The sequence below is a fragment of the Sinohyriopsis cumingii genome, chromosome 18 (genome assembly GCF_028554795.1).
Source record: "Sinohyriopsis cumingii isolate HCF-2022 chromosome 18, ASM2855479v2, whole genome shotgun sequence".
Classification (NCBI taxonomy): Eukaryota; Metazoa; Mollusca; class Bivalvia; order Unionida; family Unionidae; genus Sinohyriopsis; species Sinohyriopsis cumingii.
In genome coordinates this window covers 47,871,840-47,935,661 of record NC_142978.1, presented here as the reverse complement: position 1 = coordinate 47,935,661, position 63,822 = coordinate 47,871,840, and the positions used below count along the sequence as shown (strand labels likewise).

At 35.1% G+C, this 63,822-nt stretch overlaps 2 protein-coding genes across 4 annotated transcripts; both read right to left on the bottom strand.

Annotated features, from left to right (window-relative positions):
* Window positions 1-12,538: 12,538 nt before the first annotated feature.
* On the bottom strand, window positions 12,539-31,600 carry LOC149776576 (heat shock 70 kDa protein 12B-like). 3 transcript variants are annotated; one of them, XM_089941054.1, is made up of 7 exons: window positions 31,004-31,082; window positions 28,661-28,702; window positions 27,234-27,566; window positions 25,467-25,593; window positions 21,705-21,865; window positions 18,293-18,464; window positions 12,539-16,061 (listed from the first exon to the last, which is right to left on the bottom strand). In XM_089941054.1, exons 3-7 carry the CDS (start codon window positions 27,534-27,536, stop codon window positions 14,989-14,991), a joined length of 1,836 nt encoding a protein of 611 aa, XP_089797180.1. In that variant the 5' UTR covers window positions 27,537-27,566; window positions 28,661-28,702; window positions 31,004-31,082; the 3' UTR covers window positions 12,539-14,988. The 3 variants fall into 3 exon arrangements, with proteins under 3 accessions (XP_089797180.1, XP_089797181.1, XP_089797182.1); XM_089941055.1 differs by lacking the exons at window positions 28,661-28,702; window positions 31,004-31,082 and adding an exon at window positions 31,448-31,600; XM_089941056.1 differs by lacking the exon at window positions 28,661-28,702 and having other exon boundaries at window positions 31,004-31,049.
* A 6,651-nt stretch (window positions 31,601-38,251) lies between these two features.
* LOC149776575 (heat shock 70 kDa protein 12B-like) lies at window positions 38,252-63,196 on the bottom strand. Its single transcript, XM_089941050.1, has 6 exons — window positions 63,079-63,196; window positions 53,027-53,371; window positions 48,370-48,496; window positions 45,982-46,148; window positions 43,780-43,951; window positions 38,252-41,955 (listed from the first exon to the last, which is right to left on the bottom strand). Exons 2-6 carry the CDS (start codon window positions 53,327-53,329, stop codon window positions 40,886-40,888), a joined length of 1,839 nt encoding a protein of 612 aa, XP_089797176.1. The 5' UTR covers window positions 53,330-53,371; window positions 63,079-63,196; the 3' UTR covers window positions 38,252-40,885.
* Window positions 63,197-63,822: the final 626 nt, after the last annotated feature.

Here is a 63,822-nt window from a genome sequence, read left to right as displayed (position 1 = left end):
AATAATGGTAAAAGCAAGGCTGGAGATATTTTGTACGAATCGAAATATAAATCGAAAGAAGCTCCGATAAATATTATTGATCATAATGCGCATGCGTGGACTTCGGCTATACCAATATTTCCACGAAATCGAACTGTTAAATTCTATAACGGTGATATGTTTTATTTTATCAGAAACATCAGTAAAAACGATCCTGTATCCGTGTGGCTGTTTCAAAGTTCAGATGATGGAACCTGTGATTAATTTGTACGACCTAATGAAGATGTTTATCGTACAGAATCTCTCCATGAGAAAATGAAAAATCCTGTGTCGAATTATGCCGATGACGCTGAGCAATTACTGAGTAATTGTTTTACAGTTCCGTCAGTTGCTGCTCATTTTGCTCAGAAGGAAAAATCATGGAAACCAACACGGATATAATGTCTTGAAGACGTCCAACGCATTTTAATCGAATACTGGCACGGCGGACTATGGAATACTAAATACAGTTATAAGGATATTATGTCAGTTAATATTATTGCATGTTATCCCGGAATTTTTCTTGGAATGGGAGAGTGTTCCTTATATTAATAAAAATACCTCCCGATTAACCTGTTAAGCCACCTCCTTCTAGGAAGTCTTATAAGAGTTGGGAAAGGGAAAGCTGAAGGGATAGACTGTAGGAACAAAGGTGGTATCAAGAGAGATACAAGGAGAGATACAAGGAGAAAAATAAACTGAGCAAATAAATAAAGACCTCTTAGGGCTCGGCGTAACCAGCCAATTTGTCGAGACTGGGCCCATCCTGACCACTCGTCTAGAGAAAGCAGAGGCCAAAGTAGTGTATTTCATTGGAAAGCCTCTGTTCAACTATCAGGATCCTTTCCTCCCCAAAACGGGTCGGAACCCATGGTAAACAGGTTGCCTCTATTTAATCGCATCTTACGACACGTAGTGAGGACACGTCGGGCTAATTCTACAACCCCGGACTCACAGTGGGTCAGAATCGATAATGAATCTTTAGATGTATATACTGTATTTATAACACTTTGAAGTACATATTAGTTCAGCTCCTTGTCCGATTATTGTATTCAGTTGTCAAAAGTCGCTTATTTTTATTGGCCACATAAAGAACAACAATCAGAGATTAATAAGGTGAATTTGATGTTGCAGGATTACAATATTGACATCATGCATATCAAGGGAAAAGATAATCTAATAGAAGAATTATTTTCACGTGTATAGAATATTATACTGCTTCATTTATAGTTTATGATATTCATAACACTTAAGTTTTTAATCGTATGTATATTTGACTATTATTTAAAAGAAAGCCTTTCGTGTAAAAATATTTCTTTTCTATGAGCGAAGGCGTTACGTGTATTTAATTTGTGCTTTTTGTTAGTTTTTGACGTTAGCATATATAGTTTTAACCTGTCCGTGCCCCACAATATGTGATAGAAATGTAATACAAGCACGGAAAAACTCACGTTTACTTAAATTAATTATAAAATTTGCATCACAGTGATATTTAAGAAAGATCGGAATCGTCTCCTAGTGATATTTCAAGGTGTCGCTTTAGATGATGACATTTTAGATGTAAGCATCACAATTATTATGATCAGATGCAATAATGGTCATGAAAGGTTGAAAATTACCAGACAAACCTTTCATCCCAAACGCTATCACTTTATATTGAAAACGTTAATATGGAGTTACAAAAGCCGAACTTTCCTATGCGATTTCCGTGAGTGGAATTCGCCTGAACGATTTCAAAAGGTCAGACTTGTGACATTTTGCATGTCTAATTTTGTTGGTCAAGTCATGCAGAAGGTGTTATTTGGTCGGCACAAGATTATACGGTGAAATCAAGTCATATTTACCTGGTTCTGTGAAATCATCTTCCAGCAAATACTGTATTTCTTTTTTCAAACATTCATGTTTGAGGGGTTCACCCTCTACGGATGCCGTTTCCCTGGTATGAAATCTACAATTTCATCGTCATTGTAGATTTTATTTGTTCGTGTTGGAACATCTGGACAAAATTGCTCATATTCAAATGATAGCTGATTTAGTTAACTCTTTTATTGTTGCTGTATATGTGAATGTTTCTGGTCCAGATTGTTCAGTGTTTCTGAATTACGAAAATTGCTTACGCCAAAGTCACAAAAGTCCGGTTCATGCCATCACTTAAATCCTCAAACTATGGGACAGGTACTGCAAATTTATTGCATGCTTTACCTGGCTATCTTAACAGACTCCTTTAACATATTTATATGGCAAAGTTGTTTTTGTTTTCACCTTCAAGGAGTATTATTCATTTAATTTAAATCATTTACGTTCTTTTCGACTGTATAAGGACCATAATTCTCATCCTGAATATAATTTTGATGGAAGGGCAAGAGAACCAGATCTCTATCACCGGGCATGAAACTTCTTTTCTTTGTATTTTTGGCATACCTGAATTTCATTTTTGACTCAGTAGAGTGAACATTAGTTCCTGTAATTTGTCAGGTCTTTGACAACTTATGTATACAGCTAGAAACATAGTGGAAAAGATTAATTACTGTGTCTGCAATTGAAAGAAGCGTCTCTTGTAACAGCTTAATGGTCCACGAACAGTATGTCCAAGAACTAGTTAAAAGTGACTTAATCGTAAAGATTCTGAAACGGATCCCCTAACAGCAAACAACAGTAAATGAATGCCTTTGTATCCATCTTTACCGGTATCAAAACAGTATGACCAAATCAAAATTTTCAAAGTTTACTGAAATTTTTGTACAGTTCTTTGCCTTTCAGGTGATAGGCGGAACATTTAAATTGTTGGATGCCTATTCATGCATAACTTGCTGGAAAATTCCAGACATCAAATATGACCCTTCATCAGATTGAACAGAGTTGGGAAGGCCAAATTGTGTAAAAGACTTTGTCAAAGTTGCTACAATGGTTTTAGTTTTAATTTTCCTCAAAGGTATCACCTCTGTAAATTTGTTGAACGCATACATTATGGTCATCAGGTATTGGTTGCCTGACATGGTCTTCGGTAAGGTACTGACACAATCTGCCGCTGTTCTGCTAAATGGTTCGTCAAAGGCAGGAACAAGTTGCAGATGAGCCATTGGTATCTTCTGATTGAATTTTCCTACCATATGACAAAATCTACAGTATATACACGTAACACCTTTAATTTTCGGCCAAGAAAGTGAGTCAAGTTCTTGTGGTAAGTCTTATTGACCCCTATATGACCAGCCAAATTAGCTTCGTGGGCTGGACTAAGAATGTTCTGTCTATACGACTTTGAAACAACAAATTAATAGCGCATTGACAATCTTTCACCAGCTGGTACCTCAGATGGTCTAAAGTTTCTTACAATTATTCTTTTCTAACAGAGTAAGAAACACGTACTTCTGTGGTTTCAGTTTGGCTAATAGCTCTCTGAAATAATGTTCGACCATGAATAATTTCTGATTTTCACCCTGATTAAAATAAAGAGATTGAGGATCACTGTAATTAATACCTTTTGTTTGATGAATCAGAAGAGCGAATGTGTCCACTTCAAAAGCCTTGGCAATAAATGTGCCGTCTAAAGGAATAAGTTCTTGATCAACATTATTCTAAGCAGCTTTGTTCACCATAGCTCCAGTAAGCACACAAGCTGGATGTAAATCAGTGACTTCCTTTCTGATCCAAACAAGGACTGTCACTTATAAGTGGATTAACCACAACCCTATATCAAGCTAGATCAAAGCTTACCAATAAATGAATACCCTCGATCGGTTAAGACTGTCACGGATCCTAAGACTAAGTCTGATGACAAATGTACACCACGTGGAGGAACATTAACAAGACTGCACTCTTCACCTTTAATAAGAACACAGAAAAAGACGAAATAAAATAGGATAAAGGACTCAGAAGCTTCCGTATCCCCCTTTAAGTTGTAATAGAAATTCAGATTGGCAGAATTACTAATAAGTGATACAGAACCCTTCGACACGAATGATTCATAATTCTCCATAATAAACTCAGAGCATAGTTTGTTCGATCAGTACATGATATTGGCCTTTACCACTTAGAAATAAGAGCATATGAAATAGGTCTATCCCGATTCCGTTGCTTATTGTTGAAGATGTAGTAATCAGAAATAACGTGCATTTTTCGTCCTGCAAATGGAGCACATAGGAAGTCATAATAATTTCTGATCAATCTTATCAGAAACTTGATCTTTCATATTGTGCCAGTTTGAGATTTGTAAGTACTTATGTGAGACTGAAAAAGCTTTGTACCAATAGACTACTGAGTCGAAGATTCAGGAAAGAAACTTTGTAAGTCAGGGAATAATCGTTAGCTGTACGGGAGCATTTTCTAAAGTTTCTACCTTTGTCTCATCAGAACATATCTTAATGTTACTGTTGAATTCTTCATTTAATATGAATACTATGAGATTACCATAGTCTTCACCAACATTCTTGACCGAGCACCTCATATCAAATAATTGCTCTTTTTCCCGTTCTAATTGGACATGGGTCTGTCCAGTTACATTTTTACAGTTCCTAAACCTTAGTCGATATGCTTCAGGTACAAAGGCATCCAGCAACAAGATAGATTCCTTACCAACATCGTATTCGGCATTTTGTACAGGGATGTCTAGATTTCACAAGCTTTGCTAATAAGTATAGTTTCTAATAATATAGACGAATTTAGCACATTTTATAAAATGAGGAAACCATATTTATCTACTTTTTTTTCCTTAAAAGAGAACACTAACCTAATATTTCTCGTGACATCAAAACTTGAATTTGTGTGTAAAGTGGGGAAGTGCTTTCCACTTCCAGATTTAAATATTTTAATACAAATTGAAATTCTCTATCTTCTTTTTCTCACATCATTTGTATTTCCTTCTCTTCGTTTTCTCTGTGCATCTGTATTTCGCTCTCTTCTACTTCTCTTTACATCTGTATATTCCTGTCTTCTTTATCTCTTTGCATTTGCATTAGATTATCTCGTCTTTCTTTGTCTTTTTTCTTTCTGCAACTGCATTGGTCTCTTCTTTCTCCGATCGCGTTTTTCTTTTTCACTCTTTGTCATCTTTCTGCAACTGCATCATCTTTCTTCTTTCTTTAGCTGCATTTGTCTTCTTCTTCTTTCTCCAAATGCAGTTATCTCTCAAGTTTCACTCTCTGAAGTTGCAGTTTTCTGAACTCTATTTTCATTTTTTTTGTAATTTCAATTCTTTAAAATTCATCTTAGAGCCAGATTAAGAGTTACTAATCAAACCAAAGGCATTTTTATCCAAATTATTCTTTCCCACAAACTAGTGGGTCATACTAAGTTGAATTTCTTGCTTCGTTAAAGAATCATCGTCTCGGAAAGATCATATTGTCTGGTAAGCTGGAATAATTAATCCTTTTTCAATGATTCTAACCTTTCTTTTGTATCGTTCAAAATGATGTTCTCCACTCCACACTGACTTGTTGGTTTCAGTATATATTTCTCAGATATATGAAATAATACATGGGACTTAAAAAATTTCTAAACAAATTAATTAAACTTTTTAAAACAACGTTTTCTGAAGTATTTTCGTAAACTTCGTATCACGTACACCAAAAATATCATAGGTATAAAACAGTTAATGTTTGTCCTGATGATGTCTTGCAGAGATGAATTAGTTTAGTATAATTTAGTCCCAAAAATCTACTTTCTACAGAAGAGAACAATTTGTTTCCAGCTGATCAGGATATTGCTATAATACTGTCCATTCAGATTAACGGTATCAGCGGCTGCGTTTGTCCACGTGCAACTTACAAGCTCAGGCGTTCTTCGCACATTTCCTGTTAAGTATGGATTTTTCAAAACTCCATAAATGAACATAACTCTCTCTCTCTCTCCCCCCTTCTTTAGCCTCTTTTATGCCACGCGTTTTTTCAACCTCTTCATTGCTTATCGCCATTAAGCTTGCAACGGCAACATGCCGGTCTATGTATATGTATTGATTGGCTGCTTGAGAGGCAATTAGCTCAGACCGATGGTAATACTGATGCGATAGTGTTTCATTAGTGGTTGTCGTTGTGCCCTCTAGCTTGGCTGTCAACCAATGTTGTAACTCTTCAATATCAAGGTCATTCACGGATTCTACCATGGTTCGTATGAAGCTTTGGGTATGGTCTGTTTATCTTATGTCTCTAAGTAGCATATAATCCAATGCTGGCGATGAACACAATATAAGGTCGCCTTATATGATCCACACGCTAAAACCTGAATGGCGGCTGAAATAGATGAGTTTAATAACTTCCGTTTCCTTAGCCGGAGATCAGAAATGAAGGCACACTCGTCAAGGACAAATAAACCAGTGTTTTTCTAGAAATATTTAGCAGGGCTTCCAGATCATGACCCTAGCGGTTGACCTGACATTTTGCCAGGTCTTTTTTTGCCCCTGGTCCACGGGATATCACAGTGTTTTTTTAGACATATAGTCGAGCAGATGATAACGATAAAATCAAAATGGCCCTTATAAGGCGGATTTGAACAATTTGCCGACGAACATGCTATTGTTGCAGGGGCAGCAGTCGACTATCATGTTGCGGTTGGGCTGTGAGTTATCAATGATCTCGTTCAGTCTAGTTGATGAATGAGACAGATCTTAGCCTCAATGACAACATGTATGGACTTAGTCAACACTCCTGCCGCCTCGACTGTTTGCGTGATCTGCGCTTTTATTATGCGTCACCCCGAACACTGAAGTCAATGCCATGTCGAGGACTTCGGCAAACCAGTTGTAGTAGAAGGTGACAACATCAGTGGCCGGCAGATCCGCATCCATGAGATAGTCCCCCGCTATTAGTGTAAAGGTTTCTTCTCTTTTCTGGTATCTCGCCAATCCCTGAGCATATATCTGGTCTGGTATGACGATAAGGCAGGTGTAGAAACACTGCTTATCAAGTGTCATCTCAGCGCTCTTTGCTGACCGTCGAACACCAGTTCTAATCATCATGGTTTTTGGTAGCTTGTTTAGGTCGATCTGTCACACGGGAGTGTTCTTAATAACCACTATCATGTGATGACGCCAACCTCGTACACGATAGTCATTTTCCCATGTCTTACTGCCTGATCATGCCTGAGTGGGTGCCGATGTTGCACCATAAAGAGATGCCGTTGATGCCAATGCTAGCCCCCTTACCAGGGTTCTGGATCACCCTGTCTTAGTTGCGAAATGTCACCTCGAAGTAATGTGGTCCGAAAGTTCCGACTTGTGTAGGGCATTTGATAGTTTATGAGCTTTAGTTAGCCATCTCCGACACTTATAATTTTACTGTTTTGGATGCCATGATAGGAAGCGTTTTTAGAAATGTATGGTTGACATCAAATTGTGCCGCTGATCCACCTCTCAAAGCAAATAGCTAAATGCAAAGCAGTTGCAAATGCCAGCCTGGACACAATGACATCGCTGCCACTGTGATTTGAAGATCTGACACAAAGCAGCTGGTTTCGGTCTTTGGTGCTTGAGTAATCAGTGAGAACCACATTCCTCTGGGCCCCTTTACACAAGGCGTTGGCATCGAAATCAACAGTGTATTTCCGTATTGATACACTTGTCCTTTCTTTAACAAGCGTTATAGATACAGCAGTCGCTGATAGCAAAAAGTGTTTATCTAAAAATGCAAACTTTCGGCCATCGTGAGGCCACTCAGCCCTGACGGTAAGAAGTCAAATCGCATATACCACCTAAGTCAATGAAACATAAGAGCTTCAAACGCAAAATCGATTCTTGAGTCAGTGGCACATACATGTTAGCTGGGCAGAAGCAAGAAGACGTATCCACAAAAGGAGGAGACAAAAAACAGCACCACAAAGAAACTAGAACAACGACTTGCAGAGTTTGATGTGTATCGCTAATGATTGGGAACTCCTTGAAATCGCATCTTCATTCGCGAGTCAAAGGCTAAACAGAAATGAAACTTTGCAGTGATGTGGGTTCGAAAGTGGACTGTGCTAGCGAGGAAACGTTACCAAGTAAATTGTTGGCAAGTATCCAGGCTAAAAAAGAATGAAAATTCAATTCGTCCAGGCATTAGGTATTAGAGAGGAGGGGATGTTGGTTGACGTACATAAAAGCTAGTCACAGGACGAGAAGTGAGCCTGTACGAAACAATCAAGCTTACAGACGATGAAGGACACAGCGCTCAAGGAAGTCGTACAAAATTAGACTGATTGTCTTCAAAGTCAAGTGCAAATCGGTCTAAACACCGCACATGAAATGCACCGCGATGCGATTTCAAGCACTTAGGCTAAAACAGTAGCGCTTAAAAATAACATATAGGCATAGATACTGTGCCCTATACAAGTCTGTGTTTCGTTCAATGTTATGTAGTATGTGGAAGTTTGACTTTGTGTCATTATGATTCTGATTATTATTTAGAAACATTCGACAATATCACATGAACCATTTAATCAAACTCTTTGTACCCGTAGAAGTAGAAATAAAATTATTTACTTTAATGAAACTAATGCATGTGCAATTCATTATTTTAATCGACATGCTACACTAATTTATTACTTTGTGGGACATCGTTTTGAAAAAGAGGAAAAGCAGTGCATTTGTAATTAGTTTGTGTATATTTCTATATTTATATCAACCTTTCTTCAGAAACAGTTGGTGATGATAGTCAAATTGTCCTAATGAGGATTTCAACCAAAATGATGACTCTTGTTACTTTTACTAAATCAAATTTTAGTTCTTTGCTCGATATGGTAACAGCTTTTGCTATGATTATTAATTTTATTTTTATAGGGGAAAAATCCATCGGCATGGATTACAAACCAGCCCATCAGATTGGAAAATTTGGCTGCCAATCAAACTCAAATGGATGTCCAATTATACATTTTCATATTGTATTGTCAAGTGTCCAACCAATTAAAATTCATATGTCAGTAAGTAAAATAAAATTTTATGATTGAAGCAACATCAGGAAATAACGAATTTCAAAGTTCTAAAGTAAACATAATTCTAGCAGTGAAATGTTTAAAATTTGTATTGCATACGCAACTTTTTACAGTGTTCAAATCCAATACATTACGTGTTATTCATACTAATATGGCGTTACAACGCTTTTTCCAGATGTTCTGTGCGTCTTCTATGATAAGTCAATCAAATAACGTGTGCATTTTCTCTAGTGATATGTATTTTATTATAAATACGGTGATGTCAAACATATGTAAGGGAGGGGCATCATGCTAGGCTGAGGATATTGCAACGGCACCTATGAAGGTCAAACAGATAAGCCATGATTACATGAAAGGTTTGGCAGGTATTAACAAAGACAATATCCAGTTACGAAATCAGACGTAAAATTAAGTGATACAAATATGAAGCAGAGGAAGCAGACCACGCCGAGGACATTGTAACACTACTTATGAAGGAGAAGCACACCGGCCAGGATCAAAGGATAATTTTCTGGTTATAAAAGACTTTAAAAGATAGTTGTCATCGTCCAATTTGGAAAGTAGTTCATGATCTGTTCTAAGAGATTGAGTTTTTTTTTCTCCAATTAAGTTTATGGGCTGAGCTGTCCTCATTAAAACAAACATACTTTCATTTAAAATTTCTGTATTTATTGATGCAAAATAGGAGGTTCTTAAAGATACAAAAATTGGCCAGTTTTAAGAACAAGTAATTTTTGTAATGGTCATTTGCAACACACGTCATTACAGTTGATGTCAATGACACATAAACGTTTTCATTGGACACTATACTTCTGAATCACCACCTCAAACAGTTCTAAGTCAATGATAGCATATTGCCGATTTTCGTGTTACGTTCTGCATGGTTTTGCATTTCAGTTTCTATATCCAGATGTTTAATGATCAGTATTTTGTTGAAGTAATGTTGTATTTGCATGCTGTTTGACTCCGAGCACTTGAATACAAATTCTGAAAATTCTCAACCTCCACTGTTGAACGGTTCATGATCCTAAGCATTCTACTAGTGGTATTTAATGAATTATGAAAAAGGAGTTTTACCTAATTTAATATAGGCACATAATGCTTCTTGAGCCCAATATCCCATCTTTGTATAAATGTGATATGAGTTAGTAAAACCAGATATGAACACTTTCCAAATAAGAACAAAACTGCTATAAGTGCCTCTCTTCCCGCCCACATGATTTGGAAGCAGGAAAGTACTTTTAGTTACTCCGCTAGGTGAATGCAGAGAAGACCGTTGAGTAAATTTTGAACAAAAGCTAATATTGTTTTTCTTTTTTAACCGTAACTTGTAGAATATAATGAATTTCTCCTTTCTATTAGATTGTTCGTGTCACTATATTCATGGTAGAACTTGCGTCGATAGTTAACCCACATTCTACCAATCGGTATCTAAAGATATTTGGAATAAATACACCACTTTAACAGTTTATTATAGATAGATTTCCAACGCCTCAAGACATATTCTGCAAATAGATTAACCAAATCATACATAATACAATAATCACATCATATTATACTTAAAAGTGGAGCTTGTTGCTAAGACAAACAAACGTCAATGCAACAACTCTAATTGGAAAGCATTTCTTAACTGTCCTTTAACTAGTATTATCTTGTTGTTTGCAGTAGCATATTTTATGTAATTAAAGTGGCATTGGAATAAGGAATGTTTTATGGGAGTAACCACGAATGAAATTACCATAATGATAAATGCTAGTTTTTGATTTCATTTATAATATGTACTGTATCTGCATAGTCGTTTTGTTTACAAATAATTCTATGAACTTAAAGTGTTTGATTTCTTATCATTAGTTTCAAATACTTATCTTTTTATGTCCGTTAAAGGACTATAAGAAAATGGAAGACTAATACATTTTGAAAGGTTTTAAAGGTCTTAAAGGTCCTTTAATGTGATGTGATACCCCAAAAAGATAATAAATACAAAATATAAACTAAAGCAAACTTTTGTAGTATAATATCCTGCTGAGTGCATCTGTAGTCCATACATTGAGCTGCAAAGAAATGTTCAGTATTGGAATTGAATAGTGGCTTAACAATGATAGTTATCTGAATTAAGCAATATCAATGACATTAGACACGGTTTCTGATTACGTAGATAGCATGCCTTGCAAGTATGCACTCAATTATGAGCAAAAGGATGAGAGGATACATTTAAGTCTGAACTCTCCACGCTAATTTGGGTAGCGACAACTTTATCCATTATGTTGAATGCATATCTATTCCTCCATAATTGACGTATCATTGTGATTTAAATTTGCTGCAAGCATCGACTGGAGATTGTGATACCAACTAGATTATTAATGAGTCAGAGCAACAACCCCTTATATCGTGTATCAGCTTACATATAGCCATTTTCCATGTTAGTTGGAAGCGTCTAGTTCCATTGTATCTTTAGTACTGTCTTCTTTTTCCTCTTACTCCGTCCTTTATATCAAACTAATTCCTTTAAAGGTCCTTTATGCGACGTTAAAGTATATTTTACGCCTTTACTTTCCAAGTCAATATTCAGTAACGATAACTTTATCAACTATTTTGGATGCATATTCATTCTTCCGTCATTAATGTACAGTATCATTCAAATTTCCTACAAGCATCAATTTTTGAAAGTATGGTACCAGCCAGACAATTACTGCTGAACAGCTTATTACTGGAAATGCATGACAGCTGACAAAATTAATGATATGATTTATGGTGGATTTTCCATAAAACTCGTCTCTCCTTTAGGGATGAGCAACGTCGCTAATCTCAATGTTTTCATAAAATCGTGAGCTTCTACAGTACTATCAGCAGGTGTATACATTGTTCATGTGTGATATTTATAGAAGCTAAAACATAACGTCACCTTTATAAATCTAGACGCTTAACTTAGATTATATATGCACGTCCAAACGTTTGTTATGTACCTGATGAGGCAGAACATTGTGTTCTTACAAGGACAACATTCCTTCTGAGTTTTCTGGAGTTTTATATTTATTCATATTATAAAGGTCTTGAAAGATTATAACGGGACGGGTTAGTGGGGTGGGGGGACGGATGAGATTCTCATTGAAATGCTAAACTAAATGATAAAACTTATCACGGAAGAAATTAATCGAGTTCTTATACTTAATTTTTAATTAAATATGCTACAACATTATATTCCCAAGTTTTGTTAAGAAATATGTTAAGTGATCAATGTATTAATCAATGAGTTTCATTTATTAACGTAGCAAATATTATTTACACACACAGATATATATATATATATATATATATATATATATATATATATATATATATATATATATATATATATATATATATATATATATATATATATATATATATATATATTCCAGTCAGAGTTCTACAAAAGGATAATGTTAAAAATATGTTTACTATTCAACCTGTCATTCCAAAATATCTAGGTAAAAAGTGAGGAAGGCTGTATTGTCTAATAAAATAAGAGTGGGTCGACATTTTTACACATAGAACTTACTGCATATAGAAACATGTGCTCATGTATAAAGGTAATCAATAAATAAACACCATTTTGTGAATACAAAGTTGGAACAAGACAGGATGTACTCCATATAATTTTTTATTTACACTTTTTAACAGTGATTCAATAATTGAACTACAAAGTCATACAAAGATGTTTCTGTAAGAAAACACACACACAGGCGCAATTACATGACGTTATTCCCAATAACAGCAATGTTGCAATATAAGGACAAAGTAAATATAGATAAAACAAAGATAATTCCATTTAGAAATGGGGCTTTTATACTTAGTAATGAAGTGTGGCATTTTGGTTGTCACAAATAAATTTTCAAAGAATAACTATGAGGTATTGCAGTTTACTGCAAAACAAAAGGGAATAAGTGAAAACAATGTGTATCAAGAAAGGCACACAGTACTGTTATTTCAGCTAATAATATATCAGGTAAAGTTTACTTTCAGTTGCTGATTCTTTGAAATTATTTGTGTATTTGAAGAAACCAATTTTACAATATCGTGGTGAATTCTATAGATATGAAAATGCTACAGAACTTGCAAAAGTAGAAAATCAGGTCGGTAAACATTCATAAACTTTCGTGTATTACTACCAGGATTGCAATATTAAAGCGTTTGAACCATACTAATCAGAGATTGCGTCTAGTATTGCGCAATTTGATCTGAAGTCAACATCGGTGTGTGTGGGGTCCTTCCTAATTTATTTATTTTAAGGATTTTGTTTTCTATGTTTAATGCACTTAGATAGGCCATCTAATTAAATATTTTAAATACTACAAGATACATTTAAAAGAAAACAGTATTGCTAAATTATAAATACGAACTCTGATATTTGCAATATACCATTTTCAAATAATAAGATTAGAATATCTTTAGTTGCTATTATCATTTATATATGTGTCGATTATCATTATATATGTGTCGATTATCATTATATATCTGTCGATTATCATTTACATATGTGTCGATTATCATTTGTATGTGTCGATTATTATTTATATATGTGTCGATTATCATTTACATATGTGTCGATTATCATTTGTATGTGTCGATTATCATTTTATATGTGTCGATTATCACTATATATTTGTTTATTTGAAGCACTTGTTTATACATACTGAACTGCCAAAGATAATCCATATTAATCATGCTATTGATATAGAAGAAATGGTGCGATGGTTATAGTTAGTACAACCTTCCCATGCACGCCATGACTTGTTAAAACTAGGTATGTTTTATTCACTTCTTCCATTTTTTCTTTTAAATCATCCAAGCAGCGTATGTATGCAAATTCTTGCAATGCGACTGACTTTGAATAATCGCCGTAGTATGCGTATTATGAATGAATTTAAAATATACTTTAGCAATTCTGAAATAAAAAATATTTTTCGGGACTTTTTTCAGTTATAACCTATAAACAGAGTTGGAAATGATCTAAAAAAATCCATTCATTGTTATTGCTATTTAAGAGACAAACACCGACTGCAACATTGTTTTTTTTATTGGTGATCCATAATAAGCCTAGAGGTGATCAACAATGATAAAATTCAACAAGTAACCATCTACCCAAACAAGATATATAATGAAACACGAATAAACGGATGTTTTGGCAGATATGAAGAACTGAAAATTAGTGAATGACATTAGGGAGTGAACCCTAGATCGAAATGATAACTAATGAGTCTAGATACATGAGCAGTGGAACATAAATAATGAGTCACAAAAGCATATACAATAAGCCCATGATTTGCATCGTAAAGTCCACAGTATGTGCTTGAGTTTGGAATCAGCTTGAGACAGCTGAAGCTGAGTGGATCTTAGAAATAAGTTATAATTTTACTCTAGTGGATAAAAGGTACTTCACAAATGTTAGGTCAGTTCTAAACACGCTATGAGCCGGAAGGGATTAAACTCCAAATATGAAATATTGCGTAAGCTGATAATGTTAATGCGAATATCATGCAGTTAATAACACGTATGAATATAGTTGCTACAACTAAATGGTTTGAGTACAGACTGAGTAATAAATAGTGCTGGACTGCAATTTTGTTATATATATATATATATATATATATATATATATATATATATATATATATATATATATATATATATATATATATACTAAAACTATGAAATGATAGAGACCTGCTGTTGTTATTCAGTTGCTATTCCTTATGCGCAATTTACTAACTTTCTTGAATTTTAAACTGTATTCATTTTATTGAATGAATATGCAAAAAGTCCATTTTACAATTTAATTCTCTTACTGACATTATTGGGTCCAAATTGTAGATGCACATAACACGTGTTTGTAATTGAATGTTTCTCTTGCAAATATTAATGTGTACATATTATCCCTGAATTCCTTGTACATGGCTAGAATTCGTGCAGAATAGGAGAAGATCTGGCATTTTCTAGGAATTTATGTAATATTCCACAGTATATTATCAACAGATATGATTTTCTACAATGAAGCAGTAAGTGCTAATACTCTTTATTGCGTTGCAATTTTGATCATATTAGGAAATTGAATCCACATGTAATACGATTATCAGAATCATGTTCTTTAGCTTCTACCGTCAATTCAGTGTCACCAAAAGACATTTTGATATCAATGAGTTTAGAACCAAGGGCTTTTAGATTCGGAATTTCAAGTTCAAGTTTGCCCACATGTGAGCAACCTTTATCAGTAACAAATCTCGGATTCGGATCTTTGGATCTGTATACCTCAATGGTAGCCGTGTTTGTACCGTAATAAAAAGCTCTGTGCGTGTGCTCATATGACGTTTCACCTGTTGGAACCGGAGTTCCTGCCCGAATAAAAACATGGTAAACATCCTCTGCAACATCACTCTGTCTGTTATTACACCAGACTCTTTTCTCTGTAGGATGAATGTTCTCATCGAATGGAACTCTGAGGCTAATCCCGTACGTATAAGGAAGAACCCTCTCCCTGATTGCCATTTTGTTATGGCCATAAAGTACTGCTCCTTTCACCACTGCTAGACACGCTTCTTTGGGAATGATGACTTTAATGTCCATACTTTGAAAGGCAGCTTTCACTTCCTCCTTCAATACATCACATTCAGAAAATCCCCCTACCATAACAATTGCATTAACCTGGTAACGATTCTGACCTGCACAAAAAAATCGTTCTTTCAAAAAATGAATAAGTTTGATCTTTGGCTTTTCGAAGAAGCTTATCGACACTTTATGGGACAATTCTAGTTTATCCTTGTTGTAACTTATCCCATCCTCTGTATGAATCATGTCCTTTGTCAATTTCATACGGCGTACCTTTTTGTAGGTTTTAGCAAGGCTGCTGCGTAATTTTAACCTCGTTACCTCATTCTTGCTTATTGATATACTCCTTTTCTTCAGTTCAAACTGCCTTTGCATTTCTAAGTAATCGCTACTTTCCTTTTTTGTGAACTCATCAATAACATCATCTCCGTAGTGTATTCTCAGCAAACTCCAAAATGCTTCATCCACAATCACGCCTCCACCGTCCCCACCATTTGGTTCCGTAAGTTCTCGAAGGTCACCCGACTTCAAGACTTCATAGGCAATCATGTCAGACGTACCACCTGTATGTCAGGTATACGAATCAATTAAACTGTATTCGTTACTAATAACTTATACGTTATACGTTCATGTTTTTTTTTAAAAACGATAGACAACAAAACGTACATGACTTTCCTTGCAAATCCTATCTTGCGCGACCTGAGGTTTGATGGATATTAATAAACAACAAATCTTGACTTTATTGCAAATGCATGGTTAATAAGGTGGCTTTAGATTTGAAAAGCTACCTGAATTATAGATTCAAATGAAGGCAATTTTTTTTGTGCTATCATGTAGTTAAGAAATATTACATCCACATTTTAGTCTAGTGATTATTTTAGACTTTTATGATCGTCGCTCTGATAATAATGCAATGTGTGCTCTGGATGGAGTCATATATAATGCACATGACAGTTTCAATGAATGGCATATCCTTTCAAAATCGTACAATCAGCATGAGAAAGATAATCTAAGTTCCAAGGAACGAGGAACGATAATTGCTGAACACACTCCATCTTCCTCCTATATACCATGAATGAAATATGAAGCAGATTGCATTTTATGACGAACAAACAATGCCTGGCGCAGTGTCAATATTAGGACAGAAGAAAAATATTTAGCGTGGTCCGCCCAATTTCGATGACTTTAAGCATAACGGTAAAATTAGAGGATATCGCAACAAGAACAAAGGTACAATTACGTGCCGATGTTTATGTAAACTAAAACTCCATTTGTTTATTGAGTACAAATCCACAAGTGCATCCCAGGATATAGAGAAAATTGCCATAAAACAATCAATGTGTGATAGAAATGTTTGCACAATGTCAACCTGATTTGGAAAGTAGTCTATTTGCAATTCAGTCAACAATGTAAGGCCCCAACTTCGAGCTCAATGAAAGTAAGGGTAACTTGAATTATAAAATATCCGAAATAAAGATGTTTAAAACAGAATGTGTGTCTTGTATAGTTCTTACTATTCAGAATAGCATGGACATATACATGTGTCTTTCCTTCTTATCACTGTTTTACTTAGAACAGTATTTTAGGTGAGACTAGTGTTTTGCAGTTATAAAAATCACATTGAGCCCACATTGTGAAAATCAAAGAAATCCAAATTGTCCATTCTATTGGATAAATCTTGCAGACACAGCACTTTTCATTAACCTCAACCACATATTCTGCTTGTAACCTCGAAGATTCTGGTTAAATAAATTACGATGTCTCTTTATAGTCAGTATCTTGTTAACCGTTTGGTTGTTTTTTTGTTGGTCTTTTTTAGAAATTTACCTTTGAAGCCTTCACTTATAACTATCCTATTTATTATATGTTTATTGTTGGTATGTTCCAATTGCTTGTTCACATTATGTGAGGAATACTCTACTAATATTGATGCGATATTATATTATTTTAGATTTTGCCAAAAACTAGTACACTTCATGCTTTTTAACAGAGAATTGATGAATACATTTTATAGTTCTATTGATTTTATAAATTCTAATTAATACAAGGTGTTAAAATATTGGTCATATGGAAAATATGTGTTGAACGTGCCAGTGTTATGCGAATTTCTTGTTATGTTAAGACAAATGATAGTGGATTTTACGTTTTAAACACATGTAAGCAGATGCTGTCCAATCACATGTGGGTAGGCAAGACGCTACGTGAAGCAAAGGTCACAGAAACAGGTTGGTCACAGAAAAAGGGCGTTCGACTATGTATTAACTTACATGAAGCGCCACTGACATGGCTTGTTTGAATAAACAACATGTGGTCTCAAGACTGATCAAAGGGCGCACAAAAGTCTCACTTCTGCATACTATATTATACAAAAATGCTCTCAATACTTTCCAGGTTAATCACGATGTCCGATGTCCCTAAATATCCAATAAAATAATATGCTGTAATTTGAAGTTTCTTAATCGACACTTTCAGACAGACTGTATTGTATAAACAGGAAGACAATGCATGTTAGTTTTCTTTCTTTGTCTCGATATTGCGATTGAGTCTGCTAGACTGCGATATCTAAATTCTGCATTCAGTAGGTTGTCAAAGACCTGCAATCCATGCATGGTTGTGACTACATAGTTTTGCCAATTATAAGTCGTGGTCAGTATACTACATGAATAGTTTGTTTACACTTTCATAGCAAACTAATATTTTATATAAATGAATAGAAAAATAGATCATTTATCTGCTTTGTTACACACATTGCTTGGGAGTAAAATTTGTCAAATATTAATAAAACTTGGTTTACCTCCTAAATCCACAAGTAGGAAGTGCTGTCCAGGACTGAATGTAGCTGTACTTGCTCCTCCATCCCCGCTACGAACGAGCTGTAACTGCAGACATTTACAGTACAATGCCGCTGCCTCTGGCTCTAATGCCAGCATTATCTGTCTGCTTAATGTTTCCTGTGTTTTAGTCTCCTAATGGGAAATAAAAGGGAACATTTACGATATATACTAATATTATCTACGCATCTCATCCACAAATTAATTTAAGATTAGTACCCGCGATTTGCGTAACGATGAATGTTACAAATACAGAACGTTTTATGGGTGGGTGCGGCTGTTATTGATCGTCACTGCTGATAATTATTGCTTGATTTTAGGGTTGTTTTCTGATATTTAAAGCTTAGATACTGCAGTATGTACAGTTGCGCCGCATTTTAAACGTACACATTTTTTGTGCACTGCGTTTAAAAGTACGTGTGACCTCTATTTAAATACTAAGTGAGTAAGGTATTGTATCACAAGGAAGCTTATTGTAATAAAGTCAACAAGATGGTGCACCAAAGTGAATAAGTTTGTGCAATGTGCATGATGTTGAATATGAGGTATATCAGTAAACATCTATTCAGAGATCGAATAACTTCAGGGATTGTTGGGGGATTCTCCATATGAACAAATGAGCGGGTTAATGAATGAATAAGAAACCAATATCTGATCCTTTCAGTTGACTTTAGTACAAAATAGTTATTTCAGCCGTAGCCAAGCTTATTACAAAAATAAAAAGATAGTTATTATCATCATGAATTTCTCATTTCGAATTTGTTTAAAGTTTTGTCCTTGATTTCTATTCAATACGTTATCTATACAGTTGCATATTTGGTGCTCAGGGTAACGCTATTGTTGTAGACTTTGAGTATCATTGTAATAATTGCAGTTATATTTATAATTGTTATCATATTGTAACTATTATTATTATTATTATTATTATTATTATTATTATTATTATTATGGTGGTGGTGGTGGTGATGTTCTTCTCTGTGATTTTATTGTTTCGAAAGATATAGCAATAGTGAATGCACTGTTATATTGTTCTTGTTGTGGCGGTCATGCTAGTAGTGTCACTATTGTTGCTACTTCAATAAATATTCGATTGCATTTATTACAAGTTTTAAAACAGTTTTTGAATGAAATAAATGTTTCAATTTTAATATCTAACCACATAATAAAATAGAATTTCAGGAATAAAAATAGATATATAATTTTAGGTTGTCTTTGCTATAAATTCCGGCTCTTTAAGTCATTATATCTACAATATCAAAACTTCACCAACACCATCCTGTGATAAAAGATCTAAATATAGAATGCAATCTATATCTCATTGTAAAACAAACTCTGAAAAATCGATATGAAATACAGGTACATTAAAGGATGCATAAGGTTCAGGACACATGCTTACCTGGGCAGAGGAAACAATACTATCTTTAAAGGTAGTTGATTTTGTTCGGGTGATCAGTTACTTCAGATACAAATGGAATACACGAAAATGTCTCGGGCAGATTAACATGAGGTTGAATCTGAACATGGATTGGTTCCAATAGGTTTATCGGCTGTGAACGCCTTGTTCAACCCACGCGAGGTACATAATAGTACGGGTTATTTTACCGTCCGTCTCCCCATAATTTATTTTCCCCAAAATCGCGGTGAGAAAGTCTTCGAACTTAAGAAGAAAACTGTCTTATATTAAATAATTAAACGTTTGGGTAAAATTGTTTTTATTTGTCTCCTCTAGGTTCCCAACGAGGAAGATGACATTTTAAAAATATTTTGATTGTACTTTTAAATATGTAATTATATAATACGAGTAGTATTTGAAAAGTTCTGAATATTTTCTTGCACATTTGTTGTACTTTTTAACCTGTCAATGCACTGTATGCAGATCGATAAAAAATAAGGTTTTACAAAAATTAGTCGCGACTAAACGTGCAGCAAGCCAGATTCCCGCATGTATATGTGTGTGAAATAACACAAGTAAATAACAGTGGCCCATAAACGTTGGAGAAAGAGAAACAATTCTTCTACTATGCGAAGAACATACTGTAATATCCGGGAGTTCTTAAAGTACTCTTCGACTGATACCAAGGTCAACTTGGATAACGTTAACGTGCGTAATTCTCTATCATACATCGCACAACTTTGAGGTGGTAGCGAACCCATGGAAACTGACACAAGTTCTGCAAAACTGCTGGCTGCGATTAGTGAGTGGTAAGTAGCTGAAGTGTAGGGACCAATTGGGGAAGATGATTGACACACAGTACAAGATATTTCTATTATCACGTGTATTAATTCGTAAGCTGTTTTCAACATATTGGAGAATTAGTCGAGGCTTACAAATGTTTGTACAAAATGGATGCCGCATTTTGTGATGGCTGATCCAATTCAGACGTAAATCTGAAAAGAATGACCAGAGATAACTGAATGAGTTTGCCACAGGCGATGACATATCAATTTACTGTTTGCGATCCGACTGAAAAGACAAAATTTGAATCAGATAAAACAATCAGTGACCAGAAATCGCTCGGTGTAATCGTACTGTCAAGATTTATATGCACTAATTGTTTTTTTTATATATCCAAATGTCTCAGTCATCACGGTACCGGTGCCAGACTGTTTAACTAGACATTTTTAAACCTGAAAAATGTCCCCAAAATCGTAGAAGGCTACTCATCCAACCGTTTGCGTACAGGAACCCTGAGTTATCAATCTACTCCATGACAAATTGCCATCGCATAAATCCGCCTTCATGACGTACATCCTGACTGAGTTCTTATTAACTATAGTCCACTAAGTTTTGTTAAAGCGGTGTGAAATATATCCATTACTAGTGTACACGGGTGTAAGACGCAACATGTATGTATGTAACCATCTCTGTCTATAAGCATTTCTGGATATGTTCATCATACCTTCTCAATGTAAGCGATTTAATGGTACTCCGCCCGGTTAGGCTTCAAATTATTGTAATTAAGCTTCTTGCCATCCCCATGAATGATATAAACTGAGCGATGGATGAGGAATAGATAAAGCACAAATACTCATTCTGGTTTATTTAGATTTTTATAGTTACCTTTGACAAAGTTTAGGGAGATCAACATTTTAAGTCTTTATTGGGTGGAATATGAAAAACGGACCAAAAGTCGGAGAATACGTCTCCGACCTGTGTTATTATAGTTTTATATATGTTTGTGTGTATCTATTTTATAAGTGTATATGTATTTTATGTGTGGATGTGTATTATTTTAAATGGTGCCACGGAGAAATTCGATACAAAGTGATAATTGTCAGGATGTTATCGTCACTTATTTTTTAACTTTGTGGTTGCAAATTAGGTCTCTGTAGACAGAGATAATAACCGATCATAGAGAAAATGGCCATTATTACCTGAGCAAATGCTTCTTGATTGAATCGCATGACCCCATCACCATTACCACTGTCCTTCCAAAAATGAGCTTTTATAGCAGCTTTCCGCATGAATTGTTTTGCACCGTCTTCCCATATGGCAGGAACAGTAATCACCCACAAGAAATCACTCTCCTGGATTTCTTTAATGTATGAAGTAAGTTATTTAAAGTTTTATATTCCTCCATGTTACTAAGCAGAGAAATGTTTAAGTGTTTGTTATTAACATCATATTCTGCGTTTCCAGAACTGTAAATCAATGTCATAACCTCATAGATAAATTCAACGCAACAATTTCTTGGCTCACCCTTTTTTCGATATCCCATCGTAAAATCATTCACTTTTTTAAAAAAAGGCTTTGTTCAGGACCGAACAAATATTGTTGAGCAATATATAGGCAAAATAAAGTACTTGAGATGATTAGAATGATTATAATGAGTCCTGTGATTGTTCTTTTTTCTAAGTCCATGATATTTATGTGCGTTTAATGAGCATTGTCTTTAAAAAAGAATATTTAAACCAGATGTCAAGGAGGGTAGACCATTTCACTACACCCTACCTGGCCATCCTGTGTGACAGCATACAACAAAGTACATCCATGGCCAGAACTGCCTAAATATTGTATTGACGAAACTGTCGACGACATATAAATTATTTCAGTCATTTTACCTGCATTAAAACCTGATTTCTGAATAAAATGACAAATGAAAATTGCATAACTAGTTTCTCACCCGCTTGAACATTTTCGACTCTAAACTTCTTTTTTGATGAACTTATCATTATTACTATTTTCAGGCAAAATTATTTTCCGTTCCTGCGCTCAACTCTACGATTACGTCACTTTTGAAATCGTGAGAGATATAGAGAAAGAAGGCCCAACAAGTACCTGATCTACATGCTTTAACAGCCGCAATCAATGTGCATTTATCTCCTTTCTCTCTCTCTCTCTCTCTCTCTCTCTCTCTCTCTCAATGACAAATGAACAGTCCAAAACTGGTTTCTCACTAGCCTGAACATCTTCAGTCTTTTCAAAGGCAAATACAAAAATCTAGACATGACAAACAACAGACACAAAAATCTAGACATGACAAACAGCAAATACAAAAATCTAGACATGACAAACAACAGACACAAAAATCTAGACATGACAAACAACAGACACAAAAAAGCTAGACATGACAAACAACAAATACAAAAATCTAGACATGACAAACAACAAATACAAAAATCTAGACATGACAAACAACAGACACAAAAAGCGTTGAAATCACAAATGTTGACAGAACTATTTCTATTGGAAACACGGATTGAAAATGTTTTATATTACGACTAGTTGGCTTCAGGTTCAATAATGATGCTGTTTATCTATTTATCTCGACCTAGAGATGGATGAGCCATATCACTATCTGTTATTTTATGTAAATTGATCTAACCGTAAATTCCATCCCAGATATTTAATTTTTGTAATATTAGTTATAGGCGGTGAATGCCTGTTAAGCAAACTGAGAAAATTATTTAAATGTAAATGTGTTGGCTGTAACTAGATGATGATTCTGTTTGCACGAGGTTGTCTTTTACACGAGGTTGTTTTTTCTTAGTCTGCTTGATTAAGGCATCTTGGTTTCAATATTCTAAGGCAGCGTATCCAGTAAGATTCCTTTTCTTTCCTGGTTTTGGAACTCCGATTGGGGATGTGAGCAATTACAATTAGCGTTAGATCACTGACAGTATGGCCAGGGGAAGATCAGTGTTCTGCAAATGGACGTCTGTCCACCTTCTTTCTCATCCAATCAGATTTGTGAAGATTGATTCTTTTGTGTAGCTTTTCAGTTTCTCCTTCATACTGAGGGCCACATAATTGATATGTGATGAGATGATTGACATGCTCTGTTTTGCACGTTCTATTTGGACAATGTCAGTTCAGTTTTTCATCTCAAACCACGTTTTACTGGACACAACAACCAGACTGGTAGAAACTACTACTCCAAACCATCTGATAAACAGTAGTATCTTCTTCCATCCAGTTGCCATCCAAAACGGTATACTTGGACATCCCATATAACCAAGCACTGATAATACACAGAATCTGCTACGACCACGAAACAAACTAAAAAATGATCTGAAGTGTTATTTGAACATTTGATGAACCGAAGCACCGACAAATACCAGTTTACGGTGGCAACACAAAGGTGTAAACAAACAAACCGATATGTCCTACTAAAACATGGAGAGAAAGAAAAGGTAGATCGCATACCATTTATCGTGACTTATCATCCAGACAACCCCAGAAGTAGAAAAAATCATCCAGACACACTGGCTGATCTTGGAATCTTGTGACAAACTAAGGTTAATCCCCCGAACAAACCAGTAGTAACCTATCGCAGACCGAAAAACCTCAAAGACGTCCTAGTCAGAGCGAAGCTAATACAAACAAAATAACTCTTATTCAATTTAGTACAATATCTACATGTATATGTTCTCTACGATATGGAAATACTCTTTGCAATATTTCATAATGAATACCGATGCGAATCTTTCCGCAAACGGAGGAGTTTGATTCTTATTGCTAATATTTATCGTCCTTCGAACGTTTTATTTGGTTCCATTGCTTTTTTCTCTACAATTACTGTCATAGAAAAAGCTAAACTTCAAATATAAAACAATGTGCAATAACTGACCTAATAACAGACCCAAAATATTATATATTACATCTAAATAATGCTAGATATTATGAAAATATATATCAGGGGTCTCAAACACGTGACCCGCGGGCCGCATTCGGCCCGCCAAGCCTTATCCTGTGGCCCACAAAATGATTGGCGTTACAAGGTGTCGTGAGAGATGACAAAGGTGGTGCGGCCCTTGGGCCATCAAAAATGTCTTCATGCGGCCCTCGGGATGTTTTGAGTAGCGAAGGAAGACACCAGGTTAAAATTGCTGCAAGCTCTTTGATGTCTACAAATGTTAACTGTATTGCTCCGGGTAATCTAAGATTTTCAACATGCGAATTTATGTGGTTTTTTTAAAATGAATTTTATTGATTTTTAGTTACATCCACTTGGTCAAATAAATTTATTCATATATGTACAGTATAAAATTCTACGAATGTTTGGTGAAAAAACATCCTGCATGCCTAACGGTGCGCTTGAAAAAATTGCAATTTCCGGAAATGATAGTGTTGCTGGCTTTATAACTTCAAATTTGTTGCGTTTTTCATGTATTAGTGGTAAATGTAAAGACTCTGTTTAACTGTGTTTTGAAAGTGTGCGGTAGAGTGGTCGCATTATTTATGAATAAAACATCCAAGCTGAGCAGGATCTAATAGTTAAGATGTATATATACATAGACTAAATACAACCAAGTCAACAGTTGACATCTATAGCTTGATTGGGTAACATGACGACTAGTCAAGAAGTAAGAAGTAAGAGTATTTCCTTCACTTTGTTTTTGAAATTTCCGTTGTTTGCGGAAACGTTTTGCGTCGGTTAGTTGGTAAGTTTGATTTTCAAGGTATGCCACCATGAAGCGTAGCGTGAAAGTTAAACATCGAACTAATGTCCATGGAAGTTTCGAACATTTTTAGCTACTTGTGATCTTGATGTGAATGCTTCAATACTGCATTGCACTGAACACTAGTCACAACCTGAACATGACAATAGTGAATATAATAAACAGGAAAATAAATTGGTTTGATCTTCAGTGGAATGCAATGATTACTAAACAAGAAAGATTCTTATATTGTACCTGGCAGCTCGTTCCGGACTTTCTTAAGAAGATGGTCCTTGAGATATGCAATAGCTGCAGAAAAAACATCTATCGCTGGCATCTTCTTTCCACGAATGTCTTTGAGTTGCATGTTTTCCTGATATTTCTACAAAGGAATACAATTTACAGCGATTAGTGTTTGACTCAAATACAGTAAAGAAATGCAGTTTTTTGTTTTGTGTGTTATATGGCCGCAGTGAACCTTGCTTTTAATAAGGTTGATGTGTGTATTGCTTATCATTTCATTTCGTAACAAATTGTTTGACTAATTGCACTAAACTCTCTGATTAAACACTGATTTTTTTCATATTATCTGTTATGTTTTTTATTTTTATGCAATCTATGAACTATACGGGTTATACAGTTACCGAATCTGAATAAACTAAATAAATCAAATGAAAATTCATTTGCTTTATACAGATTCCCCTGAATTGGTATTAAAATTTTCACTGCGGTCATTGTTTTCTTTGTAATCTAATTCACAATTTTGTCATCTATCGAGGCAACGTTTTGCGATATAAAATGAGCCAAATCATATCAACATGGAAATTCACGACTTTTAGAATTTATGATATAACAAAAAATTGTACAGAAATGAATCTATATTTGATTTACCTCGTTTCAGTTCGTTTCAGTAGCCAAATCAAGATTAGTGTTACGGGGCGCAACAATCCTACTCGAATCATTTGTTTCTTTATTTTTCATTGTCTGTATAAGACGAAGTACGATAGCGAAATGTCTGTATATAGACGAAGTACGATAGCGAAATGTCTGTATATAGACGAAGTACGATAGCGAAATGTCTGTATAAGACGAAATACGATAGCGAAATGTCTGTATAAGACGAAGTACGATAGCGAAATAAGGCTTTAACTGTATTGATTTTAATCTTATTAGCAGTCGATCTCTTAAATCAACCATGATCTACAATGATTAATTTTGGAGAATAATCACCGATGTTGTGACAGATAAGATTATACTTTTTCTCGTATTGAACAGATTTATTTTTGTAGAATCTGGATGAGGTTGAATTGGTATGCCAAAGGTTGAAACGAAATTTGCATTTCTGATTTACAAGATTGTATCTTTGGGTCTTTGAAAGACATTATGCGTGTTTCGACGTGTTAGAGGTTTCTTTGATCGGATACAGGTACTGAAATGTTCTGTATGGAAAGTTATATGGTCGCTCCAAAAATATGTAAATTGGTCGTTGTGTATCGAAAGAAGCGTCTGCAGGTATGGTTTCCGAGCTGATACGTATGTAACTTAGCCAGGTCAAGTCGGCATCTTACTAAAAACTTGTACAATCGTAGTAGGACTTTTCAATGTGCTTCTCAGCTTTGTTGTAGTCTCAAGTTATATCAGATCTACGACTTTCTGACACGTGTCCCTGTGCTTTCTGATTTTATGAAGTAAGTTAGATTACATTTGAGAAAAAATTCTTCAAATTTGGTCATATCCAGAATAGAAAAGAGAACCATCACGAGACACCATGATTTCTATGCACTTGGAAAAGGTGCGTGCAAACACTATTAATTTCAAAAGTTTCAACCAGTGTTTTTCAGACTATTTTGGAACTATGTGTGGCTGATCTTCAATATTATGCATAAATATACTTACCATACTGCCGAGTAAAAGGTTGGGAATATAATAAATACTCTCTTAGACGATTAAGCCATTGTGTGTGTGTGTGTGTGTGTGTGTGTGTGAATGTGTGTTGCTGGATGTGTTTCGTGACTATCTTACCTTTCGTTTAAACAAATTCATTTTAAATCTGCTGAAGAAATACCATTTCTCTATTTCCTCTACCCCCACGTTTGCGTAAAAGTCTTCGGCTTCAAATCCAAAGTAACGGAGGTTCTTATTTTCATCAAACAAAACAGCAGTTGCATTTTTTTCTGCCTGAAAGACATCACCGACGCCCCATTTGGTCTCAGCATATATTTGGACTGGGTTACTTATGAATTCGTGACGTGTTGAAAAAGCGTAAGTAGAATATGTTGTCCCAATGTCAATAGCGGCAACAATAAGAGGTTCGTATGAGGACATTTTAGCAAACTACACATCCATGATGAAGCTCTGTTGATTCATGTAAAAGAATGATAATGTTAATAATACTAATAATAATAATAATAATAATAACAGTAATATTACTATCACTACTACTAGTACTAGACGGAAAAGATCATCCTTTCAGATTTGGTATCAACACATTATACAATTTATACAATTCCATCGATGATTTATGCACAAAAATTCAAAATTAGAAGAACAGACAGAGACCACAAATCCTCTTATAGGAAATGTGGAATATAGGAAATAAAATTATTGTTTTAGATTTAATCAATATTAAGCTGCATGTGGACTTTGCTTGAAATACATCCATTACATTATTGGCGGTGATTACAATATTCATCCAAACGGGACTAGCTCTACTTAACGATACGTCATTTTATTCCTTGATATTCCTTTTATTTTCTACGTGACATGCTAAATATTGAAACCAAGTAGAAAGTCTTAGTACCTATAACAAAAATATTTTCTAATCACAAGATAAATGTATTCCAAAAACTCTCACTGGTGTCCTTGACGTTTTAGATGATATAACGCATGAAAGATTACTGGACTGTAAAGATGTGTACCCACATGCCAAGTTTGATTTAACCGATACTTAATAGTGTTTTGAAGAAACCAACACCCAAGTTATTGAACTAGTATCATCCAAGCTATAATTCAAATATATCTAGAAAATGGGTGTGATAAATGAATTATATTTGTTTGTGTTTTGATGCTCAGAAGCCATCACAGTGAAAAGCCCTGTCAAGACATTTGACATTAAATTCATTGTGAAAGTGAACTTGTGAACGCAGGTTATTCGTGACTAGACAAATGACAACAAAAGGTTTCAAACTTTTCAAAATCCATATATATATATATATATATATATATATATATATATATATATATATATATATATATATATATATATATATATATATATATATATACAAACTTTTCAAAATCCATATATATATATATATATATATATATATATATATATATATATATATATATATATATATATATATATATATATATATATATATATATACATATATTGGTCACTGATTCATACGCTAAGCTCAGTAAAGTATAAAAATGCATGCACTGACCTTTGAATTGACCAAACTTGAATGACGATCTTTCTTTCAAACCTGTCAACAATAATACCTAGATGTTGATCAGATTTACACAATTTTCAGGATCCATAGCATATTGCAAAAATGTGTTCTTGTTTTAGTAAAACCACTATATTTTTGCCACCATTCTGTTAAGATGAGTAGTGAAAAGATGATCTGTTTAGAAGGATCCTATAGTTGCCATGTTGGAGTCAGATGGATACAATCAATTCAAGAGGAAATTATAAGACATTCAAATGGCTCCAAAGGCTGGCAATTTGGCCGTTCAGTCAGTACATGTTTAATGTAGTAGGACGAGTAATTATGTTAGCAAAAGCCTGGTGAAGATTGGACCAATCAGTTTGGTTGTAACGAAGTTTTGATGATAACCGTTCTGACAGTCATATTTGGACATTACATCCGTGACACTGTCATGTAAACCTGGTTGTAAAAAATAAATCTTTAAGTGAAAAATCAGTGTCCAAATGACCATCTATTCAACTGCAGTTATATCGGTCCTTTCAAGATGGTGGTTACGTTGGAAATAAGATCGACACCATTTAGGGGAACACATTGTATGAAAGATAACATGCAACTATCGAAATTACAATCACTCAGATTCTTATCAGTATAAATATGCATGCCAAATTTGGCAGAATAAACAAAATGCTGGTTAATATGTTGCTGCTGATTCCAAAGTTAGAAGGATCGACATTCAGGGACAAAAACACACGGAAATGACGGAATTACACGCATTCCCAGTTTGAAAATCTAACATATCTAAGTGTAAAGCTGCACACCCATTTTTGTTGAAATCCCATATATTTCAGTAAGGTTACATTGCTGAAACCTAAATGTTAAAGACCAGGATGAGAAACGTGTTTATTTTTGGGATCTCATTTTGTTTGAGTAGATAATCAATGAATCAATGAAAATGAGTGCACAAAATTAGTGATTGAGATAAGACTATGCAAATCTTCTGAAAGGTCGGGTAGAATATGTATATTGACCAAATAGGAATACAGCATGAACTATTAAAATTTTTACAGTAGGACAAAACCCCCATCCTTACCTCAACATTGGTATATAAAACTTGTTTGTACCTTAAATAACATAGACTTGTGGATTGCGCAGACTACACATTCCATGTAGTTGTGGAACTTGTACGCTATATTCTCCATAATAAATGGCTGCAGTCACTTGAGCATCGGATGCAGGTTATGTTTCTTCAGGATTTTTCAAAGTACGTTAACTGAACGGCATTATGTATCTGGTATATAGTTTCCATATTCGGAACTGCATATCTCAGTAAACCTTTGATATTGCGCAACTCAGTGTATGAAGTCCGTGCAAAATTTACTATCGAAAACACATGTGTTGCCCGATATGACTGCCAACACTGATGCCAATCTTGGGGATCTTAACGATATTTACGCTTGTGTAGGATAATTTTTTTGACCCTAAATACATAAATCAGGGGTCAAAACATATGTAATATATATAGTTGCATTTTAATATGGAGGATAGTAACACAAAGTATTACCATTGCAATTTAAATCTCAATAATTATTTTTCTTTACTTTCTGAAACAATGACCTTTCAACTCTGATACGTTCACATGAAGGGCGTATATAATTCTTCAGATTTGATTTATATTAACTTCCTAGATTATACAGACCCCATGTGTTCATTATGCACTTCGGTGATAAACGCTATGCTCTACCACCACAATAACGTCGTTTGTGTTATTGGTTTGGTGACGAATGACACAAAGCGACACGTACATTTTGTGATATGGAAAGTCATGTATAATATGAGGCAAGACTATAATACCATAGAAATGTTATCTAGTGTGCTGTGTGTGCGTCTGAAGGTTTATCAAGTTAGGTGTTTAATATTTCAAATCTTAGAAGTGGAATCACCTAATGGTTACGTTTGTTTCCGTCCCTTCGTATCTAGATAATCTAAAGCCGAGTTTATTTTAGTGTATGATTATACCACAGTTTGTATAAACACAGTTTGGAATAATTTCTCTCCCTTGTTTGTCGACGACTTTTACCGGATTGTACCTGTCAGTAATTGATAGTATGCCAAGCGTGTTTCTTGTTTGATTAATATTAATATGGTTCTTACGTGATATTTCAGACCGTATTTCATAGCAGAAATCTGATACTGTGTCGATGCATTTAGAAGAGAGAGAGAGAGAGAGAGAGAGAGAGAGCACATATTCAGGAAAAAACACGAGCTGTCAAAACAATGTACGTTAGAGTATTGTGCAAATGTAGACATTTTTTTGGTTACTGATAGCTATATCTTTAGCATTTAATACCTACATACCTTCGATTTAGAATCACCTATTGCTTACGTCTACTTCGGTCCCTTGGTATCTACATATTCTAAAACAGACTTTGTTTCTAGTTACAATAATTTACTTCCTTGTTGGCCGACGACTCGTACCGGACTTTACCGGTCAATAATTCATTGTATACCAAGTGCGTTCTTGTTTATTAGCTCTTTCGTTGGATCTCAATCCGCGTCGTATTGTAAAGAGTAAATGGGATACTATCTCCATGCATTTAAACGAGAGAGAGAGAGAGAGAGAGAGAGAGAGAGAGAGATTCAAGAATAAAACATACGGTGACAAATATTTACGTTAGCATGTTGTGTATATGTACGCATTTGAAGGTTTATAAGATTAAAGTATTACCACCAAAACCACTGTGCATCACCATGTACTGATAATACCTACATACCTTAGATGTAAAATCACTAAATACTTACGTCTGTTTCTGTCCCTTGGTATATACATAACCTAAAACCGATTTTGTTTGTAGTTACGATTAAACTACCACAGTTAGTATGAACAAATGGTTTCGAACAATTCACTTCCTTGTTTGATAACGACTTAAATCAGATTTTACCTGCTAATAATTGCTAGAATGCCATGTGCGCTTCTTGTTTAATATTTGTATTAGTTCTTACGCGACATCTCAATCTGCTTCGTATTACATAGCACAAATGTGGTACTATGTCGATTTGAGAGAGAGAGAGAGAGAGAATATGCATCCAGGAAAAATACAACATTTGAACGCTGTTATATGTACGTCATATTTACACAGATGGTCCTTGAACTTTCATCACTTAAAACAATTATTATCAATAGGAAGAATTTCATATGGCTATGTATAAAAGAAAGGTAGATCAAAAGTTTGGCGTCCGGACTCAGTCGCATTCTATTGTTATGTATATTTAATTTACATTATTGGTTAGTCTTTTATTATTTTGTTTTATTTCATTACATGTTGGACTTACCTTGTCCAAAACTGAGTTCGTTTCAGCTTGAGCAGAACTGACTTTTTTATTTTAATCTGTGTAAATATCTGACAGCTAAATTATTCTCTGTGTATGGGTGTAAAATCAGAATTATTATTAATAGAAGTTTATTTGGTTATAGGTCTAGGTTTTGGAATTTCCTTATTGCATTTTTACATAATCTAGGTTATGGTTTTATTTTGTAGGCATCAGGGTCATACCAGAATTTTCCATTAGGTAATACTTCTTGTTTCAGAAAATGCTAATTGTGACCTGAGGTCAAGTAGAGAACTAAATAATATTGTAACTGCGAGGATTTTTTTTCAGTCGTGCTTTAAGATCTAATACTTTCGAACTGTATTATATGTTGTGTCCAGTAGTTCATGTTTCGGCTGGAAATTGTATTGTATTTCTTCAAATGTTTTTAATTCACGTAATTGTTTTCTCTTGAAATACAAAAGTGCTTTGATAAAATTCTTGGATAGAAATATTCCCTGGAATTTATAGTAATTCAAACTTGGAATTATATTACTGTGATTCAACAAAAGACTGTTGACATATCAGAACTCTATAATCTACCACAGGCACAAAATCGCCTTCAATGTTTGGGCTTATTCTGGACGTCTACTAACTTATATTCAGGGCTTAGAGGACTTGTTTCTGTAATTCACGGATTATTTTGGGATTTAATTCGCAATAATGTAAGTTCTTTTTTCATTTCCACTGTGTATTCTCGGGAAATAAATTATTGAATTTTACAAAGATTGATGCTTTTCACTCTTTTCTGTTACTTATTTTTAGAGCATAGACTCGCAACACCATAAACGTAAGCGCAAAGTACAATATATACTATTACATGATTTAAGAGTTTAATGTTGTGTTTTCCAAGTTTTTCCTGGTATAAACTGTCAGTTGCCGAATCACACAGCAAATAACACCAGAAGGGCGTTATGTAAGCTTTGTGAGCCGGCAAACTGAGAGTTCATACCTCGATAAACTCAGATAAAAACAACATTAAACTGTTATAATTGTAATTCTTTTAATTATATTTATTCTTTTATTTTTAATGTTTTTAATTTATTTCCTATCAGCTTTAGAACCTTATTCGTATTTTCCAAATGTATCGTAATAGCTACGCCAGCATCAAATAGTTCTACCAACGGTAGGCGATCTAAGGTTTTAAACATTCCTCAGCACGGCCTTAATATTTTATCGAAATTGGCATATGCAGAAGTTCAATATTCAAAGTTAAGGATATGTTGTGTTTTTTCTTTTTTTGTTTGACATAGGAAAGACTCTTGGATTTAATGCTCTCATGGTTTCATAGTGACTTGGCCAAATCGTTATTGTTCAGACACGAGTGTTACCAATTTTCATTTCTTTGAATCTATTTTCGTGTTCATTAACAATTTTGGCAATCTACAGGGGCTACTTACAAATAAAATTATGACCATCAGTAAAATGGTTATAGCAATGGGGGTCCAATAGTCAAACAGTTGAAAACATCGACTCTGGCAGTTACGATGGGGGATTAGTGGGATCTATCTCCCACCCACCCCACACAAATATTTGCAGAGTCGACGTCTCCCATTTTAGGACTGTGAGTCCAATTGTTATAATATTAGTTTTTGACCCCCTTTCTCCCAATCCCAATGTCCTTTTACCTGTAGTTTTAAAATCATTTGTAACGAGTGAAAATGCTGTAGCAGCAATGATCTTGTCAGATTAGGAATCTAGTCAAAGAATTATTTATCTTCAGAAAACTACAAAGATTTTATTTTATTATGTAAGATCATTTTATCCAATATTCTAAGTAAAATATAAAGCTGCTATTTTTATTTTGTTTTAAAGGCATGCAGTGTGTTTGCCTTCTGATTCAGAGTTTTCATTAGTTATTTTGCATTTGACAATAGAATTTAGTATAAATTGGTTCTCCGTACAGTATATATAGAAATAAGGGCAACTGGGCCAGATCACATGGCTATGTTCTAACCAGTGTAAATCTTCCCTACATTTATCATTTGATGCAATTATTATTGATTCTCCGCATTGGTTAATGTACATTATATGGAGGTTGTACTATTTATGCCTCCAATTAAAAATGATATACAGTACTTTTTTTATCAAATGCCTATCTTTTAACTTGAAATACCTACAGTTTAACAACCAGTTCCTTTGCTAGCTTGAGAAACATTGCCTAAAGAGAACTTCATTCTATAATCATGTACAATAAAACCAGAAATATTATTCGAATGTATTGCATATCATTTAGATGTATACTATTAAGCATATGGCTTATCATCTTTAATGCATGTGAATTGTTTGTCCTTGATATTAAAAAAATCAAAGTTGCACTGGTTTTAACCAACATAAAAGCCTTTTCATAATAAAATCAATGTATCATTTCTAAGTTATCCGACTACGATGTCCAATTAGGGCTTTCTTGGTTGACCTGTATGATGTCACAGTGGTATCCAAGTGGTCGGCAGAAAATACGAGAACTACGAACAGCTGTGATGGATTAAGTTCAGTAATTAAGAATTTGGCACATTTTTGTAAATATTTTACCCCGGTATCTAGCATTATTTCAATCATTTAGATAATATGAAAATTTATTGAATATTTATAGGACGTAACCGGAACATTCATGAATAAATCTGGAGAGGATTCTACTGAAAAGCAACGAGCTATGCAAATCAAAGAGAAATTGTACACAAAATGCCACAAATACGTCTGCTGAACAAAGTCGCTGTTATTCAATGCTTTGGGTTTCTTTCCGATGTTACATAAGAATATTCCTTTGAAATCATGCCAAATTTCGTCTGACAGTTTTAAATAGTCTGCATCACGATACAGGCAGTTTACACTTGTCTTTTTATGATTTCTTTGTATATAAATGTTTTATCATTGTTAAATTTTGCCGTCCAGTCAATTACATACCCAAACTTGGATTTGCTGCTTTGGGGCACGCAAAAACTCGACACAAGTTGCGTTATAGACCTCCAAGCGCCATTATTCGTGGAACGTACTTCACTATGACATTGTGCATGGAAATGCCTCATATATTTTATTATTCGAGGTAAACTTCGAATCAATATAGTGCAAGTGATCATTTTCAGAATTGTATGTGTTAGTGCAAAGATTTGCCTTCTGCATTGTCATGTTCACCAGATGCTGGTTAATAAACATTCGTATGATTGACTGGTATGTGTAGAGTTTAATATTCTAAATTTACCTGGCAAAGAGTAACTTTTAATCACCCTTTTTTACCAGTGTAAATATAAGACGCAGCGTTGCTAAGGGTCTGACCACTCTGATTACCAGCACTATGGCATCTGTTGCTTTGGACATGGCCCACGTTACCATGGTATTTCTGAAAGGCAGTATCCAACTTTGATTGACAACACTTGATCAGGTCTATTGCAGAATCGTTCCTCATCCTCTTTGGCTCAACTTTCGATTAGACATTTTAACAGACTTTCTCTGAGTTTGTCCAGGATGTCTTGTATCGGTTGATTTTATTAGGGTGAATGTTCTTCATACCGGCATCATAAAAATCGCCAGCTGCCCGGCAGCTGATGTTATTTGGATCATTAGGTACATATTTTACCTACATGTGAGAGTGACGTTTTTGGTGCTAATGGACCATCTTTTAACAATGGTTTTTCATTATCAATATCCCTTTGAATGAAATATATTGACTACATGTATAGTAATCATCTTCGTCCTAAGATATATGACATTGACGATTATTGTGGAGTTTGTTTTTGGTTACACATTAATCACCTTGTTTCTGTAACATTTCTAACTGAGTATAACTACACTAAGTTGTAGGGCAGAATCGCGTTGTCGCAACACCTGAATATATTACTTTACGTTGCATATAATCACAATGAATTCCACGAATGCTTTCTGTGTTGCATCGCACCAATTTATTTTTCTTATTTCGTTTCAGATCTTTGCCACACCTTTCCTGTTCTCAGCTTCTGTTTGGCCTTTGAATGCCGAAGAAATTTATGCTTTCTGCATGAAACTCTTTGATGGTATGGGGACAGTGAGTCGAAGGATTGTTTTTCGGTTGGAATTGGCAATAGATGTTTGAGAAAGACCTCACCGAAATGCCTTTGTTTGTAACGGCAGCTACATGGCTTATATTACCCACTCCTCATATAAAATACATAAAATGTATCGGTGTTTATTTGATATGTTGCCCTTTCTTGCCATTCTAAAGCCCGTTTCTCTTCACTTTCCTTATCTCTTTTAGGCTCCCATCACTCATGGGATATTTACCCAGGTATTTTGTGAAGAACACTTTCAGCATTTATTCCATTAACTTGATCTTTATCAGACAATATATACTCCTTTCCCTAAAAATGAAGTTCACATTATGGATTTATCACATATAATCTTACTTTTATCACATTTTTCAAATATAATAATTTCTTATTTACAAATCTTCATGCCAGCATATTAGTTTCATTGGATGCGTTATCTCTTCGTGTCCATTATTTAAGAATTTACTAAAACATCTCATGGTAGCAAATCTCAACTTAACACTAAAACTGAATATTTTACTAGATAACAGTTTGGATAAATGGTGTTTGTACACATTTTTTTATAAATTTTACCTGCTATAGTTTTCTTTACATTGGTGCATGAATTACGTAATGACTGATAGGAAGTCAAACTGATTGATCATATTTTTCTTAGCCTTGAATAATGGTAACTTTGTTTGTTCCTCTTTTGTTTGGAGTCATTAGCATGCATCTCAAGTTATACATTTTTGGGCTTAGTTGCTCGTAGGAACTTGCATTGCATTGCATCAAAACAATCTCTTTCTCGGTGCTAGCGTGCGAACATTTGTGGTAAGATTGCAATTTTTCTCTGAAGGTCTTTAATATAGAATTTTAAGACACCAGTATCTACAATTTTCACTCTTGTTAAACTTTGTTATCAGGAATATTTTCCGGTCAGGGATCCCACTTTTAACAAAACAGAGGTTTGTAGAAAAAGGGATGCCTGATTTCATCACTAAGTTTCTAAACAGATATAACTGTTATGACTGAAAGCATTTAGGCATGTATGCAAATCTAATGAACACGTTATTTCGATGTTTAATTTGTTAAAATCACATTTTGTTAGGGAAATTACGTGGAACAATTGATTTCAAGGCTGAATGAAGCCGTGTGGAACTTGAATGCCAGCCTAATGAACGAATTATTTTTTTATGTTTTAATCCATTAGCATCAAGATCAATGAGAAATGATTTAGCCGTCTGATTCCTTAATTTTGATAAATTTAAGTATATTTAAGGAATACTAACTTCTCCACATGGACTGTGTAATTCTACCACCATTGGATAGCGCGTAACTTAACAGATTAAATAAAATTTACTTGATGTCAACCAGACTAATGTCTTTACAGTCTTAGGTGCACGTCTGCCAAGAGCGACAAGTCATGCCAGTAAGCATATGTACAATTAGATATGAGGAGTGTTTCAAACTTCTAAATATTAGTGCACGTTTTTTATTTGGAAACAGTATGTCAGTATATTCCGTCTAAATTGTACCGTTGCACCTTTTGTAAACTTTCTCAGCTTGTTATCCAATTAAATGCCAATTGTGTAATCACTTTTTGGTTAGTTTCATACACGTCGCCTTCAAACGGTTGCCTTTTGATAACTCTTTGATAATGGAGTAAAGCCAGCAGGCTTAGAGCTCTCTTGGAGTATGTAGATTCAACGGTTACCGGTTCACGAACGGGTGATCCCGTAGCGTTCCATAACGTCTGGCAGCAATTTGGAGGCATACAAATGTCCAGTGACACAAGAAGGGACAGGCAAACAAAGACGACTAACCCTTTCCATCGAAACATGCTGCGTATAAAACTAAATTGACAGCCCGTCTACGTGATTTTTGGTCCCATTTTGTCTGATCCAAACTTTGTTCATTTTTTCTTGGTTAGAGTTCAGAACATTATATCCATGTTATATTGCCTATGACAATCTCATTATCATGTCTCTATGTCTCATTTCATATTTCATATTTGGCCAGTTGCTGTATGGTGATTTCCAGACAAGTCTGTTTTTCATCTGTACGAATAAATGCGGGACTGATCTTAAGAAACACCAGTCTGATCTTCAAATCAATCTACAGAATATTTACAGCAGCCGACTAATTGATATTCCTGATAATATAAATATCTTCCATTGTGTATTGTTACGTGATTAGGCTCAAATAAACAGTAAGACAAGAAAGAGTGAAAACAACAAGCTTTGAAAAATATAACAATTTATTTCCCTGGAAAAATACTGTTTAAAATGAAGAAGAAAAACTTACGGTTTCAAGAATCTAATCCAAAAATAATCAAGAATAATCCACTAATACAAATTTTGAAGTCCTAATAATAAAATGTTCTAATGATTTCAAGTTCTAGTCCCGGCGAAGAATATAAGATGAAAGGCGATGACTTATATTGTAACCTGTAATGTGTTCAAGTCTACAGTTCCTTGTAGAAACAAGAAATATCACTTGTAACAATACAACAGATGGAACGAAGTGCGTGGCCATCTTGTTTCATTCATGCGAAATATAAACGGATTATTGCCATCAACAGCGTATTCATGGTTTCACTATAAATATAAATCATTGATAAGTAATAAGCAGTGTAAAAAAATAAGTGACAGCATACAAATAATAATAATTTTCATTGATTAAAATAACTTCACTTTCTTATTATCATTACGAACATTTTTCTGTACATTTATTACAACTCATATAATGAAATCAAGGTCTAAAGAACAACCTACTGAATAATCAACGTGATAGATATGTAACTGATATGTAAACAAATCTAAAACAACAAGAAATATATATTTGTATGGCCTTTTTCAACGTAGTTTGATTGGTATGCGGATGGTAGAAATAAACAGGGAGACAACTCACGATAATCTTAAATGATCTCATTGGCCATGCTTTTTGTATTATTTTATCTTACTGCAATGCTATTTAATTATATCCATATTGTGTGCGATAATATTGAAACACATCGAATGAATATTTAATTGGTTCGACTGATAATAAAGGATGTAATCGCTGAACAGTATTTATCACACACACACACACACACACACACACACACACACATATATATATATATATATATATATATATATATATATATATATATATATATATATATATATATATATATATATATATATATATATATATATATGTCTGTGTGTGTGTCTATGTGTCTGTGTGTTTATAATGCTAGAGTAACAAAATTTGCTAGGGGTTGGTTACACTATCGTTCCATAATTTTCGAATAATTGTTTACACTATAATACACTATAATTTCATCGTGACCGAGTGCATGATCTTAATATTATATTCAATCTTGAATAGATTTATATGTTTATATTTACTTCTGAACGCCAAGTTTTAGCTTGATACGGATGTGAAAACCATGCATATTAAAGAAAATGATCGTGCTTATCAAAAGGTTATCAAGTTATTGAGTAATGTGAAGCAGAAGTTAACAACCAGTTCATAACTATCGGCAATCTAGGAGAACGGAATGGTCATTTTTCTGGTATCATAAACGGATATCCTTTATAATATATTTTATCGCCATCGGTTGTAACTATTAATAAGTTATGATGTGATTTGAATAAAGTTTTATTGGAAGAAAAACTCTCTCGCTATCTCTTTCTCGGAGGCTCGAGGGCTCAGTGGTAAGCGTGTTGGATACCCAACAGAAAACTTGTGGGTGTGAATCCTACCATCGGATCAGCCTGGATTGACTGCTGTGTTGTGCATGCTACTCCAGTTGCCTTGAGCAATGCACTCTACTCCAAATGCCTCGGTACCCAACAATTTACTTGTCCCCCTCCGCCGATTTCACCTCTAAACAGGTTTTGGCCTACATCCGTAAACCCTAATAACTTAATAGCTGAACACTATATGTTTGCCCCCGTCCCCAAAAATGATACCGCGGACGCCCCTGCCAACAGTGCTCTCTCTCTCTCTCTCTCTCTCTCTCTCAAAACATTTGAATGATTTGGTGATTACCAATCCGACTAAAAAGCAGAGTAGCTTGACCTTATTATGTGCATGCATCCAGAATGTAGCACGTGACTGAATATGTTTAGTCTATTTTATGCACATTTACAGGGAATAAATTAAATATTAGTAAAACTACTGTATTTATTTAGAAAAATGCGCCTGTTAGTTGAATGGTAATTACAAACTATTGCAAATACATCATTCAATTCATGTATTTCAAGTTTAAAACTCCGATATATAATTCTGTTATTTTATGTGCGTTTATTACATTTGGTTGTCTTGACACGCAATGAAAAGCAAACAACAAATGCATTTATTCCAATAATAGTAACTATGGAAAAGCATGTAATGGTTATGTCTATCACCAAAGTCCAAGGCACGCCAAGACATTTTAACACTGAATGGATCCTGCCTTTTAGCTGTTACATCGACCAATCAATATATTTGTGCTAATTCTTGCATAGTGATGGACTTTGAACTAGTTATATATTGTGGCAAATTTAAACCTTACTTTAAACAGAGAATTATTATGGAGTTTGTCAAAGTGTAACCCGTAAATAACTCACAGCGGTTTGGAAAATTCACGTTTTGAAGAAACCTGAATTGTATGGCTCGTAAAGGGAGACAAAACTGAGTTTATAAACAGCAAAATATAGACTTGTATGAAAAAATGTTTAATATCTGCCTGCAAAACCTCGTGTGTTGTGGGATTTATCGCGGAATGAAGGCCTGTTAGTATTTAAGAATGTGTGAACTTGTCCAACGCTGTGTCAATTGCATTTGTTTTGTACCACAAAGCAGTAAATTCTAACGCTCTTGAAAGCGGTTTTGATTTTGGTCATACTAGAAAATTGAACTCAGACTTGATACAATGACCAGAATTAAGGTCTTTTGCTTCTACCGTTAGTTCGATGTCACCAAAAGACATTGTTATATCAACGAGTGTAGAACCAACTTCTTTTAAATTTGGTATTTCAAGTTCAAGTTTTCCCACTCTTGAGCAACCTTGATCAGTGATAAATCTCGGTGTCGGATTTCTGGTTCTGTATATCTCGATGGTAGCCTTGTTTGTACTGTAATAAAGAGCTCTGTAAGTGTGCTTAGCAAAGGTTTCACCTGGTATTACACGCGTTCCTGCCCGCATAAAAGGTTGAAACACATCCTCCACAACATACGTTTGCCGATTGCTACAAAAGATCTTTTTATCTATCGGATGAATGGTTTCATTAAATGGAACTCTGAGACTAATCCCGTAAGAATAAGGAAGAACTCGTTCTCTGATTGCCATGCGGTTATGACCGTAAAGAACCGCACCTTTCACCACTGCTAGGATTGGTTCACCTGGAATTATTACAATAATTCCCATATCTTTAACTGCTGCTTTCACTGCTTCTTTCATTACCTCTGATGCAGAAAATCCCCCAACCATAACAATAGCGTCCAAATCGTAAATATTCCCGTTCGAAAAATATTTCTGTTTCAAAAACTCAACAATATTGTTTTTCGGCTTTTCAAAGAACCTTAACGTTACTGTATTTGACAGTTCAAGATGACCGTTTTTGTAACCAATCCCATCCTCTGAGGGAATGGTGCCGTTGTGTAGCTCTACACAACGTCTTTCTTTGTAGCTATTAGCAAGTGTGGGGCATAGTCGCATCTTTGTTACCTTCGTCGGGCTTAATGATATAGTCCGTTTCTTCAGCTCAAACTGGTTTCGCATATATAAGAAATCGTTAGTTGTCTCTGCTGAGAACTTAACAATCGCTTCATCTCCACAAATCTTCTTCAGCAAACTCCAGAAAGCTTCATCTACAGTCACGCCTCCCCAGTCTCCTCCATTTGGTTCTGTCAGTTCTCGCAGGTCATTCGACTCCATGACTTCATAGGCTATTATGTCAGCTGTTCCGCCTGCATATCAGCAATAAAAATCAAATAAATTAATAATCGATTTGAAGATTTCAATTCGTTATCTTATAATAAATATTTGATTTGTAATGAAATAAACACATGATAACAGAACCACATATCTTACACGACATCATATGGCATTAAAAAGGAATTACACTTGACCTTATTGCAAATTCAAAGCCTTAACGGTGGTCTTTATACAAAAGCATACTTAAATTATATGTTTAAATGCAACCATTGTTTGAAGCTATTGTCACGTATGTAGACCATTGCTCTGTTAGTTTTCTCGCCGAGACCGCACCGGTGACCTAGTGGTTAGAGCGTCCGCCTCAAACCCGTGCCGAGTCATGCCAAAGATTTACGAAAATGGTACCTACAGCTGCCTCGCGTGGCGCTCAGCATTAAGAGGTTAGTGTTAGGACTGGTCTGCCTGGTGTCAGGATAATGTGACTGGGTGGGACATCATGCTACATGTCTGCGGCATGATGCCCCAGTGCTAGACATCACTATAAACTGCCACATTGCCGACATCGTAGTGATAAGACTGAAAATTGTTAAAGCTGCGTTAAAAATCCTAATCACACACACACACACACACACACACACACACACACACACAGAGTTCTCGCAGGTCGTGCGACTCCAAGACTTCATTGGCTATTATGTCAGCAGTTCCACTAAATGTCATCAATACGAAACAAACAAATTAATCGACTTGTAGATTTTAATTCGTTATCTTATAAGTTTTTGTTTTGCAATGAAAATAAACAAAACAACTGTACAGGTATTTCGTTATCAAGCCAACCACATATCTTACATGATATTGTATGGAAATCAAAATAGAAACAACAGAAAGCCTTGACCGTATTGCTAATACATGGCCTTGACTGTGGCTTTCATGTGAAAGGATACTTAAATTATATGTTTAAAAATAAACGCTGTTTGAGCTATCATCAAGTATTTAAACTATGATGTCCATTGCAAAACAAAAAGCGTTTTCTAGATGGAATTACAGATCGTATACACGTATGTACGAATAAACTGCATATCCATTTGTATCTTTTTAATATCGAACAGACACATTCAGATATACTTTTGTGAAGAAAAAAAAAGATAATTGTGAAGTCATACCTCCATCTTCGCTCAGGGAAATTAACTTCTACTAGACTTCTACTATATGCGTGCTGTTTTTGCTGCCAATAACCAATGCATGATGCAACCACGCTATCAAGACACTGCACTGATATTTATATTAACTAGCATTGCTTGCAATGATATGGCTTGTTTCAAAATTCAACAATGAGGTCACAAGATCAGTGAAAGGGAGCATTAATGTTTCATTTCTGGAAACTAAATTGCAACATACAAGGTCTTATTCTGAGTTCCATCATCAGTATGTCCCGGTATCCCTAATTAATCACTGATGTACTTTGCAGTAATTTTAATTTCCATCACTATCACTTCGAAACAGACTGTATCTTATGAATGCAATGCAATCAATGCTATTTTTCTTTCTGTAATTCGATATTGTGCCGGAGTCAGATATTATTTTTATTGGCGGTAAAATATTTTCTGTAAAAAGTAATTCATAGACTACGATATCTAAATTCTGGCAGCAGCTGAATGTAAAATCTTTCAAGCAAGAGAAGTTTGAAATTACATAACTTTGTCGACTTTGACAAGTGGTCAGTATACTGTCTGAATAGCTATAATTATGTTCAAAGGCAACTCTCTCTCTCTCTATCTCTCTCTGACCATTTAGAAACATGTTACACGCATTCTTTAGAGATAACTTCTTCCTAATCTAATCACAAATTAGCTTACCTCCTAAATCCATAAGTAGGAACTTCTGTTTTGGTGTAAAGGGTACTGTACTTGCTGCGCCAGCTTCGCTACGAATGAGCTTTAACTGGCAATATTTACAGTACAGTGCCGCTGTCTCAGGTTCTAATGCCAACCATATCTGTTTGCTTAATGCTTCTTGCTTTTTATGATCCTAGAGGGAAAAAAATGCATGGCTGCTGACAGTTGCAAATAAAAAAAATGATCTTGAATGAATCTCAGATGAATATAACAAACAACTCATTATACCACCAAGCTCTTTTCCGTTTCTTTCGTATATTCTCTTCGCATTACATCCATGAATTAGTTTAGAGTACATCCCCGCGGTATGTTTTGTCACAATGCAGTTAGATTTCTCCGTAGTACTGATGTTGAACGTTTACAGGTGATAATTATTGTTCCATACTCGATTTGGCATTTAAACAATTTAAAGCTGAACAAAACCCTACACAAGGCGTACTTCTTCTGCACTACGGTCAAACTAATAGTGCGTTCCGATCTGCACACAGGGGTGGAACATAGTATTGTAATAAAACAAGATAGTACACTCGGGATGACTAAGATTGTGACTTATGGTGAAATAGTATACACAGGTGAATACAACGTATATAAAACTGCACTTGGTTTTGTAGCGGCAACATTATATTACAAATCCATGGTCTGAAATTAACTGGACGAAAAAAAAAAGCTAAAACCAACAGGTTTTTGTGAAATTCAAAAAAAAATCTTTCTCAGAATACAAGATGAAAATTTAAAAAAGCGTACATTGTTCTGAATTAACTCCCAAATAGTCCTAAAAGTTCTACCACAAGGACAAAAGAGTAGAATGTTCTGAAAGAATTCCACTGGTGTTCCAAAATGAATTCTAATCTTGAATGTGTTGAGGTGCAAGTGCTCAACTTTCCTTGAATTCCTTGAATGAATTCACAATACTTCCAAAATAGTGATTTAGTCCTAAAGTCAATAGCACCTTGCAATTTCAATAAATAATAGCAATAAATAAGTCCTCTCAAATTATAACTGAACACTACTAAAAGACTCATTTCACTTAAAATATTACGATATGAATGCATAATGCTCATGTAAAAACAACAAACGTAATATAAAAGGTTGAGACACAAGAAGAGGACCAGGATGATGATCAAAAATTCATTTCCAGAATATTCTAAGTTGTAATCAAGGTCAGGTTTTTGCTTACATTTTCGTAAGCTACCTGGCAAAGATCAGATGGACCATGTTTTACCGAGTGGAAAACCAATGTGCTGAACTCAAAACCAAGTAAACATATTTAGAAAAATAGCATATTTGTCAGGAACGCCCAAGCTCATACCCTCTCATAATACAAATTCAATATACATAACAATATGTTCACAGACGTGTGTAGACAGACCACATAACTTTAGGAATTTTTGTTATTCTACAAATATATGGAGGAGGAAAATGATAGTTTACTCAATGAATGAATGAATAAACAGTGGCAGATCCTATTAAATGACTGAAATGCAGAATAGTTATTTAAATTGTAGCCAGTTTTAATACGAGCAACAAAGAGATAGTATATAAGATGAAGCATTTATCATCGAAAACGCTTATTTAAAGTTCTATTCTTAACATTTATATTGTTTTTAATTACTCTTACTCGCGGGTAACTTTCATGATTTTGCTGTTGTTATTGTTATAGTGATAATGAGGAAAATGACCAATAATTTCTATTTATATCAAGGACTGCCAATATAGTATCAATATTGTTATCTGTTAAATACACATTTTAAAATCATCAATAAAGTACCAAATAAAAATAAAATTTAACTTGTTGATTGTGTATACTTACTCGTAGCATGTGCCGGTCTATAGCAAAAACGTATGCGCGAACTTAACTTGTATAAGTACTTTATATATATATATATATATATATATATATATATATATATATATATATATATATATATATATATATATATATATATATATATATATATATATATATATATATATTTAAACAATGACACGTATGATGATAGCACCAATTTATTTTTTCAGTTTTTTTTAGTCAGTTCTTCGGCATGACACAGCGAACATTATGCTATAGTGCTGTTAAAAAAAAGCAATTTCACAAATGAGGTCTCAATCTATAAAAAAACTATAAAAATTATTATCGAATTCAGAGTAAATTGACATCCTTACCTGTGCAAATGTATCGGCATTGAATCGCTTGCCACAATCACCATTGCCATCTCTGAAGTCCTCCCAAAAATGGGCCTTTATTGCAGCGTTCCGCATGAATTGCCTAGCGCCATCTTCCCAAATTGCAGGAACAGTAATCACCCACACAAAATCACTGTCTTTGATCCCTTTAATGTAATAAGTCAGTTATTCAGTTTTATATATGTCTCCATGTTCCTTTCCAAGAAAATGTTTCTTGGTTAGCAAGTCACACCATGTAGAAAGTTTTGAAAACTGTAAATTAGTTTCATAGAAATCAACTCTTTGAAAACCTGCCTTTGTGTATGGATGCTAAGGATAATTATAAAAGAAAACATTAAATCCAATGCAAAAATATTTTGCTCAATGTTTTCTCAATGCATAAAGTCAAAATTATTTTGCAATATGAATGGATTTTCAACAAGACATAGTCAATATTGTTAAACAATGTCTATGATAAAACTTGTTACAGTTGGATAAGGAGATTATGGTAATGTTAGCAAAAACCGCTTCAAATGACCCGAATGCGTTGACGCATAGAACAGTTGAGGATTTATGTAATGGTTCACAATCAGTTTCCAAAGTCCTATCAGTTTTGTGGCTTGCATTTCTGTGTTTTGATAGTTTTATAAAAGCAGAGCTATTTTTATCCCATGTTAAGGATAGACCACCGTTTTATGTCTTGCTTTGTCATCTTGTGTGAAGCCATACACCAAACTTTGACATAAAAGCTAAAAATTTTAGTTGATGATGATATAGACGGCCTTGAGATTATTTAATATATGGTAGCTATGATAAAACATAATCTCAGAATATGTTACAAAATAAAGAAAATTTGTATTTATAATTTTCTCTGTCATGCTTACTGATGCATCCTGTGACTATTAATATGTGATCGACATTAGATACCGGGCCGAGGGCAAGATCGTCAATCTGAGTCTGACATGCAACATAGCATGGACCATTTCTCTACATTTTGTGACAATTTCGGTCTCACAATCAGTATTAGGAAAACAGAGGTGATGCACCGAATTGCACCATGATAACATTACGAAGAGCCTGCCACGCAGAACATGACCACAGCGTACTTGCCGTGGACATGTTTGCCTGTCTCAGCAGCACACTGTCAAGTTCAGATCACGACGATGATGAAACCACTTACTTACAAAAGCTTGACTGGGTCGTGATGTCAAAGTCATCTTTGAACTCGAGCAGCCAAAAAAATAGCATTAATGTCATTATTTTGCAGCAAATGTGTGTTAATTATTTTTTGTTACTTGCTTTCTTCGGCACGTATAAGTCACCTTTAAAACAGAGAGAGGGAAGCCAAGATTTTGCGCTAGGGAATACTTTACGGTATAAATATAATGCCTTGGAAATAGGCTAACGTTCGCGATATATATATATATATATATATATATATATATATATATATATATATATATATATATATATATATATATAGACTACCTTTTTATTTCTTGCCTTGCTATCTTGTGTGAAGCCATACACCAAACTTTGGCATCAAAGCTCAAATTTTCAATTGATGATGCAAAAGACGGCCTTGAGATTGCTTAATATATGGTATAGCTTTTGAATTCTGTCTGATGAAGCATTAAAGCGAAACCGGTCACACATTCTACGTCTTGGTGTCGTTTATTTTATGATATATATATATATATATATATATATATATATATATATATATATATATATATATATATATATATATATATATATATATATATATATATATATTCAGAATGAAATTGTAATAACACATTTGTTTCAGCATATCTCAATACTGCGCAGTGTTCTCACTGTAGATATACTTTGTGACCCTTTTTAAATTGCTATTGTTGGTCTCCTTCTTCGCCAGTTTTGTTTACATTTATGCAGATCTTGGTGGCATTTTCAAAATGAATTTTTGAATTATGTAGTTGAGTGATACTCTTTATTTAAGCATCCAAGCTGTGCAAGGTTTGATATGTTACATGTGTACATTATATACATTGGCCAATTATAACCGAGCTTTTTTGAAGAACGTGAAGGATAGTAAAGAAGTAGGATTGTTTATCTTACTGCCTTAGTCATTGGTAACATGGGTGGAATAATGTTGCATTAACTAATCAGAAAGATTTATTAGTATGAAAAGCCAATATTAGGCTTGACTAGTCCTGAAAATCTATAGTACTCTCAATGACAGTTGTGCGCTATTGTGGCCACGGGTATGCTGTCTGTCTATACTTCAGTGCAAGTTTCTACTGACCACTATTCACATTCAAAATGTATATTTCATGGTATTAAAACCGGGCGAAAATCACAGTGGAGTGCAATGACAGCTAAGCAGCAAAGCTACTTCAGGAATACCTGGCAGCCGGTTCCGCACCATGTTAAGAAGATGGTCCTTAAGATATGCAATAGCTGCAGAAAACACATCTATCGCTGGCATCTTCTTTCCCCGAATATCTTTGAGTTGCATGTTTCTTCTGTAGCTCTTCAAAAGGAATAACATGTTTTAGTACCAAAATACAATATGGAAATTCAATTTTATTTTTAGGGGGATACATGTAGCATCTCTGTATGAAACTTGTTTGCAGTAAACGTGTCTTGCCCATTGATTCAATGTTTAATGATTTTGTACCATAAATACACCATAGTCTCTTATTAAATGAGTCTTTTTTACGCTATCATTTACGCACTGAAATCCGACAATAGCCACGATTGAGAGGCGATGGCCAGGATTGCTAGAGTCATTAACCGGGCAGCTCACCATACCACGCCCAATGCAATGACTGCTTCAGCTAACTTAGGTCTGATACGACATGACGCATGTCTGCGGTCCACGTCAAACCTCGTCATAACCTGGATTTACGGACAACTCAATTGGGGTCAACGTTTCCTTTTTTTGAGGAACAATCAAAGAATTTCGGAGGTAAACAACTAAGGAACTGCTCCTTCAACACACCAACCCAAACATGCGTTTATAAACATCCAGCCTCCACCAGTGTGAAGGAGCGTTAAGCGGCCTCGGAACTAGGGATCGTTTCAATCAGATGCGAACTAATACCGAACCCACACCAATGCCAGGAGACAACAATCTAACCAATTTAGGAGGCAATCGTATGGAATCGGTAAGAAACTAAATTGTGTCATTAAGCTATCTCCCTTCACCCGCTTGCATGCATCCTACCTGGGATCGACCGACTTCAACAATTTCAGACTCACTGGATATTCTCTCAGAACGATTGGATGATCCAAGTCCTTTCGGATGGACTTCGAGTTGCATTTAAGCAATACCCTCTCCATTCATCCTCTCTTATTTTGCTGACGAACCATTATATGAGGAGAAGGAGGCCTTTCTATAAATGGAGATATATTCACGCATCGTAAAATAATCGGTAGAGATTGTAGAGATTGTGATTGTGCAAAGCCACAATCTCCGTACTTGTGTTCAAGGCTGTTTCTTATTCGGAAAGCAAACCGCAAGTTGAGTCCGATCATAGACTAGAGACACATCAACCAATTTACTACATCGCCAGTTCAAAGTCCTAACAGTTGGCTTCAACATCAGCCATTGCGTTTTTAACAAAGGGCATCGATTGCGTCGTGACCTTGTCTCGATCGACTGTACCTACAAAGACGGCAACTACCTTGGACGATATCAGTCAGAAACAAATGGTAAGTTTTATTCCACGCCAAGGCAGGAACGATCTCATCTAAATTTTATCTCATGTAAAGTTTCTTGTGATCTGAGAAAAACCCTACATACGTCCATCTCAAAATTTGTCCGTATGGGTATGGAGTTTATCGTCATTCTGAACCTGGAACGGTTTCTTTGTCTTTTTATGCACCCCTTACAAAGAATATTTCGAACACAGCCGCTCTTCTTTACAAGTCCTCTCGAACAATCAGTTATAATCACGCCAGTGATATGATAATTGCTGAGTCAGTGACGCAGTCCAGATTGTCTGACCATGGGGCTCCCTCTGGTGAAGCCCCAAGCAAAGATAACTGTATGTACCAACGCCAGTAGGTAGGGTTGGGGCTCCCAGATATTACCGGACTTCACTACTATCAGCGGCACGTCGGAACCAGTGGAGCGGCTTCTCATATCAACCTTTTAGAACCGAAGGATGTCACCAGCACCTTTCTCTTATGGAAAAATCAACTCAGACAGCACGGTCCTCATTTTGTCCGGTAACACTGTGTGGTGACCTATCTACTCAAGGGGTGCACCAAATCACCTGACCTGTGTGTTGTGATATGGCAGTTTCTACGTTGTTGCGACAATCTCCATATCAACGTACAAATCAGAAACATTTGTGGCGGACACGATGTCTTGATCAGCACTCTATCTAGTAAAGGTCAAGTCATTCATACGGAATGGTCTCTCCACCCGTATGCCTGTATACGGATCTGCGCCTTTTGGGGTCGTCCGATGATCGATCATTTTGCGACAAGATGGAATCACAAGTTGACCATCTTCGTCTCTCCAGTCCTAGGCCAAGAAACCTGGGCCGTGGACTCAGTGTTAATCATTGGGAGGGGCAGTTGGCATTGTACTACCCTCCCCACGCGGTACTTATACAAAAAATCCAGAAGTTATGGGGTCAGAAATGCAAAATGATTCTGAAAGCTCCTCGCAGATGGGACAATCCCTGGGTCACCGAAGTATTCGATCTAGCGATCTCGAGAGCAAAAAGTCATACACTGTGGATGTTTACGAATGAAGGTGACGTGTTTTCAGGGACTGTTGTCATCTCAGTAACATCGTCCCTCTGAGTACCTCAGTTCCTCAAGAGGCCGACTTTTTATCTGACTTTTCGAGTAGAAACAGATGGCCCCAGTTACTATCAAAAACTACCACTCCATGATCTTGGACAAATTACGGCATCATGGCATATTTAATATTGGGCATGATGAAGATCATTCGGTTCTTTTGGCCAAGTTTGATCTCAGTCGACCAAAATTCTTCACCCTGTTTCCAAAATGGAATCTGACCTGGGTTTTAACATGGCTCAGTTTGGCTCCAATGAGGTAAATTCGAACCTTGAGTGAACACTTCGCTAAGGTTACTATAATGCAAAATATCTTTCATAATAGCTTTAGCTTCATCATGCAGGGTAAGCGAGCTACGTCCCCTTTCTGTCGACCCACCTATTGTCAGTTCAGATCGGATGGTTTCGTGGTCTTCTTGACACAACCAGGATTTGTAGCCAAAACTAGGTTACCGTCTCTTCCATAGATAGGTCCAGAGCGGCAGCCATGCAAGATCTTGCTCGATCACTCAAGCACTTCTTGAAACTCACAGAGACAAATCGTGGCACACGCAAACGCCCCTTTCCGGTTAAAACCGGGAAGCATGATATCATCCCTCAAGCCCTTGCTTCGTGGCTGAAATGGGTTATACTCTCGGCGCACTCGGTCTCACAAGATCCGAGTCACCTCATGATGATTACTGTTCATGAGATTAGAGCAATCTATGCAAGCGAGTCTCTCGTTCGAACGTAACGTTTCGATCCGTAATATAATATAAACTGTTGGCATGCAGAGTCAACCTTCTTGAGATTTTATCTCAGAGATTTACCTTCGCAGAGACAATCCTTGAATTCGGTAGGTCCTGTGTCAGCAGCAAAGATGGCCACCAGACCCAGATAAAACAACACTTCCTATCAGCATCGCTGGATTTGCCAGTGAAATTGTGTAGGTAAAAAGATTTTAAGTGACCATAGGTTGTGTTGCTTATGTTGTTGTTGTTGTTGGGTTTAACGCCATTTTTCAGTACATCATAGGCTAGTATTAATGGTGGAGAAAGAACCCGGGAAAACCCCGGAAAGAACCACCGACACACGAGAAGCTACTGGCAAGCTTTCTCGCATATCCACATTGGCTGAATCTGAGACTCGAACCCACGCAGACAAAGGTGAGATGGCAGTGATCCGTAACGGTGAGCGCTTTAGACCACTCGGCCACTCGAGGACCCCGCTGCTTATGTAAATAGGAGAAAGATTTATCGTTCGCATGGGGAATTCAGTCATTTTTGCCCAGGAAAGTACCCAAGGTAGAGGTTGGATGCTCAGCATTTCCTCCTCCAATTACTTATTTTCCTAACATAATGTTATAACAGAACGGATTTGCAGGAGAAAGCAAATTTTAAATAAATTATTTTTATCCGAGAATACTTACTTACCAAATCTCAATATTTAAAAATCCTCTCAACCACCACACTATGCGAGCATCCTGGTTAGTATTTGGCGGTCGCAAGGGAACGTAATTTCCAAGAGCTATTACCCTTTTCTATATGAGATAGAGAGGGAAAGACAGCTATCGTATATTGGTAGGGCTAGATTCGCCAGGTAACAGGCTAACATTCCTAACGTAATTTGACTGCCCAGACAAATTGACTGCCGAGACAAATTGACTGCCGAGACAAATTGATTATTGAGAATAATAAGAGGCCAATAAAGCCAAAGAAAACCTGTCCTGTAGTCACTCGTTTCTGTATGTAATTACACAATTACACAAAGTGATTTTAAGTATCATTTTTTATGTTTTATCTACTTGGCAAAATATGTGCAATGCAAACTTCACAAACAAGGCTCGGAAAATCACACCCATTATCATGCTATTATTATTCGCTCGTGTATGTATGTATGCATGTATGTATGTATGCTTGTATGCATCTATGTATGTTGTTGTTGTTGTAGGGTTTAGCGCCATTTTTCAGCACAAGGTAGACTATACATGGCGGCCAGTGTAAATCGTGGAGGAAGAACCCGGGAAAACCCCGGAAAGAACCACCGACCCACGAGAAACTACTGGCGAGTTTTCTCACATACCCACATTAGCCGAACCCGAGACTCGAACCCACACAGAAAAAGGTGAGATGGCAATGATCCGCAACGGTGAGCGCTTTAGACCAATCGACCTCTCGGGTCCCCTTCTTGTATATATGTATGTATGTATGTATGTATGTATGTATGTATGCATATATGTTGCTGTACATTTATACCTAATATCTTACCTTTCGCTGAAACAAATTCATTTTAAATCTGCTGAAAAAATACCAATTTTCCATTTGGTTATCATCCAAATCTACATAAGCTTCCTCGGCTTCAAATCCAAAGTAACGGAAGTTCTTATTTTCATCAAACAAAACAGCAGTTGCTGTTTTTTCTGCCTGGAGTTCAGCACCGGCGACCCATTTGGTCTCAGCATATATTTTGACTGGGTCAGTTTTGAATTCGTGACGTGTTGAAAACGCATAAGTAGAGTATGTTGTCCCAATGTCAATAGCGGCAACAATAAGAGGTTCAAATGAGGACATGCTTGCGAACTTTTCCTAAATAATGAAGCTCTGCTGATTCATCTGGAAGAAATAATAATAATAATAATAATAATAATAATAATAACACAAAACTAGCCTTCAAAATATTTACCAGTCTATTAATCGTTAATGAATCCAAGTTATGTAACCAGATGCTAACGATTTTTCAGTATCAGACAGTCAAGAGGAAAGCCAGAATTTAAGTATCACATGATAGCGCCGTGCTGGTTCTATCTAGTTACTCTAAAATGGCACTAAATTAACCTCCTTTTTCATCTAGTGACGTCATATCAGCATATTTCATTGGGGATAGTTGATGGGATGTACACGCTAACAAAAACGTTTACATTCCTAAAATTGCTTTAGATCCGCTAAACTTTTGCGGTGGTATAAATATATTGAGAAACTGAGAAATATATGTGCTTATCTACAAATAAAACCATACAAATACTATCTAACGCTATTATTGTGAATTATATATGTTGTTTTCTTGGTGACCAGATCACCGATCCGCTATGTTGAATCACAAACCCAATGGGCAGATTGCTTAAAGGCCGAATGTGACATTTAACATGGTTATTTTTCTCGTCATAGGTAATTAACAAGACGTGATATATTAGTTTATAATAATTGCAGGCATTAAGTCCATCAATCAGCACTGTTGACAATATTTGTTAATATATTATCAAAATATAGCGAGCGCAATTACTCATATTTGAAACATTAAAAAAAAATCACACTTGCTCTCTCCTTACACATATGCCATGCATGACGACCGGACAGTCGACCATTCTGAACGTAATTCAAGCAACATTTTTTGCTCCTTGCAACAAATCAACAATCCTTATTGGTAGACTTAAAAATAATTCTGAATTAGTCACTAACATCCTCCCAGTTCGATTGATTAGAGTCCTTAAAGGTAGAACATTTTTGAAACACAGGCGAGCTCGTTTGAATATCCATATAGGGACAAAAATGACATTTGATTTGAAAATCTCCCGCACGAATACGGGACAGTCTGGTAATCTATTATTTGTTTAATATGGGCACAAACGAGGAAACTAAATAACTAAAATTAGTCTATTTGTGGCTGTTGGGATATGACACAACAACACAAGTAGGTTATTTAGTGCTGAAGCAATTAGAGCAAGGTACTGTGACCAAGGGCACACTTGTTGTCTATCCGAGTCGATTCCATGGTACCATTCGAACCAGCACTCTTCGATCGCTAATGTGGAACGCTAATAGCTTATTCAACGAGTCATTTGCTCTGATTACCTATCTCGAACTTTATGCAGGACGGCACATAGAGTCTGTTCTACGCCCCATTCCGAGCACACAATGAGGTTGGGTGGAGGGAAGGGGATATGAATAAGAAAATTCACACCCACAACATTAAAGTCCATTTCTAATTCCAACAATAAACTTTTCAATGCTCCCTTTGTGTAAAGATGTACTATGAATATATTATATGTATCAGCACACAGAGAAAATGCCTGTCGATAGCTTGTTTGAGGAATTAATTACATTGCAATTTTATGGGGGTGGTATACTTGAGTTGATGCACATCAAGGTGTCGGCACTACAGTTCCATAACCTTAATAACATTTTTGTGTGTGCTAGATTTAGACACTTCAAAGAACAAATTATTGAAGCTAACAATCTATACCTCAGTGGTAATATACTGAAAAGCCCATTTAGTAACGAAGTTATGTGTAGAAATTTGAATAATATATGATGATACAGATAAAAAGTCAAGGTGTTAGAGCAACAACAGTTGCATAATGAGTTTTGTAAAATTGTCAAGGATGTAAAAGTCTCATTGAGGTAAACTGTATTGTGTGCCACTGGTCAAAACAGACTTTTACTCTGTATCCAGTAAAATACAACAGTGACTGAAATTTTCCAGACTGCTTGAGCCATTCGGTGCGTTTTGGCCGTTACTATGATAACCAATACCACTCAAATGTTTTGATCTCTTTGGCTCGGCTAAAGTTTAAACTTAAATATTTTTCTGCTGTAAAAACCAAGGTTATTTACACACCATAGCAATTAATATAATGTGAAGCATCTGAGAAAAGAACGTAAGTAGAAATGTATTCTTTTTTTGATGTCTGCAAGATGGAATATGATAACTAATGTAAAATATTGGTCTTTGGGCGCAATCAATACACAGTTATGTTACGTAAAGAAAAAACTATGACAGAAGTAATTAAATAAATTCTAACGACCAGAATATTGTCTGAGGAGACATGTCAATGAACAAATGCACAAATGCAAGGGAAGGGTATTTAAAAGTTCTGAATATTCATGTGTTTTACAACAAAGTTCTTTATTCGCGGAAAACCGCCGAGTTTAGAATGAAACCCTGCGTGAGAATTTAACAAAAAGATCATGCATGTGTAAGTGATTCTCCCAGCACAACATAGTAATGAGATAGGGTTGTAATTCGAACAATCATCTGCGCTATGCTTTTTCTAAATAGGCTTTGCTTTGTTTTTCATAAGGTCGGGTATGCTAATTGTATCTCAAGACTTGATGAGAGAGTGAATTGACCACAGACATGACCCTTTCTTTGAAATCTCGTCCACTTGCAATGTCTGCGAAATATATGAATTACAACGAAACCCTTCAAAACTGAAAAGCCTTGGGACCCAAATTAAACTCGGTGTTGAGAAGTATTCAGTTTACTGAGATATTGCATATTTTAAAAAGTCTTTTTGCAAAGAGCTTTTCTGAAAAAAGGGGTTAGAGAGAGAGAATGCAATTATGAAAGCATCCTTTATTGTGTGCGTACGAGTGCACCAAATGAAGAAAGCTGTTATTTTATCTTTAAATATATGTATTTAATGCAGAACTAGCTGAGTAATATGCGTTAATTCCGATAATCGCACTCTGACACATGAATAAATACAGTTGTCAAAAAGAAGTACAGTCCTTGTCACAAGAAACGCCTGAGAAACGTGATATTTGTACAAATTAACGACACGTCGATCCGAATTATGAATGACACTCCATAATGTTTAAATAATCAATATAATTTGTAATGTTCGCAGTTTAAGAGACTGGCTTGAAAAATGCATGTATTGTTGTCTGTATTTTTATTGCATCGTTCTTTAACTTATTTGACTTGAGTTAATGGCATCATGGCCTGCGCCGTAGCCAAATCGCGCTCACCATTAGCAGTCGCGAAATTTCTTTATCTCGGCGTACCAACTTCTATCTTATATTCTCACAGTCTCAAAAGATAACCTTTTTATGGCACCAGATGACTTGTTTACAGCAGTAAGCATACTGGTAGTGCGGCAATGTAAGGATAAAGATGACTGTGATCATTCTTATCTTCTCAAGTGAACTAACTCAATAATTCGAGAAATTATTATGAGACAGTAATGTTGACGAGTGGCCTATATTAAATTATTAATAAAACATTGTTACATGCACTGTAATGATCTAATACTAGTCAATGGAACGGATTATATCGTTATTTACATGTTATTGCTTTAAATTTTACAATACTTGCTTAAGTGTTTTAAATGTAGTCAGTAAATCTTAAAAACTTTTGACAGGCACTTTCAAAATATTTGCGTCATTAGAAAATAGTCAACCCAAATACATTTCTGACCGTTGGAAGTAAGATTCTTACTTTTATGGTACACGCGTGTAGCTTGAACAGATAGATAATATCAGCTTTCATTGGCAATTGCATTGTAGTTAAACAAGGTAAGGCCCCAATCAATCAGTGAACAATCAATACTGTGACGATAATCCATACATACATATATAATTTATTGCAAGGTTAGGGTTCTCTATTCAAAATTTATTCCAAACTGATTTTTTGTTTGTCAGATGATAGTATAATAATTTATTACAGATATAATACCTCCCCTCTTAATATGATCTTAACAACTAAAGAGATAAGTTTCAAATAAAAACGGCAAAGTAACCCATAATAGGTTATATAATGTATAGACATATTAAAATGCATACATTTTTAAATCCTTTCATGCAACAGGAGGTCAAAACAGTGATCATTTCAAGTTTTTGTGTCATTGATAACATCTGTGTCGTTTTTCATCTGGATCAAACGGATCTTTCTTTGCAAAGCATATACATCTCTTATTATTTAAATATTCATTGTCGGTGATAAAAGAAAGGAAAAAATAAAGTACATTCATTTTAGAGGGATATACATTTTCATAGATAATTTGGCTGTCACAAACCACGAATGGAGACCCCTAAGTTTAAAAAGACAAAAAATCGCCCATCCATATTCCTTAAATGGAGAGCCCTATGTTTAAAAAGATCAAAAATTCGCCCATACATATTCCAAGAATGGAGGGCCCTAAGTTTAAAAAGACCAAAACTTCCCCATCCATATTCCACGATTGGAGAGCCCTAAGTTTAAAGAGATCAAAAATTCGCCCATACATATTCCAAGAATGGAGGGCCCTAAGTTTAAAAAGACCAAAACTTCCCCGTCCATATTCCAAGAATCGAGAGCCCTAAGTTTAAAAAGACCGAAAATCTTATATCCATATTCCAAGAATCGAGAGCCCTAAGTTTAAAAAGACTAAAAATCGTACATCCATATTCCACAAATGGAGAGCTCTAAGTTGAAAGAGACAAAATCGTATATCCATATTCCACGAATGGAGAGCCCTAAGCTTAAAAAGACCACAAATCGCCCATCCATATTCCACGAAGGGAGAGCCCTCAGTTTAAAAATACCAAATATCGCCCATCCAAATTCCACGAATGGAGAACCCTGAGCTTAAAATGACCAAAAATCACCCATCCGTATTCCACGAATGTTAGATACTGACAGGAATTCATTCTTAATTTGTGGCATTTTGTAAATCATCTAACATTGCTCCATATGAAAATAAATGAGGTCACATTGGAACGGAAGCAATAAACGTTTCAATGCGCAAAGTTTATTAAGATGAAAATTGCAGTTAGTGAATCCATTACATAGGTCATTATTAGTATATCGATAAAAATGCTGTATATAGCCTGTTCGAGGCATTACAAGGTTCTAATCATTGTGATCATGTGATATTTGTAGGCGATTTTGTTCCAATTCAAAGTGTCAGCATTTCCATTTCATAGCCTTCATGACATATCATTCAAATTAAGCCAATTATGAAGAGCAAATATTCAAATTAATCTAAGAAGTTATATATATATATATATATATATATATATATATATATATATATATATATATATATATATATATATATATATATATATATATATATAGTAATTTCTAAAAGCAATTCGTATTTCGCATTAATTGAAGGAACTTTAGAAAATTCAAATGATGCATAGAACAACATCAAGATGAAATCAAGTATTCAGAGAAAGAATAACTCAGTTACGAATTACATAATATTGTAAAACAATTAAAGTTTTGATTAAAATTAATTGCTTTATATGTGAAGAACTGCCACTGTTTAACAAAATTAAGAAGATCTGTAATTGCCCTGAAAGTGTGGACCCTATATTTCTTCTTCATCGCTTGTGGAGGCCAGAAGTATCGCTAGGCCTAAATCACTGCTAAGAATATTTTGGTGACACTAAACGTATATTCCGTTCTTTTCTAAGAACCAATATTACCATGACACCTAAATAAATGAAAACTGAATCAGTTTTCTGGTCACCACGCCAAAAAAAAAAAAAAAAAAATGTCTGCAAAAGGTAGCTGAAACAGATTGTCTTTTATTGTCGGTAACAACAACTTCGGTAAACAAATTGAAATGTTGCGCATTGGATACGGACAGTATATTTATGTTTCCATAATGAAACCAGTGACGTCACTAGGGTTGGTGTCACCCAGAGCGGTAACTCATGGTGTCACCCACATGGACCTCCTTCCGTAACGGACCATACAGAATCCTTAGTAATGTTTAGTGATAACGGGACTTAGCTGAATGAAACATGCCTTTAAGTCATGTTTTGCGCTAGAGACAACTAGTTCACGTACCTAAATGGTCGAAATTTACAGATGATCGACACGAAATACCCTCCAATCAAGGATCGACAAGATTGTCAACATGTATTTAATGTATTAATGAAAATAATATGTATATCAAGCTTAGTACCACGTGACTATAAACATGTTTCCATTCAGGAGAAAAGACGAGTATGCTAGACATTTTAAGACAATACGAATAGGAATCGGTTCATTATGGTTTCACACCGAGGGAAGTTGTATGGTCTTTTGGCAATCATATTTATTGTTTACTAACCTCTATTTATCATTATCGACAAATAGTCGTTGATATACAGTGTGATTTGTTTTGTTACTTGGTGTCAAGTGCAAGAAAAACGAACATAAACCATGTGACTGTGTAGACATTCTATCATATGGAGAACGTGTTGTCCACTGTTTACAAAATTTAAAGACTTTGACTGATTTATCGTGTGACTATTTACACGTTATAGTTGATAGGATCTTGTTTAAACTGGTATATTACGGATAAGAGTAAAAGGGAGACAAATCTGTGTATTCTTTTTAGAATATCAATGGACTTAAAAGGGAGACAAATCTGTGTATTCTTTTTAGAATATATCAATGTACTTAGAGACCAGCCATTTAATTTTTGACGGGTGTGGACTTCGGTTTTAAAAGTTCTCTTGTCCCAGTTATCTTGGAACAAAGATACTTGAAAAATAGCTCTATTATATTAGTTATTTTTAAAACGAATTGTCTTGAGGTAACAGGAAACAAAGTTCCAGTCTGAAAAGAAAATCACAGCTTCAACCCCACCCCCAAACATGTCACACTATTTATACCATGGATATTTTAAGAACATATACTGCCACAGATAATGCCGGGTGATGCAATAATCTCGTATCGAACTTTACCTTATGGTGTTGTTTATATGCCAACATTTCAGTGTTTCCTTACACTGACATATTACGACCAAGACTTGTATGCAAAACTACATACTGATAGCTGTGTCGACAGTTTTTATCATTTTATCACATACCTTTAAACCTTTAAAGTAAACAAACTTTATGTTCATGTCACTTAGTGTCCCTAGGTATCAACATGTTCTAAAATTAAAATCTACTTATTTAACTTAAATTACGCACCACATCGCATGAAGAGACGATATCACATAATTCCGAACACCGCATTTATACCACCTCTCACCAGTGTAAATGTGATACAGTGATAATATTTCGTTGTTCTGAGAGAGAGAGAGAGAGAGAGAGAGAGAGAGAGTTAATATTTTAAATATACGGCAGCTTTATGTACGTTAATACGTTTATTCCACTATAATACGTTTATTCCACTATAATACGTTTATTCCACTATAATACGTTTATTCCACTATACACAATTTAGTTCTTGAAGCAAGTATTTAGAACAAGAGTATAGAAAATACAATAGGATTCTCACACGGGTTTAGAGGTTTTTGAAATGCAACATAATTCCATAAAAATTTAGTGTGACGAGCGCATTTTATTTATTAGAGCTGAAACGTATGACATTTTCCTATTCAAATATAATTAGTCGATATTAAAAAAAGATATAAAATCCATCCACTTTTCTTTGTCTGCCTTGCTATGTATTGACACTCGTGGCTAAGAGCAGTGAAAACACTGAATTATGTCATTGGAAATGGAATTAAATACAAATGGTATCCAGTAAACCTCTTGATGAAAAATTCAGACGAATGTGGATGTTATTTTCTCCGTTTATCTTCAAACTCAGTACAAAAAAAACAAACCAGGATTTGGATACGTTGATTGAAGATCTTCGGAAGTCATATAAAAATCACTCAAAATACAAGTTATAGTTACGTATTAAAAAGCAATGGCTTACAAATTAGTCACCAAACTCCACCGAAGCTAACCACTGTTCTTAAAGAAACATTTTTGTTGAAACACAAGCAGCCTCTCTTGAGTGTTCGTGTAATGACAAAAATTACCATTCACTGAGGAAACTGCAGTGTTCGTGTAATGACAAAAATTACCATTCACTGAGGAAACTGCAGTGTTCGTGTAATGACAAAAATTACCATTCACTGAGGAAACTGCAGTGTTCGTGTAATGACAAAAATTACCATTCACTGAGGAAACTGCAGTGTTCGCTCAAAGTGATAACTCTCTAGACTAATTGTAATTTTCCATAAATATTAACACATTGAGTTTAGGAACAATCAAACAAGTCATTCGAACATGGAAATTATTTTTTAATTTAAATTGTTTTACCTCACTGCAAAAAAGTCGATTATTTAGTGTCAAATCAATTTTTGTAAAGTGTCTAGCTGAAAGATACACGGACGTTATCGATCCGGGCTGATCCTATGGTAGGACTCGAACTTGGGTCATTTCGGTCGCACATAACTAGTGAGCCACCACTAGCGCCTTCATTATTTACTTTTAACAACATGCAGACGAATGCGTCAGGTCTATTACTAACCCGAACCCGCACAGAAAGGTGGTGGAGTGTGACGGTGACTTGGTTGAAACTTGTTATAACCGCAACAAAATATATATATATATATATATATATATATATATATATATATATATATATATATATATATATATATATATATATATATATATATAGTCATCTCTTACAATAGCCTTGTTTGAGTAATTATATTGAAATTTATGCTTTTTGTAGGAGTCGGTACTATAATTTCACTTCCTTTATGAACTATAATATCCAGATTCAGTTAGGAAGCGAATTAATGGATATAATTACACGTATACCTAAGTACTTTAAAATTACAGTTAGCAACAATAAATGATGCGTAAAAAGAAATTCATATAATACACAAGGAAAATGAAGGATACAAGTCAAGGTAATACTGCAAGAATTTCTAAATTACGAATTTGCTTCAGATGGTCAAAGATTTTAAACAATTTTTGTTCTTTTTTCTTTCTTTCTTTCTTGTTTTGTTTTTGTTTTTGTCGAAATTGTATTCAAAGCGAATCTACTGTGTGGACTTTTCTACTTCGTAACTTCAGGGTTTTCTCGGGTACGATCTCGTTAATAAGTGTCAATTAGGCATCACCTTTCTTAGTTTCGTCGGTAAATTGATACACATGGATAATGGAATAATGTGTGACTTTAAATGGCTAGAGGCAACCCCTCCCTCTTAAACCATTATCGGTTTGTGATTTTCCCCGAACAGTCCTGAACCAATTGTTTAGATACGTTATAAATACATGTACATGATGTTTATTGATAACGGGACTTAGTTGTAAACCAATAAAATCAAGACGGTCGATTAAGTGTAAGTGTCGATGAAATGTTTTTTCGTTAAAGTTGTGTCGTGTCCAGGGGTCGTGTACCGATTATGTTTTTGCCAGGTTCATATAGCTATGTTTCTGATTAAAATTTAAGTAATTTAATTGTTTCATCGTGCTATATTTCTAAACTTAAGCAGCCAATGACCATTTAATTGACGGGCCCTTAAACAGGCTAGTAACAACAAGGACGGTAGCGCCCGAGACAAAAAAATATACAGATGCAAATTATGCTTTCTCATAAATGCCTTTGTTTCGATAAAGTGAAATGAATGCATTCCTGCTTGTCACACCTGTCTTTCTGCATTCGATATGTACAAGGCCACTGGGAATGTTATCTAAAACTAGTGTCATATATAGTAACTTGAGCATGTTGTGCAAATATAAGCTTTTACAGGTTGTATATTACAAACGAGAAGTGTGTATGCAGTGACGTACTGAGAGCTGTGTTGGCAGCGTAAAAAACTAACCTTTGATGAGGAAAAACCTAATGATTACGTCTCTTTGAGTCTTTTGGTGTCCAGGTGGTCAAAACTAAACTTCTCAAACTAATGGTCATATGAGGCACTGTTTCAAAATACATTTCTCTTCCTGGTTGGTTGAATTGAACCGGATTTTACCGGATTATCTCTCAAGTTTAGTGTGTCGTATAAAAGGTGTCTATATGTTCATACCTGAAATAAAATTTATTAGTTTAGTTAGTGTGTTAGTCGATGTACAATATTCGGAACTTGAACAAACGCGTCTTAGAAGATGCCTTACATACGATAAAAGAAATTCTTGTTTAATCATATATCTTAAAAACAATCTATATATCATCCTTTCTTTTCTTATGGTTAGATGATTTGATTCAAATGGTATCTTAGTTATTGAAGCAATGCCTTTAATGATTTATATATACCGCGTTAAACATTTTTTTACTATTATTAAGGACCAGATTAAAATAATTTTTGGTATTGAATGTCTTACAGCTGTTGTAGCCACTATCTATCTCTCTCTCTCTCTGTTTCTCTCTCTCTCTCTCTCTCTCTCTCTCTCTCTCTCTGATGCAGGAGGTCGCAGGTTCGAACCCCGACCGAGCTCATACCAACGACTTATAAAAATGGCACTAACAGCTGCCTCGCTTGGCGTTCAGCATTAAGAGATTAGTGTTAGGACTGGTCGGCCTGGTGTCAGGATAATGTGAATGGGTCGGACATCATGCTACATGTCTG

What these genes read in the sequence shown, in the direction of transcription:
- LOC149776576 (XM_089941055.1), bottom strand. Translation starts at nt 27,536, where the DNA reads ATGTCCTCATACGAACCTCTTATTGTTGCCGCTATTGACATTGGGACA. An exon ending in AGTCCGGAACGAGCTGCCAG is followed by an intron (nt 21,866 to 25,466) that starts GTACAATATAAG and finishes CATACATTAAAG; the next exon opens with AAATCCAGGAGAGTGATTTC. An exon ending in ATCAAGAAGCATTTGCTCAG is followed by an intron (nt 18,465 to 21,704) that starts GTAATAATGGCC and finishes ATTTCCCATTAG; the next exon opens with GAGACTAAAACACAGGAAAC.
- LOC149776575 (XM_089941050.1), bottom strand. Translation starts at nt 53,329, where the DNA reads ATGTCCTCATTTGAACCTCTTATTGTTGCCGCTATTGACATTGGGACA. An exon ending in TGAATTTGTTTCAGCGAAAG is followed by an intron (nt 48,497 to 53,026) that starts GTAAGATATTAG and finishes TTCCTTTTGAAG; the next exon opens with AGCTACAGAAGAAACATGCA. An exon ending in ATGCCGATACATTTGCACAG is followed by an intron (nt 43,952 to 45,981) that starts GTAAGGATGTCA and finishes TTTTCCCTCTAG; the next exon opens with GATCATAAAAAGCAAGAAGC.